Here is a 72,089-nt window from a genome sequence, read left to right as displayed (position 1 = left end):
CATTACTGATATTAAAAACTATTATGACAAGTTGGGATTTTTATGTGAATGATAGCACTCATTATTCTGTGTTATTGTTGATCGTTACTGTATACAGACATATGTCTAATTCTGGGGCATGCAGTTTAACTTTCCTTTTATAATTTCTCTAAAATAATATATTATTTGTTAGGATGCTATCACTTAGAGGTATTAAGACATAAGAAGACCCACAAATTGGATCCTAAACAATGACTCAAATTATCTTTGATGAATGTGTAAAGTACACGATTTCTTCCTCAATGTGAAAATGAACATTAGTACCAGAAATATTGTTATCATATATTAAAAACAGTAATCAACGATCTGTAAGAGGCCCAAAAGAACTTCAGCAGATCGGTGCATATTTTCCAAGAAGTGTTAAGAGGATTTTGCTTTCTTTTCTAGGGATTCCTATAATCTTCAGCTAAAAGACAAAGCATCGTTTTGCTCTTGAGTCATATCAGGAATGAAGTATGAATTTAGATAGTCACTATGCCTCACTAAGAGTATTCTGAGCAGCTGAGGGCAACAGATGTGATGGACATAAACTTAGAAATGAACCATGGTCTGATTGCTGACATGGCCAGCAGGTGCATGTTGTGGTTACTGAGGCTCAGTAGCTGTTGTGGAGATGCTGCTGGCTGAGCCTTGCTGCAGCAGAGGATACACCCTCCCCCAGGGTGTGGGCTGAGAACAGCTTCCCTGGCTGGCTGGCATTCTTTTGAGTTTCCTGATTTGTTTTTCTGTTTTTGATCTCATTCACTCCTTTATCTTACATAAGAAGTTCACTTACTATTTGCCTCATGACTTAAGAAAGAAAATAGCATAAAATTTAACCAATTTAAGAACTCCAAATGTCCCAAAGAAAACTTAAGATTTAGAAAATTATTATTTAGTACTCTTTATGCCTGACATACGCACAAACAGTAGAGCCAAAATCTTGCCCCTCAAGAGCCTTTCTCATTGTCAAGCTCTCAGAAAGCTAGCAGATCCTACTATGAATTTGGCTCTATCCTGCACAGCCCTGAATTTGGAGTGAAGTAGGGAAAACAGAAAGGAGTCAGAATGCTGGTAAGTAAACCCAACTTCTTTCATAAAGGGCCAATTGTAAGGAAAATCAAGCACGTTGGAACATCTGCAATAAACGACCTTAATCTCAATAACAGCCCAAGGTGCTACACCAGTAGCAAAATTTAATAATTGGCTTTATAACATGATAAATGGAATATAGACCAATCTCTTCTCCCCTAGTACTTATGTATACTTTATGTTTTTAAAGCTATGATAAAATCGTGATCCTATTTTTTTTCCTGAGCATTGGATCTTGTCTCTAATAGTGAAATAGAAATAGTTAGAACCCTAGCTGCTCTACAGTCACTAATGAGTTTATCTTCCAGTGTTGTTTATCTATAGGAAATGCTGAAATGTATTTGTGATGTAATAAAATATATGTGCTGTTTGCTATTTGTTAATGAATGTTCTCCAGAGAATATTGGTCACAAAACTCTTTTTTAATTATTATCTATTTCTATTGCAAAGTCAGATATACAGAGAGGAGGAGAGACAGAAAGATCTTCCCTCCGATGGTTCACTCCCCAAGAGATCACAACAGCTGGATCTAAGCCAATCTGAAGCCAGGAGGCAGGAACTTCTTCCGGGTCTCTCATGCGGATACAGGGTCCCAAGGCTTTGGGCCATCCTCCACTGCCTTCCCAGGCCACAAGCAGGGAGCTGGATGGGAAGAGGGACTGCTGGGACACAAACTGGAGCCCATATGGGATCCTGCGGTGTTCAAGGCGAGGACTTTAGCAGATAGGCCACTGCGCCCAACCTGGCTACAAAACTCTTAAGAGAGACACTGTTAGATCTCATTTTAGGGTTTGAGAAGAAGACAAGGCAGCAGCCAGTTAAAGCAGAAAACAGTTTATTTACACAGGTGAGTACAGAAGTAAGGGGGTATGTACACAGAGAAGGTTCACCTGGCATAGGTCAAAGGCAGGTGGTTTGAAGACAGGCTTCATTCTGCCTGGGCAGCAGGCAGAGTCCCTTCTTAAACAAGGGGCCAGAACAGGTGGGTGGGGACATGAAGGAAGATTCCTTGGTAAAGCTTACAATGCATTCATCACCTTAGTAGTTGGGAATGTCATAGGCAAGGGACTTTCAGGAACTATAAAGGTTTCACTAGCCTGTAGATGATCTAGCTGTACATAGTTTCACTGCGTTTAAGGTGTAACCTTGGTGGCGCAGCAGGTCCCAACAGTCACCTGCCACACTAAGCCTTGTTGCTAACTTGTACTAGTTGACATGGTTTCCTTCCATAAAATAAGCACGTAGAGACTGGCATACACATTATCTTTGCTTTTTGTGGCTTCAGGTGGCACTAAGCTCTCAGGACCTAGAAAGAATGAGGTAAGATACTTGCATGCTATAATGTTAATATTTATGTTAATATTTATGATCTAGAAAGAGCTCTAGAGACTTAAAAACACCAAAACACAAGTTCCAGTTAGGAAATAGACGAATGCATGATCAGACATTTTTCAAAGAATGAAACGTAAATGGCAGAGACACATGAATAAGGGATCAAGATCACTAGCCACCAAGAAAAACTCAAACAGAAACCACAATAATCCATCTTGCACTATGTAAAATGGCTGTCATCCAATAATTTTTTTAAACATGCTGATGAAAATAAGGAGAAAAAGGTGCCTACTCCACTGTGAGTGGGAAGGTAATCTTACAACCATTATGGAAGACAACATGAGAATTTATCCCAAATCTGGAAATAGATACACCATGTCACCCAGATATCTCATTCCTGGTAATTTACTCAAAGGTAATAAAATAAACATATTATAGTTATTTGAAAATGACTACAACTGGAAATCATTAGCCTCAGTGAAAGAAGCCAATCCCTGCAAGATAGATATGTTATTACTCTTATGTGGCAGTTAATATGGAATGCAAAAGAATACAAGAAAGAAACTGACGTCTCATGATTTGGTTAATGCAGTTAGTCTTGTCTGTCTTCCTGTGGAGCAGTGGTCTTTCTACCTTTTCACCTATTGAACATTGTGGCTAATTGTGCATTAAATCTGTGATTATACAGCACATTGAAATTATATCATTGCCAAAATCATAGCAAGAAAACAGGAACTATGAAGTACATGAATTCTGTCCTCTTTATATTAGTAAAAAAAAATTGAAGAAGAAAAGCTCTGGGTTTCTTAGTTTTCTAGAAGTTTTTTTTTGGTAATTAATGACTATCAATTAGCTGTCACAAATAGACAAAACATGTGATGCTTGTCCTGTTTTTACTCCCCAAATCACTGCAATAGTTGAGGATGGGACAGATGGAAGCCAGAGAAGGCCAGAGCTTCATGGGGTCTCCCTTGAAGAGCGAGGGGCCCCAGGAGTTGGCATATATCTTGCTGTTTTCATCAGGGCGCAAACCTGGAAGGGGAGCAGCCAGCTTTGGCTTGGGCAGCCATGGCTACTGTGATCATCTGGAGACTAACTGGTGGATAATTCACAGTGGATGCCAACATTGCAGGTGGCAGCTTCACCCTTCAAGCCATATCGTCGGACCTGTCATTTGTCATTTCTGTTGGACATATTTGACCTCGAATTTCAATCAACACTATGTCTCTGATGAAATCTGTGTGGGAGACATCTGAGATCAAAGGATGTGATTTCCTTGGACCAAGTCACCCCAAGGGGCCTCTGCGAATGACCACAGTCCTACCTAGCCTTTATAGTCCCTTGCTCTCAGAAAAAGGCAGTGCTTGTATAGTTCTTGAGAATATCTGAGCATCTGTATTTTGCAATGTATCATTTTTCCTTCAGTATTTCTTACAGTTAACGTGAGGCTATGTTCTTTACTAGCAAATTTATAAACGATAAAATCCATGAATATATATAATTTTTAAAATACATCGCTTAAAGATATCTTAAAATGAGTAATTCATAATATTTTCCCAAAAGAAAATTGGATCAATGCACCAAAAACACTACCCAATTCCTTCCCCCATCTGCTCTTTGATGTTATGTGTGTATATACACATACATATTAATTGGGAGATTGTAAAACACTTTTTATGAGATGGTAAAAACTATACAGGAGAATATCTATCAATAAAACATCAAATGGAGGAAGGGTGCAGCGTATAGGTAACTTCTCTTTGGTGGTGAAAAGAGAATGATTTCAACACAAAGAAGGGAGATTAACCCAGAGCAAGGTACAGGATTCCTCACCAGCTGTTTAAATAGAAGGAACGGTATGTGGGGAATTTTTGAAAATCGTAAGATTATCTATAATAGCTGGATTTGGGGATGACATATCCATCATTAGTGTAGATAACAGATTTCTGCTAAGGAAAGTATTTCTAAAATTAGAAATGTAAATGTATGTTTATAAAGTAAATGAGTAATATTAAAATTCAATTATTGAGCATTGTTTTCAAATTTATGCTATTATAATAGATGCAAACGATCATGATTTCCATGTTTGTCACATTGCATTGTCTAAATTAAACAATACATGGGACAAAAGGAAACACAAAAGTAGTGCTGAGATGCTGAAAAAAATACATTCCATAGAAACTGTCAGGGGTAGGGATAGTAGACATAATAGAGACATGCACTAATTTAATTATAAATCTTCTATTATTTGTAAGAATATAAGGAGGCCATGTCTAAAGATTTAAAAGAAAGTGTGAATGTATTGTATCACTCAAAAATTAATATCAAAGGAGAGATGAAATTATAAAATGTAATCAAATGAACATTACTAACTTGGAAAGTTTAACAGCTACAATTAATGGGGATCAGAAATCAGCACATCTGATATTTTGAACATATGGACATCTGCATTCTAAAACATTAGTATTGTTTTCATGTAAAATCTTTGACTTTCTTGAATGTTAGGATGATTCTTATTTTGTAGAATAGGTGTTAACATTCTTCCCCTTTTCCTTTTTGGGAATAATTTTCAGGTAATTAATATTACTTCCTCCCAAATGTTTTCTGAAATATAGAGGTGAAGACTTCTGAATGTGTAACTTTCTTTGTGGATTGTGACTGGATTATTAATACAATTCTTTCATTTGTTAATACATCTTCCTTCTTTACTTTTGCTTTCCTTGTATCCTCCTAGGAATTAGTATTTCAGAAATAAAAATGGCATACTATGATCAAGGGGAAGCATAAAAAGAGTTGAGGGATAAATGATTATAAACAATCTATTGCATAATAGATTATACAATCAGATTAGAAACAAAAAATAAGTGTTTCTAAAAAAATTTGTAAGAAGATTTTTGAAATCTTCCTAATGTATTATCCAAGATCTCACAGGAAACAAAACTGAATAGAATGATGCTAGATTATTTACATGTATGTATATATGCATGCACACATAAGTATAAATGAACATACATATGTGTGTGCATGCATACATATATACATATGCATAAATGTACTTATGCATGAGGTAATTATTAGGGAAATTAGTTCATATGATTGTGGAGGCTGAGGGTACCACAGCAAGTCACTGGAGGGCCAGCAAAGGTGTGACAAAACTCGGTGCCAGTCTGAATACCCATGAGCTAGGAAAACCTAATTCAAGGTCCAACTCCTTGGAAGCTTGGAGGAAGGACATGGCAAATCCCAAGTCCAAAGTCCAAAAAAAACTGGAGTTACAGTGTTTAAAGACAGGAAAATTGCATGACCCAGGTCCAGAAAAGAGCAAATCCATCTTTCTTGTGTCTTTTTGTTCTATCCAGGCTCTCAGAACATTGAAAGATGCTCATTCTCATTGAGTGAGCTCTGACTCTCTTCATACTCTGATTCAAACACATACACTTCTGGAAACACCCTCTTCAACACACTTCTCAAGAAATAGTTACCAGCTATCTGCATATCCCTGTAATGTAGCCTTGTTGACAAATCTGTCATCATATTCATTTTATAGAACATTAAGCTATTTACTCTATACTACTTTAAAGTATGCAAATATTGAAAGCATTCATATTATGAAAATAACAGATAAGTACCAAGGACACTTGTACTTGAATATCATTCAGATGCTTTCATTTACACATATAAAGACTGTTTATGATTTTTGTTTTGCATATGAGTCACATAAATTTGAAACAGGCCTACTACTGTTATAAGTGCTGCACCCATAAATTCTGATGAATATTACCGTCTGTATGAAACCAATTAAACTCAGAGAAGACTCAAATAAGAACCAAAAGCAAATGCACTCAGAAGCATGCTTGCCTTTCAAATTTGCATTACAGCTGAGATACCAAACATAAAAAAGTATTAAGGAGTTGCATATGAGAAAGCTCTGATGCTAACTGCAGGTCTGTCACTCAAAACCGACAATCTTGAGCAGGTTACTAGGTCTCTCATAATGTCTATTATCGCACTTATTAAATGCAATAATAATCGTTTTAAAATAGTAACAGCATCTTATTGGCAGACATGGTTGGAAGAGTAAATGTAATATGGCATGTGCTTCACAAAATCATAAGGAGATAATGAGCACTCAGCATTGTTTGCCTGCATCATTGTAAAAACGACAGTGAGATGTATTCTTTGAGGTTTGACAATCAGCTGTCCCTGCTGTCGTGAATAATTTGTTGGAAGATGAACTTATATTTGTCCTAATGTAAGAGTGTAAACATAACTCTATTTTGCTCAGTTTTCAGAAGCTGAAGACTATTACTTTAAAAATTTGTAGTAAAAACAATTGTAAAAATTTGAGAAGAAATGGAATCTGCATGAATCAGTTACATAGTCATTTACAGAAAGGAAGCTGGTTCTCCTTTCTGAATCAGTCCCTTTGGGTTGCAGTGCAGTTTGAATTGTTCTACACATTTATTTATCTCACAACTTTCCTTGTTTGTTTGATAACATCCAGTTTCAAGGAGTTGCAGGGGTGACCTCTTTTCTAGTCCAATACTAACAACCCCAGATTGAGAAGAAAAGATTGATGTTGCTGATTAATTAATATTTTTCTCACCAAAATAATTTTCATGAAGTTTGGAGGGTCTGGAGTTTCTTAATGTCTGGAACATCATGAAACATGTTATTGAAACTTTTATCTTACTAGTTTATTGATGTGACTAAAGAAGACATTACACTTACTCCAGATTAACTGTGGCCCAACTTATCTTATGAGGATGAAAGGAAGTTAAATTTAAGCAAAATATTAACACAGATGAATCTTGAATTCAATAATTTCTTATGTTCCATGTCCTGCAATTTCTAATTCCATACTTAGAAAGGTCAATTCCTATCCTAACTTGCAAGTATCACTCTTACTCAGAGTTAGAACTTTAGGGCGTACTTAAATTATTTAATTCTATTTATATGTGGTGTGTGAGGAAGCTTCTTATTGATATCTTTCATAAAGTTCTTTTAATCTATGAAGTTCCTTCATTGTCACCATGAAACACTCATCATTTTATTCAGCCATTACAGTAGTTCTCTAACTTGTATCTTGCACTGGCCTTTCTATTGTGGCCAATTCCTGTCACTGGGATCCCCTGACCATGCCTCCTTTTCTCTTCCATGTCATACATTAGCAGGTGTAATTTCCAAATTCTTCTGACTTCACTTATCTTTGGCAAATCTACTGATCTCACAATACCTTATTGATCATGTGAGCTCCAGTCTATGAAGTTGGCTGACACTGAGTGGTACTCTTCCCCTGAGGTCTACTACCACCCATTACAGAGATAACCAAGCCACCTTACAAAAAGTGAACCACTGCTCAGAAACTCATCTTGATAGTGTGACTGACTCAGCTCTGTTGGACTCTTGGTCTCAATCACTGTTTTCAAGAACTTTTTTTCATCAGTCATCATTTGAACATCTTTATCTGACTCCAGATAGTGTTAAATACTGTTCGTTAGGTCTGATGGCCAAAATTGTAAGGGTTTAACCCTTGTAGATGCAAATGAAATGCCTAATTTCCATTTTACCCATTTATACTTTCTAAATGAATATTTGAATACATGAACACAAGAGAAAATGTTAACATACAGCATACTTAAATACAAATAAAGTAGTTAGTATATGTGAAGCTTTTGTAAAGGAACTAATTCTTGACAGCAGAATTCTGGACTTTTTACCATTGTCAATATCTACAAAGTCATGATAAACTTAAATATCAGAATGATGAACTTGTGACTCTTGTTGAAGGATTATACTATTGTAATAATATAGGAGAAATCAGTGGAGGGGACCTGAGGATAGAAGGGGAAATCCCTGAGCTTATGGAACTGTGTCATGAAAAAAAAAATAACTGAGTAAAAATAAGTGGTACACTAACAAAATGAAAAAATAAAAAAGCAAGCACACCCACACACAATAATAAAGTTCCTTATAGAATTTTACATTACCAGAGTATCATTGAAAGTGGTGTTATTGTTATGTTTACGTACAAGTTTTTAAAATACTGTTTCTATTTTGCATAAGAATAAAGAACCAAAATATAACCCAATGGTGGTACTTTAGTAAGTTTGTGGAAATATGGCTTAAAATATATCTTCTTTTATGTGCAAAAGAATTTGAAGTCTGTGCACAGTTTGTTTATAATAGGCATTTTTTATGATCTTCTTTAAGTACTCAAATGAGCCTAAATGCAGAAATGATCACAAATATATACCTGCATTTAGGCTAAATTTGGAGATTATTTGGGCTCCAAAGAAATGCTACATAATGTCTTAATCTGATTGGCTATTATCAAATGACACAGCCTCTAGTCCTCTTACCCCTGAAAAGCTGGCACTGGCTCCGTCACGCCACTTCAGTCAGCACCTTCTAGAACACTCTCTAGACTGCTCTGAAGATAAGTCTGAATGAGTGAAGAATTTCTGGGACTTTGTTCTCTTTCCCCAGGATTGAAGAACACTCATTACTTCCTGTGGGTCTGTATCAGGTGTTTTATTTGTTTCTCTCTCATCTGCAATCCTTTCTCATGAATCCTATTCTCATGAATACTTTAAAAATGCATGCCATCTTCAATTAGGAACTTACACAATCGAAAAGAAAGAAGAGAGGCTTGGGGAAGCCCAATAAGGAAGGATGAATCCAGAGTTCATTCAGTAGTTATTAAATTATCTGGATAATTTAGGAGGTTTTATCATATGTTCTCTTCCACTGAACTTTTCACTGATTAAAGTTTCAATGTTAAAGTTTCTGTAAATATTGCCAAAATGAAAGTTCTAAGAATAAATGTTTTTATTTGATTTTGAAACTTCCCAACATTTTAATGATTTTTGCCATAAGTAGATTTAATTTTTAACTTTATTTTTAATATCAATAGAGAAAGTGTTAACTCACTGCCAACCCATTTTCAGGCTGCCATGTACTGGAATATTATGAGATGAAAAACTTTCCAGAAGACCTATTAAAATATTTTAAATTAGTATTTCTGGAAAATAAACAGCAGACTTACTCAATTTTTCAATTTTCCAGAGCCAATATTTTTATTATTTTTTTCCTCCATATTACTGTTTGGTGTTCCAAGGACTAGATAATCCCTATTGGGTTTCAATTCAAACTTTCCCTACTAACATCCAAATGGAGTTTTCAAGGGAAAATGACTTTTTCAACGTACTACCAAATTCAGAATTAAGTGGTATAATAAGAATATTTCTCTGGCACTGATTTAGTCTTGAAATTCAAGAAGTCAAATTTGTAAGCTAGAATTAGCTGGGTTAAGTGAAGAGCAGAGAGACAAGTCAGGAGAGATAGAGTAGGGATTCAACGGAAACAGATTTTCTCGTCACTCTCTTCACAATGACTGCTCCCCACAGCTCTGCGTGGGGTATAAACTGATCGTTTAGTCTAAATTGTATGTTCCCATTGTGCCAAACTGTATGCTTAACCTATGCTAGTTGGATTTGTTTTCAAATATTTTTAGATTAGTTTGTATCAGTTTAGACACACACATAGCATAAACATGCATTTATGTGCACACATACAGAATATTCACACAGATATATGCATGCAAACATATAAGCTCTAATAAAATATTATATAAATTACAGTACTATTAGCACATCCAACAGCGTAGGGGTAGATGTTGTAGCGCAGCAAGTTAAGCTGCCACTTGAAATGTTTGGATAGTGTATCAGAGTGTTTGTATCCCGACTCATCCACTCTTGATCTCTATTCCTGCCTACGTAGTTGGGAAAACAAGGGAATATGACACAAATAGTTAATTCCCTATCATTCATGATGGAGTCTTTGGCTTCTGGCTTGAAATAGTCACAGCTGTTGCAGGCATTTGGGGAGTGAATAGCAAGCAGAGGGAAGCTTTCTCTCTTAATCACTCTACCCTTCAAATAAGTGAATGAAAATATTTTTAATAATTCTAAATTATTTTCTTGAAAAGTTTCCTTGAACTTATAAAGGATGAATATGTTGAAATAAAATTTATGTGATAAACATTTCTATCATATAGATAGAGAAAATGTTAAGGTCAGAGGAATTTAAAACACTTAGAGGAGTTGTGAACTTAGAGTGCTTAACAGATGCTTGTAAATTTTCACTTACTTTGAAGACACCAAAACTAAGTCATAGGTAATGTGTAACAAGTGTGGTTTATGGAGAAATAAGATCTGGAACACTATTTAAAACACTTAAATGCCACATCGCAGTTCCTGTTTGGGTTCTACAGCACTTGCAGATCTTAAGGAAGTCAAGCAGCAGATAGGAAAGTTTCTCTTGCTCTATCTCTAGAAAAAAAAACACCCTAAGCCACAACAACCTCTTGTGTTGAAGTCAACCCAGAGGAGCTTGGGTTTGCAAGTGCATCTCCATAACTGCATCATTAGCCCTTGTTTTCAGCATGACACTTTCACAAACCTATTGGTGAACCTGACCTATACTGAGAAACATCAGACTTCAAACTGCTCAGCAGAAGCCATAACTGAACAATGGTAATTTCAGGCAGCGAAGAGTTAAATTCATTTTGTTGTTCTCTCTTTAAAATTGAAAATCATCTTTTTCTAAATTCAAAGGAATAGACTGTTTTTATCATTCTATACTTAATTCCATTAAATTAGAAATTCCTACTGACTAGTTTTCTTATTTTGGCCACAGTGAAACCTAAGGGAGAATTTCCTAAGAACTTGCAAAAAAATTCTGATTATGAACAGAGAGGTAATTTCTGGCAGCTCTCATAATGTAAGTGATGCAATCGGTGTATTAATGAACACTAAATTAAAGTATCACATTAATAATCAAAATGTAGCCTTAAGTGGCTATAAACATTAATTTCACTAACTGTAAGTGTACTATTAATTTAATACATTTAACTAGGCAACCAAGAAAAAAAGAGAGCCATTTCATAGTAAACATTTATAAACTGATGCTTCCAGAAGCATGGGTGTGGTATATTAGTGACTGTTTCTGTAAGAAACTCACATGAAAAGCAGAAAGTTTTTGGACTGTATTTTTCTATCCAGTAAATTATCCTATTTTTTTAAGATTCATTTTTTTATATTGCAAGGTCAGATATACAGAGAGGAGGAGAGACAGAGAGGAGGATCTTCCATCTGATGATTCACTCCCCAAGTGACCGCAATGGCTGGAACTGAGCCAATCCAAAGACAGGAACCAGGAGCTCTTCCAGGTCTCCCACGTGGGTGCAGGGTCCCCAGGCTTTGGGCCATCCCTCATTGCCTTCCCAGGCGGCAAACAGGGAGCTGGATGGGAAGCAGGGCTGCTGGGATTAGAACTGGGCGCCTATATGAGGATCCAGCACATTCAAGACAAGGACTTTAGCCGCTAGGCTACCGCACCGGGCCCAAATCATCCTAATTCTAAAGTCAAACATATCATTAAACATATGTCAGAATGAGTAAAATGAGATTAAATTTTCTACAAAGTAACATAATATAAACTTTTTACTTTAGTATGAGTTATTTCAAGGACAAGAGAGAGAAAGAGAGGTGGTGAGAGAGAAAGAGCTAGAGAGCAGGCGAGCATAGTTTCATTGTCTGATTCACCCTCCTAAAGGCAGCCATAGCCGGTACCGAGCCAAACTTAATCCAGCAGTTAGGAACCTAATATGGGACTTCTGCTAGGACACCACCTGATGCCTGCACGAGTGTACAAAGGGAGCCTAGAATCAGAAATCAACGTGGAATGTAAATGCTGGACCTCCAGGATGGGAAACAGGTGTGTCAAAGCAGCACCTTAACCACTGACATAAACACCCACCCACCCAATGCTTGCAGCTTAATATGAGCTCCCAATTTGCTCAAAGAAATAACTAGTGGAGGAATTTAAGACCAAGGCATTTTTATTCTAATATAATGAATCCATATTTTCAATACTCTGCTACTCACTTTTCTGTTTAGGTTATTGTGTACATGTTTAGGTACACAAAACACATACATTATCACAAATGACATGCATATTTATTATTTTTTCCAAATGTCAAAAGGAATTACACTTGGGGCTGGCACCATGGCATAACAGCTTAAGCCTCCATCTGTGGCAGCAGCATCTCATATGTGCACTGACTTACGTCTTAACTGCCGCACTTCCAATGGGAAAGGCCTCTCGGCTTCAGACTGGCCCAGCTCCATCCACTGGGGCCATATGTGGAGTGAATCAGAGGGTGGCAGATTTCCGTCTCTGTCCTCTCTGTGTTGTAATGCTGCCTTTCAAATAAAATTTGAAAAGGGAGAACAAACGATTCATTACTCTGAATACGCATCAGTAGATGGAAATCAACCAAACTGAAAAAGCGATTGGGGGTGAGGGGGATCAAGAATGACTAACACTCGGACAACCCATCATCTGGTGGACTTAGGAGATATAATCGACATTCCCTATTATTCCAGCAGAGCAATTTCAGAATCTGAAAAATGTATATTATGCCTATAAAATAGTTGAAAGATCTCTAAGCTTATGGAATTTCTTGGTGGTAAATAATGACTAAGTCACCTGACCTTAAACTAGTCTGCCTAGTGACCTATCATGATTTGCTTGCTTTCCCTGCAATGCTAACCAGGGAAGACCTCATCCAAGCACCATGCTGTGATGCTGTGCAAGCGTTTCTGTTGCGCAGCCATGTGCACATCTCCAGATGTCAAGCTCTAAGCTCTGACAGCTGCTTTCAGACCCTTAGCTTTCCAATGGTATGATTACTCCTTTGGCTTTATTTTTGAGGACTATTCTGTTTTCAGTGTTACCCATTTTATTTCTGCCACTGAATATAGCATCTTTCTTGTAGATGTGCCTCCACAATCCCACAGACCAGATTTCTGATGTATCAGCCAAAAGTAACAGTATATCCAATCTTGAGACACAGTTTTCTGAAGCAAAGCCTTGAACGGCTCACCTGCTTGTGCTTTGTTAAAAGTTGCCTGTTTGACTGAAGAAGGCCTTTTGAAGAAATATTGTATGGAAGTTGTGCTCCATTGACGATGGTGTGACTTGAGGAACCAATCATTTAATATTCTCACATACTAACATCTAAGAACTCGTGAAAAGATACCGTATTTCAACACAAATCTTCACAGAATTACAATAGAGAAGATGCAGTACAGTATTTTAGGGGTAGCATGGTCCACACGATTTATTTTGCTGATCTCTTTCTGTATGTAGTTAAAGCTTATTTTTAAATTGCAAGTGAACATTTCGATTGCCTTTATCTGAGCCTTATGTTCTAGCACTACATCATCTCTGCATTTCCCATCTCAATCAAAGATTTTAGGATTCTTTTAAGCATGTATTTTCACATGGTAGAAACTTTGAATATAACATGAAGATGGATTCTGAATTCTGATGATCAAGAAACAGTGTATGACATAACCCTGCTTATCTTACAGGTTTTGTCAAATAAGCACAGGTGGGTTACAAATTGAGACTTTGTACAGGTCCTTCAAAAAGTCACTAGAATTTTTTGGCTGGAAAACTGACATGGGACTTGAAACTGTCATAGTATTTTCCAGCTGCTAAACACACAGAAAATCTTTGTACTTCCCTAGTTGCACTTCCTTTTCTGTAAATAAAGCATGCCTGGCCTGAGCCCCTGCTGGAAGGAGCTGGAAGGAGCAAGGCTCTGCAGCCCTTCATGGTGCTCTGCAGGGCGCGGAGAAGGGCTCCTTACGTCTGGATTAGAAATGCTGCAAGCACTCGCAGGGACATGCTGTTACACAGGAACTGGGTCTGCATTTTAATTTTATACTTTTCCTGTTAGAAAGAAAAAAAAATCACTTGTATTTTTAATATCACAAGATTCCACCTCTATTCCAGTTCCTGATAGTTTTTTTTAAATGTCACCTTTCCATCTTAATTGTTTAGTGCAGTGTTTCTCCAACTGTGAACTCTTCAGATTAAAAGTATCAGAAGCACATAAACCCAGAATCTATTCTACTATTTCAGAAATGTACACATTTTATGTATACTTAGGGTAATGCTTAAGCCAAAAGTTAGGGAATCCTTACTCCTTGTTAAGGGAAACAAACAAACAACAACAGCGAAAACCACACAAAACTGTGTTTGGGATTTATAAAAGGGTGGCCGTTGTTATCAAAGCTATGTAATTAACATATAAAGAACATAAATATTCACCAGAAACTAGAGTCACCCCCAGTTTTATAAATATTTCATTTTCAATGTTAAGATTTCTTTTAGAACCAAATGGAACTTTAGATACCATGCAATCCAACTGTTACATTATCTGGCTGAGGAAACTGACAACAATAGCTATCCTTCCTCCATTTATTGAGCACTTAAATATGCTGGACATTTCAATAAGCAGTTTATTGATTTAAACTACGCTGCTAAAAGACCTGAAGAGGAGTTATGGATATTCAGTATTTAACTGACAAAGATGGGAATTCTAGATCTTCACACATAGACATAGTCTCTGATTTTACCCTACAGCTTTTCATTTTCCTAGAAGGTGAACACCAAACTGTTATTGCAAGCCCTTACAATGGATCGCAAGTACTCATAGCACTTTCACAAAACGTTTGCCATCCTCTCACATTTTCGTGGCCTTTAGAATGAAGGCTAGACTGTCACAATGTCACCTTAATTACTTAAAACACAGAGCATGATGTCATTAAAATCAAATGCATACAAAGCAGAAGAATACAAAGTTTTCTGTAAAAACTGCCAAAATTTGTTTTTAAAATCTGTGCTTACTTTTGTAAGGAAGAATGATTCCTTGTGGTGTTTGAGAAGTAATTTAATTGCGCATTAATTGTACATTCAGTGTTGTGTCAGATCCTGAATGTTTCTTCTAGTCATTGATAAGCATCCTTATATTTTCTGTTGCCCAGGAAATCGTGCATTTATTTAAATTCCCAAGAATGTATAAGTTCAAAAGCCGCATCCTTTCCGTGACATATTTCAGACATAGATTCCTGTGTCTTAGCCTTCCATGTCTTACAGAAAAAAAACAAAACACAAGTTTTTGTGGCTGAAATTCCATTCTACGCTATAGTGCTGACCCGATTTTTTCATCTGTAAGTCAGACTGATTTTTCTGTCTTTGGTTCCTACATTTCCCCAGAAATCAGATTTATATCTAATAGAGAAATTGTTGGGTAAAGAAGATGTACATTCCATGTATATAATCGCACAACTTTCTCATAAAAGGGGAACTAATAGTTCCACAGAGTTTCATGGTTTCTATAGACTTCTCTTATACTTTATTTATTTTTAATTACAACAATAAGTTACAGTCTTTGCATTTGGCAGCTGAAAAGATGGAGACCTCACCGTTCTAAATGAGTTATTTAGCCATTAAAAAATTAACCTAATATTTTATGCTCAGTTTCAAAGGGAACTATGAAAGGACTGCTGAGGGAACTTTAAGGAACATGGATAATTTATTCCTATACAGTAGACCTCAAGCTGACAGATGATTTGTGTTATCTTAAAGTCTATTTAGCATATTTTCCCAGCTAAATGGAAGCTTGCAAGCATTATTTTAAAAAATGTATGCCCATATCAAATACTGTGAATTATAACAATGAGATTAATATTCCTAAATACCACTACAAAATATATAAAAATCGTTGGAAAAGGCAAATTTGTAAGCATGTTATTAAATGATAAGTATCTTTTTCATGAAAGCAAATGATATAAATTTATACATGCATACCTAATATTTACTCAAATACATATAAGTGATTTATTTGCAATTTCAAAATTTTGCCAGAAATATAAATAAAACTGGTTTATGTGTTGGATGGCAGTTAATGAATCACCAGTTATTTCAAAACAATTGTATTGTTATATTTGGATATTGTCCTTTGGTTATTTCAACAAGAAAATAAGAAAAAGGGCATGTTTCCTTCTATATATTTATCCTATTCATTGTTTAAGACAATGACTAAATTATTCAGAGTTTTGCAGTCTAAATCTGCTACTATTTCTCCAGTCTCTTCTTTTGTCCTATAAATATTGTTCGGATTTAAGAAGCCGGACTGCATTCAACAATATCCATAAACCACACCGAAGATTTCTTTTCTTGCAGTCATTGATACACTGTCAAAACCAAAGTGAATATAAGAACCAGTGTTTCTTGTTGATCTATAGCTGGTTCTCTTCTAAACAAGAGAAGGTCATTATTCGGATGCTTGTTTGGTATCTTACCTGCAGTTGAGCTAGGGCTCTCTGCTGCCCATTTTTCTTCTGGGATTATACTTTGATATATCTGAATTATGGTGTCCTCCAAATCTCTTGAAAGCTGTGGGGCTGCTATACCGAAATACAATAATCCAACATTGTATTATCTCCCTCACAGTCCTGGTATTGGAATCAAAATAACAGAATGAAAATTGTTCATACATGTTGAGAATGGATTCAGGTTTTTGTTGTTGTTTGGTTTGGTTTTGAATTTTATGTTGAGGTGCATTTCACCCAGATCAATGATCTTGGTTTTTAAACTGTTCTATGTGTCCAGCACAATTAAACAGAAAGCCAAAAGAGTTTCCATATACTTCCCACCTACCCCTACCCTCTGCCAAACACACCCTGCAGTCTGCCACTATGAACGTTATGTAACAATAGAGCACGTTCATTAAAACTGATGAGCCTAAATTCACCAGCAGTGCTGTTCAGAATCTGTACTGCTCTACACATTCTTTAAACCTATTTATCTCTCCTTTGCACTGACTCTCTTGGAATCACAGATCTTCTACTTTCTCCAGTCTGACTCTTCAAGAACAGCCTCTCTTTGAAATAACACAGTGGGTGTTTTCATGGCTTAGCAGCTCTTTCTATTTTTAAACCAATTAATAACAACCTGAAAATAATCTATTATCTGGATTACTGTAGTTTATTTGTCTCTTCATTTACTAAAGGTATCTTGATTGCTTCCAAGTTTTCACAATTGTAAATAAATTCTACAAATAGTCTATACTGGTTTTTGTGTGAAAACACGCTTTTAGTAATTACTGAGGAGGTAGACAACATGGTGAGAGCCTGCTTCGTTTTGAAAGAAATCACCAAATCATTTTCTAAAGTCACTATACCATTTTGCATTTCCTACAGCAATAAGTGAAAACTGATAATGCTCCTGTTCTTCTCAGCATTTGGTATCGTTAAAGGCAGTTTTTGGCCGCTTAAACAGATGCATAGTAGTATTGCACTGTTTTTTTGTTAAGATTTTTAAATTATTATTGGAAAGGCAGAACTACAGAGAGGAGATTAAGAGAGATCTCCCATGTACTGGATCACCCCCTAAATGGTCTCACAGCCAGAGCTGAGCGAATTCAAAGCCAGGAGCCCAGAGCTTCCTCTGGGTCTTCCTGGTACCTACAAGGGAAGGATTAACCAATTGAGCATTGTGCTGGACTACATTGTTGTTTCAGTTTGTATTTCCCTAATGACATGTGATATAGGGCATCTGTTTTTACGCCTGATTTGTTTTTGTTGTAGTGGTGCTTCACATGGTTTAGTTGTTTTTTTTTCCTTACCTCTTCCCTATAAAATGACTCCAGCTAAGGTTTTTAGCTTCTTCTATCAGAGCTTTTATAGTCATATAAATACAATATTGTGGTATCATTTCAATAACTGTTAAAGTAATGAATGATTACTACAGAAATAAAGCATTTAGAGAAAATAAGATTCAACTGTAAGTTCACCATACATATCACTCATATTTTGGTCTAGTCTTCAGATTTTTGTCTCGCTGCATCTAGACAACTGACTATTATTTCCAGGATATGCCAGGATTCACCAGCCTATTGCTTCTAGTTATACCAAAATTTCAAGTTTTAAGACTCATATTCCACAATATCATTAGTTTGATATTATCTTCCCCTTTGGTATCACTGAGTCATTCAAGATGCTGCTAGGTTACAGAGAAGTCTTTCACTGAAAACTTTTCACCTGCACAATAAAGTAGTTGTTGATCCCCATCCCTCCACATACAAACAAAAAGCACAAACAAGTTATTTAAATATATATAACATTTAATATATAAATAAATATTTAAATATATTTAAATATATGCATTTAAAGGAGCATCACTGAATATTAGGAAATAAAGAAGGACGATATGAAGAATGAAAATTTAGTAACTTGAACAATTTTGAACTACTCTACTCCCCTTTGTGCCCGTTCCTTGCCTGGATCCTTAGCTGTGTCCCTTTTGTCTTTGCTCTGTTCTGCAAATCAGAACCACTTACCATTTTCCCACAACTCAGAATGTCATCTCAGTCATTCTGAAATGAATTAGGCTTTAATTTATCTTAATGTGGGGAGGAAAGACAGACTGTCTGTTTTTTGTTTGGTTGGTTTTTGTCCCCTAAAAGAAAGACCAAAATGATGTTAAATTAACTCTATTTTTCTTCTGGCAAATCTATAGGCATCTTTCCAATTGCTTTATCTGAGATATATACCAATAGTTTCTCAGCAAACACTTCTAAAAAATAATATTGGCACGACAATGAAATAATTTATCTCAAGTTTTCCTCCAAAGACAGAAGCCATCCTTATCACTCTATTATTAATAAGACATCATGGAATTAAAATTAAATGAACCAGGATTCTTATATTCATCAGATGAAATTTGAGGGTTGTTGTAGTGCATTGGGAATTATAGCAACACTTTATAATTATGAAAAAATGACTCACTGAAGGATATATGCAGAAAGAGGGGAATCATTTTTTTAGATAACAGTCATTTCTAACAGTTCGCTAATAGTATCACTTGAACTATGTAAATTACCGGGTGGACACTGAGGGAACCAACAGTTTTCTTGTGTTACTAAAGGATCACTGTATGTTCTGTCTGTTCAGAAGGAAATAAGAGTATGGGATCAAACACATTGGTCACAAAAGTTAATGATATATTCAAGCAATTTTTAGAAAGACAGTTTGGAAAAGATTCCAAAGAGCGTCCTTTGAAACTGAATGAATGGCAGCTCATCTCTGGACTAAAACATCAAGATGAAAAGCAGCAGCCTTTTTTATCTAGGTAGCAAATGATTCAACTTCACTGTCTTTTCCTCTGTGTGACGTTTTTAATAAATTGGTGTATATATATGCAACAAATCCAAACAACTGCTGATTTGACACACAAAAGCTCCCTGGATGAGAAAAGACCAGAGAGACAATCTGTCACAGAAGTGAGGTTACAGTCTTCAGCAAAGGCAGGCCTCTCTTCCCTCCCATCAGATGCACAGAGATGTAATGAAATTGCCGGCAGCACACTATCTATGTGAGGGTTCTTTATCCAATTACGTCTGGAAAGCCTCTGTGTCAGTAGAAGGCTAATCATTTCATGAGCCTGGAGACTCACTAAGCAAAAGTAAATTCAGCCAATTCATGCTGTGTTACGGGAGAGGAAACCAATTTTCTAAAATAATCCAGGGGCAAAGAGAGCAAGGAGAAAAGACAAGAGTGAAGATTAAGCAAATCAACACTGCCATTTGCCTTTTCAAATGTTTTCAGCTGGGACAGGGGAGTCATGATGGAGAAAACAAAATCATGATGATCACTCTCTACTTATGTACTAATAATTCAGACTCAGTAGATGTTGATTGTGTGTAGGTTAAATATGTGATATGACTTCATTGGATAAGGTATTTTAAATTTAAAAACCTCCTGGCTCCTGAGTAATATTGAGGTTATTGTACTATTCCATTTTATTGAAGGAACTATTTCTTAATCATTCCATCACAGTTCTTGAATATTTTCATAAGTAAAAGAGCACAAACATATTCAGTTTGGATTTTTAGAAACAGAAGGAATCTATCTGTGCATCTATTATCTATGTATCTATCTAGATTTGATTTCCACAGACACCTATGAGGAATGACTCCCCGCCAAAGAGCCTATAGACCTCTGCAAATGCGGGAAGGGACCTGGCAATGCTGGTGCTCTAGCTGACGGAAACGACTCTGCTGTACAGCTGCTCATCGTCTCCTGCTCACCTTTTCATGAGTGGAAGACATTTTGTTTTACGATTTCTCAGGACTCCAAGACTCAACGTGTGCACGAGTTTCCTTCAAAAAATGATTTTTTAAAATTTCATATTTAAGAGTGTATCTGATTTTTCTTTTTCTAAACTAACATATTAGGAAGTGATCAGGGGTAAATGAACTAAGAATCAGAAAAATATGAATGATCTAATCAATAGCCAGCGCAAGTATCGGATTTATGGTGTGAATAATCTGCTTTGATTTGATTTTAATAGCCATCTGCTTTCCCTTGTTACACAGTACTGATCATATAGCTGCTCCTGCTATTTTCTGTTCCACATATATGATAATTACAGCTTCTTTTCCTACTATTTGAAGGATTATATTAAAAACGCTCAATTTAAGTTAAATGGATGATTAAAAATAATTTTTGCTTTTTAAAAAATGCATCTAAAACTGTTCAGATCAGAGCTCTTTTTTTCAAAAGACCTAGGAACAATTCATTGTCTATACGTTTCCTTTCTGTTTCGTCTCATATAAATTTGTTAGTGGTAGGATCTAGTATTTTTTAACATCTTTCCACATGTATTTCAAAATGTAACACACTGTATATATGATGTTTAAAAACAAGTACATTAATATCAGTAAATGCAAGTGGGAATATAAGTATACTTTGTCATGGACAAGATACAATTTAGTGAAACTTATTTATGTCCACATATTAAATGACATGGCATCTTTATGATTTTATTCTCTTTCCCTCCCTCTCTCTCTCTCCCTCTCTTTCTCAAGCTCATGTCCAAGACTAAGAAAAAAACATGTGGCATTTGTTTTTCTACATCTGACTTATTTCACTTATCCTACTGATATCCTCTTCCAAATATTTTTGGGATTTTGAAGTGAAAATTCATCTGTATGTTCAATTCTCCAAGTTTTACATTAAATGATCTAGCAATTTTAATAGTTTATCATATTCATTTATATGTATATCTAATATACCTCCTCATACATGCCATGTTTATTGCAGATAATGATATTAATATTTCAAAATGTGAGGTTTACGACAATGATCATAAAGTAGAGAAAGAATGCTTTAGTGTTATGTACATGATGTAATTCAGTCAAGCATTATCTGTAATAATATTACAAATAGCGTGACATCCACACAATTTCAGTATTTTGTATAGGTATATTAACTTTCAGAATATGTGTGGTTATTATTATTTTTGGTTTTGCTCTAGCTCATTTAAATTAGGACAATCATCTCCAGTTAATTCCATCTTGGTGCAAATGTCAGAATTTTATTGATATTATGAATGGGTAACATGCCATAGTGTATATATACCACAGCTTCCTTATCTAATCATTAGTTGATGGACATCTGAATAGTTTCCAAGTTTTGCTATTATGAATTGGACATCTATATCATAGAAGTTTGAGTGTCTCTTTCATGTATGCTTGGTAAAAAGGAAATAGTGAGTTTAGCACGTTGAATCGATACCTATTGAATGAAAAATTCAGCAGTTGAAATACTCAGACTGTGTTGATTTACACATTATCAGGGTCTCCAACGGATTCTTCTTTTTTTTTTTTTTTTTTTTTTTTTTGGATGATGCTTACATAGTTGATTAGGGAGGGAAGGGTGCAGAATTAGGGTTGGAAGGGTCAAAGATTAGGGGAAAGTGGGTGAGACCTTTACTCCCACATTTTCTTTTTCTTCCTCCTGTATTTGGGGGAAGGGGAAGATAAGGCGAGCAGCCACAGCCAGCCTCCCAAGCATCTCAGAACCCGGGGATAGGAATGGCCACCTGATGTAATCCCAGAGTCTCTGATTGGAGCGTGCTCCTAGGGCTCTGCTCCAGTGTCTCGATAGCTCTGAAATGCTGTCAATCTCTCAAATCCAAGGTTGGGGAAGTCATTCCAGGGTCCCTTGGTTGACACAGTCCACCTCAGAGTCTCCATTCACCCCTGTATTTGCTGTCAAGCTTTGCTGGGCTAGATGACCAGTTTGTTCTGCCCTCTGTCCTCTGCTATGGCACCAAATGTCCTCTGTAGGTTCCAATGATCTGCAAAATCCTTCCTCCAATGGATCCTTAACTTCAAGGCAATTTGGGGGATCAATGGTTTAAACTAATTTAAAATAAGTAGCTAAAATAAATATTTTTATTTATAAGTATCAAATCATTAAACATGCTTTAAGATAACACTGCACATAGTAAGATAATATTTACATAACAAAAAGCAAGAATGTAACCTCAATTAGAAGAGTGGCTTTTTATGGCTTATTAAAGATATAAAATGTCCCTAAGACAGGAATTAGTACAATAAAGGAACAAAATTTTTTTTCTATCATGAAATAACAAAATGGAATTGTCATGCTTAAAAGAGATATCAGGGGCCCGGCGGCGTGGCCTAGCGGCTAAAGTCCTCGCATTGAACACGCAGTGATCCCATACAGACACCGGTTCTAATCCTGGCAGCTCCAATTTCCATCCAGCTCCCTGCTTGTGGCCTGGGAAAGCAGTCGAGGACGGCCTAAAGCTTTGGGACACTGCACCCACGTGGGAGACCTAGAGGAAGTTACTGGCTCCTGGCTTCGGATCAGCGCAGCACCAGCCGTTGTGCTCTCTTGGGGAGTGAATCATCAGAAGGAAGATCTTCCTCTCTGTCTCTCCTCTGTATATCTGACTTTGTAATAAAAATAAATAAATCTTTAAGAAAATTATGAAAAAAAGAGATACCAAGAGTTTCACTGTCATCTTAATATATTTTAAGTATTATCCTGAGTAGGGGAGAGAGAATCTCATTAGTAACTTACTGATGTATTTAGAGAAAATAATGAATAAGTGGATGACTGACAATGGAGTAGGACGACTAAAATGAGGGAAAAAGAACATAATTAAATGGGAAATAAATATCACCTATATAAAAATTAATACTCATCTGCCTAGAGTAATTCTCAGAAGTTCAGGCACCAGCTAATTCATGTCATTCTACTGAATAACTAAAGGACAGTTTATTTTCAACTGGTAGCATTGGTTTTCATTAGTTTTATTGGTTTCCATCAGTAGTATGATTTTATTAGATATATGTATTTTATAGCTAATTTTAGTACAGAAGCTGCTTTCAAACTAATGTTCTTTTACTGTTCAAAAAATGATGACAATATTTTTTAATGGATGGGACCATTTCAAAAATGCAAATTGTTTTGGGAACAAAAGGTCAAATATATTATTAAGTATGTATTTCCAACTGTTTTGGCATTAGTAAGCCAATATAACACATTTTGCTCATATTTATGCTTGCATCTGTTTATTCCCATCTATTAAATGTGATGGACATATTCCTTAACTCTAACACAAGTCCCAAACTGGATGCATGGCAACCAATGAATGTGCTACCCAGGCAGATCACCAGTTGACCCATTACACAAGTTATTATGTGAAACAGGGATTTAAATCTGTGTCCATCTTGTTTTTGTCATGTACTTTTCAGTAATGTCATTGTTGTTCCTGGCCATTTGATTCCTTAAAAATTTTAGAATTCATTTTCAAAATTTCACAATATCTATTGGAATTTTCACTGAAAAATATGCTATCTATAGATGATTATGAAAATAACTGATAACTAAGATAATTATGACTTTTGCCTTTGAACATGATGTAGGTATATTCTTACACAGGCCTTTATTGGGTGATAATTTTATCCATAAATACCTTACTAGCATTATTGAATGGTTTATTCCTCTCCTTTTAGTTGTTGTAGTAAGTTATGTTTTATAAGTGTGTATTATTGACATTGTAAGTTATAACTTTGATAAATTATAGCTGTGCTTTCATTTTTGACTAACATAAAATTAGTAAAATGATACATTATCTTTTTACATTTACATTTAAATAAATATAATACAAAATTATCTGTAAAATTAGTAAAAATACCAAATGTAATATTTATTTTTCCTTTATGAAGTTGTAGCTTCACAAAACATAGTAGGAATTATGGAAACATTATGGAGATTTCTCAATGAATTAACCACAAAGAAGCTGCCACCACAGTATGGTGAGTTAACCTTTTACCTGCAAGATTGACATTACATATGGGCATTGAGTTGTATCCTCAGTGCTCCACTTCTAATCCTGCTCCCTGCTAACGGCCTAGCAAAGCAGTGGAGGCATCCCACGGCCTTGGTTCCCTGGACATGAGAGACCACGAGAAAGCTCCTGGATCCCAGCTTTGGATCAACTCAATACCAGTCACTGAAGCCATTTGTGGAATGAACCAAAGGATGGAAGGTCCCATTGCACTCTGACTTTTCATTACTGAGTTACTCACAATGGCCAAGCGTTGGAAGGAATTCAATCTTACATTGACAGACAAATGGATAAATAAGGCATAATATATACTTACAGCATAATGTGCAATAGAATGTGATATAGCCACCGGATCTCAGTCTGACATGAATGAATCATGAAGACATTATGATAATTTAAATAAGTGAATCACAAAAGACAAATGATGTGTGATTTCAGTCACTTGGAGTACCTGAAGTAGTTGAAAAGACAAAAACTGCAGAAACAGAAAAATAGAAGCATTATTTCCATTGTCCAGGGTGGGAAGAAAGAGGAAATTAGTGTTTACCAGCTACAGAGTTTCAATTTTGCAAGATGAGAAGGCTGAGAGATCTATTGTACAATAATGTGAATATACTTAGCATTACTGAATTTTTCATTTAAAATGGTGAAAGTGATACATTTCATGTTTTTAAAATAATAGTATAATAAGATTCTATTTGAAGCCACATACTGTTCTAACCAATATGTTAACAAGTATAAAAGAAAAACCATAATCTCCTTCTTTTCATTTACATATATCTTATTTTATCAAGGCTAAGAATTATAAAATATAGACAAATCTCATGCTTGCTTTTGAGTTCAGACTCGAATGGATGAATGTAGCTCTTGACTGTTATCAAAAGAGGGTGGCACAAAAGAATAGATTTTGATAGTGTCAATGGATAAAGTGTCTTAGTAATGCTGGGAAGATGAGAATAATAATGCCATTTGGAGACTGTGGCACACAACTAGGTCTGCTGTTCTCCCAAAACAAACTCAAAATGTCAAGCTATCTCTCTGCCCATCCTGCATATCACCAAAAAAACTTCTGTTTTTATAATATTGGGAAGTCAGAAAATGCTGATACAATCAAAGGAGACCTATAAAGCCACTGGTCAAGAAAGATAGGACGAAATTGTCTCCTTTCATGAGTACCCTGAATGTAGTATTCAAAACAAGAGAAGTTGCCAATGACTCAAAATGCAAGATAGTTACATTTTCCAATTAGAGAAAATAAGAAATGTTTTATCCATCACAAAGAGCACCAGTTTCCTGCTTTTAATCTTTTTCCTTTCCTTTACTACTGTTAGACTGTATAAGAGTTTAACTGTACACAGAAATAGGTCAAATACTAAAGAAATCATAAAGAAAAGATTTCTGAACAAAATACAGTAGCAATCTTCTATTGCTGGGCATTGATTAAAATACTCCTATCAGAAAACTAACAAATTAAGCATGTTATTTAATGGGAGGTTGTAGGGTATTATTCTTAGAGTTTCTCAAGAAGATGCAGTCAAGCATCTCTCAACACTTGACTGAAGTTAAAAGTTAGATTCCAATACTCATTGGTGTGGCAGGAAACTTTAGATTATCTTCTTCCTCTTCTATTTTTACCAAGTAGGAAAAAAAAAAGACGACACTTTTAGATTGTGTCTAGCAATCTCTTTAGCTAGGCCATCCAATTATTTCATTGCTAAAAATTTCTGTAGCTTCATTACAGTTTACCTTTCTAAACAGATTTCCTTTCCTCTTGCTTCCAGCCTCATTAAAGACAGTAAGGCTTTGCAATTAGGAGCACCTTAAAGGACAACATTTGAAGAGATGTGTGAAGGAATTAGGGGAAGGAGTCAGAGGTGTATTGGGGAGAAGAACATTTCATTTAGGCAACAAAGAATCACCAATGCATCAAAATAGGCAAAATCGTGACATTTGTGAAATATAAATATATGGTTATAGCAGACTGTAGCAAAAATGGCAAGGACAGGTAAGACAGGCTATTTAGTGAGTTGCAGACTATTGGATAAGTTTGGATTCTTTCAGATACAGGTATGAAACTACCACAGGTATTGTACTTCAATTAAACAAGATGTAAGTATATATGACTTATGTAGAGAATTGCTCAATGTGAGAGGAGTGGTGACAGTGACAATGGCAGTTGAACAGAAGTTGATCAACAGCCCAGTTTATAAGCACACGATGGTCGATCTGAGAGATGGTGGAGGCTGAAGTTTGGTTAACAACAGCAGAATTCTGGAGAAACTTGTAAAAGTTTAATATACTCTAAAGGATGAGCCATGAGTTTATTCCAGATCATTGGTGCTGTATTCAAATTTTTTAAATAGGCTTTTCAAACTTACAGATGGAGTTACTATTATCACTTTTGGAACAAATGCTAAGCAATATGACATTACAAAAAGAGAACAGATATTGCAGACATTATAGATGAATTAGTTGACCAGAAATATTGCCAGCTTGAATTATAGACAAGAAGAGACCAATATCCTTCAGGATTTAAGATGAGAAGACAGTAAAAGCAACTGACAGGGAAAGTTTCTTAATATGTGAAACTATTTTACATTTTCCAACTGTAGCCCATGAATATGTGACATTTACTTGTCAATTAAAATGCATAAAAATGAAACTTCAATTCTGATAAGCCAGTGTGCTCTCAAAGGACCAATTTTGGTTTATATTTTTTATATCAGAACATTAATTTCATGGTTCCAGGGGCCATTCTACCAGTTTTATAGAAACCATTTCTTAATTTCACTTGCAAACAACTACGAAAGTTCAAACTCTCATGTTGGTGCTAGAAACACAAAGAGAACAAAAGAAGCAAACCCTTGCCTTCTGGAAGCTTTTCTTATTGTGGATCCAAACCACAAACTACTGGTGGTTTCACAAAGATCCATGTATCTGTAACTCTCAGGATTGGAAACCACTAATATTTGATTTAAAATAAAGATACACTTTTGTAGTTTATGACATTGTGATCATGACAAACTTCACTGGCCCACTCTGCTGTATAGTTTGAGATTGGAGTATGTCAACGAAAGACAACTGTATTTTACAGACAATTCCACTTTAAAAAGTTTTGAAAACTGAAATTTGCATTGTTCATTTTATTTGCTCATTTTGTACTAGGAATTGGTTTACACTGAGCACAAAATATGTGGATTCAAAAGGCAAGCTTTACAGCAAAGAAATAAAGCAATATGATATCTGCTGAATGAGAGAACACATGACAAGTATCTGGTTTTCAAATAAGCATGTTTTAGTGCTCTTACTCAATGGAGGAAAAGACAACTTCAGAAGATGAAATAACTGTATTGCATCATCACAGACATAGTGTTTAAACTCAGGCTAGACCCTCTCAGTCCAGGACCCTAGCTCTCACACAGACTCAGCTGTTTTCTGGGAGGAGAATTCATATCCTTTCGTCATACGCACCTGTGACCATATCACCAGAAATGACCTGTTGATTTCATAATGTTCTAAAATATTATTCCAAGAACTCTGAGTCTGAGAAAGTTGGCGCTCAGTTACATTTTACAATGAATAACTCAATGATTTCAGTATTCTTACAAAGCTAGGCCTCATTTTTAGATGGTGCGTGTTGCTTCAGTTTCTGAGGGGTTTGAGTAAGAGCCAAGATTGGAGTTTGTTTTTCTCCAAATTGAGCTAGATTAGATTATATTTTGTCTGTATTTTCAATGCGATGGTCTGAAATTATAAATAGCACCTAATATAATTGTCCTTGTTCATTCTGCTATACATATGTATACTAAAACCAACTTAAATTAATTAAATAATTTTTAATTTGATTTTTAACCTTTTAAACAGGCTAAAATAAGAGAGGAGATCTAATTAGGAAAACAGAGTTTCTCAGAATGCCAAATCAAATTTAATCCACATAACAAGTCAGATATTAACTTGCCATTTCTATGAACAAATTTATACCTTAAACAGAGATCACAATTGTTAATACTACACCGTAGAAACTTTGAATGAGAAAACCTTTGTTGACAGATGAAGGAACCTGGATTTAGGCTTAGTGGATAATTCAACTCCAAAAGCAGCATTTATTTTCCATGATGTATCCCTGCCTTTCTTTTTTTTTATCTATATATTTTTTCTCCATAGTCCATGTGGTAGGAAAATTTCATTACAGCCATTTTTTTATAAATACAAATTAACATAATGTTTTAAATTAAATAAATAGGAAAAACTATTATGTGATCTATTAATGAAAACACAATTAATAGCAACATATAAAAATGCCATTAATTATGATGGGTTTACCAAGTACAATACCCTTATTTTGTCTGCTTTAAACATTATAATTCACATGTAAATATAATTAATTATATTTTAATAAAGAATAAAGTAAGAAAATTAACCTCAATAAGGGCTCCCTGCTGTTCAGTCTGAAGTGAGGACTTGGGACTGATATGTTGGCTCAATTTGCTAATCCTCCATATGGACACTGGTTCATGTCCCGTCTGCTCCTCATCCCATCCACCTTCATGCCTGTGGCCTGGAAAAGCAGCTGAGGATGCCACAAGTCCTTGGGACCCTGTACCCACGTGGGAGACCCAGAAGAAGCTCCTGATTCCTTGCTTTGGATTGGCTCATTTGCTGTAGCCATTTGGGGAGGGAACAAGTGGATGGAGGATCTTTCACTCTGATTCTCCTTCTCTCTTTAAATCTGCCTTTCCAATAGAAACAAATACATCTCAACAACAACAACAAAAAGTGAAGATTTAAACTCAAGTTATCTGATTCTAGAACCACAAGAAAACCTTGAGTGTTTAATTTTTTGGAAACTCAATATTGACAGATTGATTAATGCCTTTCTATTTAAATAAGAAAAGAATTGTTTAAACATTTCCTTGAACCAAATTAGCAGAAAAACAATGATCTTCCTTTCTTACATGCTTGTTATACTGGAGTGATTCCTGTTTTCAACACATTCCTTTTGAGGACTAGAAACCTACAAGTGAAGATGACAGGTAATGGCACAGGTATAACCAAGCAGCTTAGAATTTAGTAGTTATTAGAAGAGCCAGGTTCATTCTAAGGAAAAACAGAATAGCATTATGAGAGTTTCAGGAGACATTAAAACTATGATCTTAGTGATGGTGTGAAAAGTCTGCCTGGAGACCTTAAATAGAAAAGAGTTAGCATCCCTTATACCAGTGATCTCATTTAATCACTCAACAGGAATGAATATAGGTTCCACTATGTACTCATTTTTCCTCTTAGTACTGATATAACTTAATATTGAGAGAGATACATATGAATCAATACTAAAACCAGTACAACCATTATAGAAAATATGAAAATTCCTTAGAATCTGAAAATAGACCTATACACCACTACATTTAGCTAAGAAAGTTAATTCCCCAATGACAAACATAATACATTTTCTCTGAATTTTGGTAGTTAAGAGTACAACAATGTACTATTGATTTTTTATTTTATTTATTTATTATTTTTTATTCATTAATTACATTGTATTATGTGACACAGTTTCATAGGTACTTGGATTCTCCCCACCCCTCCCCAAACCCTCCCACCATGGTGGATTCCTCCACCTTGTTGCATGTACTATTGATTTTTGTGTGCTAATTCTATAGTCTGCACATTTGTCAAGCTCTTTTATGAGTTCCAAAAGTCTATTTGGGACTTTATATACCCCATATATAAGATCATGTCATCAGGAAACAATCATAATTTGACTTTTTCCTTGCCAATTTGTATCCCTTTCACGTCTTTTTCTTGCCTAATGATTCTGGCTAAAACTTCCACAACTATATTAAATAACAAAGATGAAAGTTAACATTCTTATCTGGTTTTGTATTTTAGTATAAATACTTTCTTTTTAAAAAAGATTTATTTTTTATTGCAAAGTCAGATATATAGAGAGAGGAGGAGTGACAGAAAGGAAGATCTTCCATTTGATGATTCATTCTCAGCCAGAGCTGAGACAATCCGAAGCCAGGAGCCAAGAGCCTCTTCCAGGTCTCCCACATGGGTGCAGGGTCCCAAGGCTTTGGGTTATCCTAAACTGTTTTCCCAGGCTACAAGCAGGGAGCTGGATGGGAAGCATGGCTGCCAGGATTAGAACAGGCACTCACATGGGCTCCCGCTGTATTAGACGTTAGCTGCTAGGCCACTGTGCCAAGCCCTAGTGTAAATACTTCCAACATGTTCCCATTCAATACTATACTGGTTATGGCTATGTCACAGCTTGCCTTGACTGTGTTGAGACAAGTCCTTGTATAGCCATTTGCTGAAGCTTTTTATCTTGATTTTTCTTTGTTTTGTTTTATCAAATGCCTTCTGTAAATCTATTAAGATAATCCTGTAGTTTATACTTGCTGGTTTGTTAATATGATGTGTAACATTTCTTGATTGTGTATGCTGAACTATTCCTATATTCCTGGATAAATCCCACTTGATGTGAGTGGATATCTCTTTGATATGCTGTTGAATTTGGTCAGCTATTATTTTGTTGAAGTTGTTTGCATCAAATTTCATCAGGAATATTGGTCTATAGTTTTGTTTATTCCTGTTATCTTTTTCTGGATTTGAAATAAAGTTGATATTGGCTTCATAGAAGAGGTTTGGGAGGACTTCCTCCCTTCCTACCAGATTTGACTCTACATTGGCTGGTGACATAAGAGTTAAGTCTAAGGTCACCTCAGATGAGGTTTCTTGAGTCTCTTTCGACCCAGTTGTATGGCTAGACTCAAAGGACAGCCACAGGGAAAATCACAGAATGTGTGGGCCAACCTTTAAGTACATAAATCGGGACTCATTATAAGATCAAAAACAGAACAGTTTAGACAATTCTCTTGGCCAAGTTTTGTGGCATGATCCTGGGTCAGCTGATAAATTATGATAAACTTTGACAATCAATAGACCCTGGAATATGTTTTTGAACCTTGGAGCAAGGAAACCAACAACTTCTCAGAACTATCTAAACCACTCAAGTGCTACCCTCAGACCACTCTTCCCCTCTCTAGGCGATCTAAGGCATTATCCGATGACCATCCCCTATCCCTGGGTGCTATTATAGTTTGACAGCAAAGAGTGACCCTCTCCCCCTCCTCCCTTGTGGACGCAGGGAAAAATAATCTGAAACATTTGTCCCTCCCACCTTCCTCCATACCTGAACCTCCCCACCCTAATCAGAGGCCCACTGTGTGCACATCCCTCTCAACTATGTAAACTGTATTAAAAAAATAAGATAAAAATAAATTTTAAAAAATAGAAGATACAAAGAATTGGAAAGTCTTCCATTGTTGTGGAATCAAAGTGTTAAAATAATCAAAATGCCCATACAACTCAAAGCAATTTATAGATTTAATGCAATTGCAACCAGAATACCAGATTGTTACCGATTCTAAGAAAAAAAAGCCAAAATTATGAAAACTCAAAAGTCTCCATATAACTAAAGCAATCTCAAATAACAAAATCAAATATGAAGGTATAACCATGATAGACAATAATAGTTTTAAGGCCATAATATAGAGATGTTATTGACAAAACAGCCTGGTATGGAATAAAAACAGACAAGTGGAACAGTACAGAAAACCCAGAAATTAACCTTGCAAAGATAAACAAGTAATTACTGGCAAATGAAAGTAAAATAATCCATGGAGAAAGGATAGTTTCTTTAAATACTAATGATCTGAAAACTGACTTCACATGCGGATATGTGAAATGAAATCATTGTCTTATACTTCATACAAAATTCAACTCACAATGGTCACCTGATATTGTGAAATTATAAAAGAAACACATAAGGAAAACTGGTGAGACATTAACATAAATAAGGATTTTTTTAAAAAGAGCCTAAAATCACAGGCAATAAAAGTAAAAATAAACAAATGGGATTACAACAAACTCAGACACTTCTGAACTGCCATGGAAACAATTCACAGAATGAAGAGGATCCCAAGAGAATGGCAGAAAATGTTTACAAAATATGCAACTGACAAGTGATTAATGCCCTGCTTCTATAAAGAGCTCAAGAATCTCAAAAACAATAAAACAAACAACCCAGTTAAGAAATGTGCAAAGAACAGACATTTTTCAAAGGATGCAAATGGCCAACAAACACAAGAAAAATAAATGCCCAGCATCATTAATGATGAGAGAAATGATAATAAAAACCACAATGAAATTTCACACTCCCAAGTTGGAATGCCTATCACTCAGGAAAAAGAAAATTTATCCAAGCAAAAAGAAATTAACATATGAAATAGTTATTTATATCCCCCTATCCATACTAGCTCAATTCATAATGGTCAGATTATGGATTAAACACAGGTACCTGACTGGATAACAAAATTATGATGTGATGAAATAATTCCCAGCCACAAAAAGTAATAAAATCCCATCTTTTATAGCAAAATAAAGCGATTAGAAAACATTATTCCTACTGGAACAAACCGGTTCCAAAAAGGCAATTGTCATCTATTTTCTCTGATATGTGAAAGTTAGCACAGAGCAAAAATAATTGTGTGAGAATAAAATGGACATCTTATTATTTGCAGATTACTTTTAGTTCTGCTGTGTACTCCACAGAACAGTAATCTTTCTATTCTTGTTAAATATTACAGTTGGTTGGTGCATTGTTCCTGTCATTATAAAGTAAATTAAAATTATATGTTTACAAAAATTAAAGAAAAACACAAAGACGAGATTAAGGGGGTGAGGGAGCAAGGGAGAGAGTAACATATGGAAACATGGATATTTTCCTATAATCGTATCTATAAAACACATAAAATCTGTTTTTTCTGTTAATTTTTAAAAGAAACATTTAAAAAGAAAACAAAACCATATGACCACAAAAAATTAAAAGAATAATAAGAAAAGGAAGAGGAGGATGAATCAGAATGAGAGGGTAGTAGTGCAGGTTGGGAAGTATTATGTTCTTAAAACTCTGTGAATGAAACACATAAAATCTGCTGCCTTTAAATAAGTAAGTTAAAATAATAAAATACATTTTAAGCAATAAAGATGATAAACCACAAACTAGAGCAAGGAAGAGAGCAGTTCTGGATGAGAAATGGTGTGTCCATAGGAAGAAATTGGGGGAAATTAATGAAAATAAAAATATTTGAGTAAACCCAAATATTGATATGAAAATGCTCATTTCCTCAGAGAGAAAAAAAAAAGGAACAAAATCTCAGGCTGTAAGGCAGAATGATGATTCATGTTCTTGAATCCCCTAGAGAAATATGGGAGATCTGGATTGACTTCTAGTTCCTGCCTTCAAGCTAGAGCAACCCTGTCTGTTGTAGGCTACTGGGCCGTGAACCAGCAATGGGCAGTATTGGCTATCACTCTCTTGCTTTCACTCTTCTCTTTATATTCCTCCAAATAAACACTATAAAATACATTTTTCCATTTTTAAGTACAGATAAAAGATTACTTCTAAAATGAATGAGCAAAGGAATATCTATGAGAATATGTAAGATGATCATGAATAAGGAAAAAATGAAATTGCTTGTTAAACCATAGCAACACTTTTTGCAACAGAGAAAGACAGTGCTGGTTCACTTACAGACCAAACACAGAGCCTAAATCCAGATACTCATATCCCTGAACAGCTGGATAGGGATGGTTCTGTATGTGAAATATATTAATGGGCTATTTGATCAATAATGTTGGGATAAAAATTTGCATCTATAATTAAAAGTATTTAATTTCATTTTTTAAAAGTATGTTTTTAAAGATTTACTTATTTTTAATTGGAAAGACAGATTTAGAGAGAGAAGAAGATACAGAGAGAAAAATCTTTCATCTGCTGGTTTACTCCCCAAGTGGCTGCAACGGCCAGAGTTGCGCCAAAACCAGGAACCTGAAGCTTCTTCTGGGTATCCCACACCATTGTAGCTTCCGAAGGCTTTGGGCTGTCATTGATTGCTTTCCCAGGACATAAGCAAGAAGCTGGATGGGAAGTGGAGCAGCTGGGACACAAACTGGCACCCATATGGGATCCTGGAGGTTGCAAGGTGAGAATTCAGCGATGAGGCCACCTTGCATGGTCCTTAATTCCCTTTTTTACACTATGTAAATAGATCAATTCCAAAGAAATTGAAGGAGGTTATATGAAATTCAGGAGTGGAAAAAGTATTAAAAGGCAATATGAGAAATGATGTTTATAATCTCAGAGAAGTATACATTCCCGGAGACATTATATAATAAAAACCTTTCAATAAATACTAACCTAGGAAACAGAAAAAAACATCCAAGCAGGAAAATAAAAACCATTCAGAAAAAGAACCTTCACAAAGAGCATAAAATCTATTATGTAAACGAACATGTGAATCATTACTAATTGAGTACATAAAAATTTTAAACATAACAAGAAAAATTATGTCTACTAGCTTGGTGAAAATTAAATATTTGACTCTCTCAAGTATTGATTAGAATGCTGAAAGCTTTGGGAGTACTTAAACACTATTAATGAGGTCACATCCTTACACTCTACTTGACAAATCACATTAGAAGATAATTTAGAATTGTCTTATAAAACTGGAGTTAAAAAGCCCTAATTTAATCTTAGAATGTTACTCTTCTGTTTGTATCCAGGAGGAACTCTTACAAGGTACACTATACAAAATGCATAGGATGTTAATCAGTGTGGTTCTGAACAGAGAAAATTTAGTCTACTCACATGTTCTTTAATAAGATGTATAAATGCGTTGTGCTATATCCATGTATAATAACACTGTATAGCAGTTAAATTGAGTGAAACTTATCATCCTGGGTAAGTTAAAAGTATATGGTAAAACAAAGGAATACACGCAGATTTTGCCATCACACAGAAGTAAATATTATGTTTCCTTGAGAAATTCATAAATCTGTAAAGAAAAGCAAAGATGTGATATACATCCTGAAAAATATGAATAATGCTTCTTTTTTATTATCTTTTATTATTTTTTTTGAATAATGCTTCTTTTTGTAATCTGGCTGCTGGTTTAAAGCAATGGTTTTGGTTTATTCTCTTTACTGCATAATGATAATATAGATACATAATATGTACTAACACATTTATTATCTATCATTTTAAATGTTTATGTTGATAAATTTGTTTTAAAATGAAAAAGTAAAAAATGATTAATTGCATTGTTCTTTACTAGAAAACTATCAAATAGCAATATTATTTACCATATACTCAATCCAGGATAAAGAAATGTCCTTGTTTCATTGCTTTGTCACTTACCCCCAGTGTGACCCAGTGTGACCTAGACAAACTATGTCACTTTTAAGCAATTTTGCTTTACAAAATGCAGTGCTACATTAGAGGAATGCCATGCCATTCTTTTAATGATTCTAAAGCATGTTCAATGATTACATATAGGATGCTCTGTACCATGGTATAGTCTTGATCTCCTCATAGTCCTTCAGCAGGTTTTGTCAAGAAAAAAAATAATAAACTCTTGTGAAAGAGCAGGGTATTTACTATCATTTTACAAGGAAAAACTAGGGTCTCAGAACTAGTTCAAGTATAGTTAACCATACAATAACACTGTAATTCAGTTCCTAAATGATTTGAAAATAAATTTAAAGTTGTCTGTTTTAGTTTATATTTTTGAAGCAAATGCTTCTTACTTATTTACATTGTCATTTATATAGTTGTTTCTAAACTCTTCTAATGACAGAAATAGTATCCCCCATGTTGTGCAATGACATTGAAGATATAAAAGGATCCTGACATTCACTTCAGTCACATAAAAATAGTGACCATAAAATGCACCACTTTTTAAAATTTTTGTATTTTAAAAGTTTTCTGTAATTAAGTTGTTGCGCATGTTATCAAGAAATCACGCAAAATCAAATTCTCCTTAATTCGCAGTTAAACTAGATCAACCTTGCTACATGTTTCTGACAGTTCAGTCCTAAACAAAACTATCTCACAAGCTTTTTTTCCCCTAGATTTGTGCATGGTTTTAAGTTCCATCCACTTTCCAGTCTTATTAATCAACAAAAGACCATCTTTTCATCACTGGAAAAAGTCATCTCATTGTTTCAAATCTGCCTACCATCTGCTTGTCTGTATCTGCCTTAGAAGATCTTTTTATATTTTGACATGCTTTTTTGATGTTCTTCAGAGAAAGTAAAAAGCAGGTTGTGCGTCTGGTGTCTGTGTGTAAAACTGCATACAAGTCCATCATTTAGGAAACTATTCAGTATACGGCTCAATGTTCTTATAGGTTTGGCAAGCCCACAGTTGAAGCGATGGGCCAGCAAGAGAGCTGCAAACTGCTCGCCACATTGCTTCTTGCTCAGAAGTCAATCTTTGTTCAATAAAGATTTAAGCGAGATTGGTTGAAGTCCACTCCCATTAAAGAAAATCATAGGCTTTAGATAATAGCCTGTATTAAATCTGCACGGAAACATTCTGAATAGTAATTGGTCAAGTATCTGAGTACCATGATTTATCCAAGTGGACATATAAAAGTAATTATCACAATTCTGAATGCCCCAGACTCTCAATTTTCCCCTGAAGGTTCTCCATACTTCCAGAATAATTTGTTCTTAATGTATAATTTATAATCACAAGTGAACTTCATAAAATGCAAATTGGATGATGTCCTCTTTTGTCAAAATCACACCAACATAATTGTAAAATGCTTGGAGATAATAAAGAGGCTAGGCACTGCTTTTCTCACAATCTAAGCTTATGAAAAACTATAATATCGTCTAAATCATGTTATAGGGTGGAAACGTCTATGTGAAGCCCTCAGTTTAGGACTGGGCTGTGAAAGGTTATGTACTAGGAGTAGGACAGACTGCAAGAAATCATTTTCAGGAACTGTCCTGTAGTTTCTGTCAACCAAAACAGTCACATTTGATTTTGTCATGCTGGAGGTGTCATGCCCAACATGCCTTCCAAAACCAATTAAATACTCACTCAGTGCAAGATTCCACTATGTTATGACTCAATTAAATTTTTAAATATTACCCATTCAATTATAAGTACACTATCATGAATAACATAACAAAAGGGGGCAGCAATATTTGGAAAACAAGTACTAAAAATTATAAATCAGAAAACAGAACCAACAAGGGTCTGAGATTACTTGGCTTAGAGTACAATACTGTTATATTTACTGTATTCCAGAAGATAAGATGCAAGCAAAATAAATTTGTCAAATCATCAAGCAATGTAAAAACTTCAGTACTAATTCTAGAACCTACAAATGCTATATTAAGTTTGGCAATTGGTTGATGGATTTACTTTATTTTTTATTTTAATATTTTTAAAGAAATCTCAAAATTTAACACAATGGAGAAAAAATAACAAATAAAAGTTAATAAACATGGGTAATTGGGTAATACAAAGATAAACATGAAGCTTAGATTCAATCAGTTTACCAGAGAATGGATGTAATAGACAATTAATTTGATCAACGATTGTAACTATGTATTGGTAAACATATATTTGAATATATTCAGTATTTATGAGTATATATATATGCATGCATTTACATATATGTAGATTCATCCAATCCTAGTAGTCTAAGCAGAATAAATATAAATAATGCTACAACTCGATCCATCTTGATGAAAGTGCATAAAAGCCAATGTAAAGGAAGTCCCTAAAAATGATCAAAGTTGACATGTTATAAAAATACAAACACATGTCCACCATGAGCATCCGGGCATGAACAACCAGTTCACTGAGGCCTGCAGAGGTTATCTAGGAACATGAAGGACAGAACAAATTTGATAGTTCCCCCATCAGGCTTTGACAGTGAGTTTCTGGGAAAATTGAGACTTTAAGGTGGACTATTTCAACCAATGGACCTTGGACGGATTTCCTCAACCTTGCAGCCACAAAATCATCTTAGATCAGTGTAACTTCATAGCATCTTCACTAATTTTCACATATGACCCTAAGGATTTCTTCAACAATGAAAAAGGCTATCTTTAAGAACGCAATTATGTCATTGAATATAATTAGCTAGCTTTTTATAACAGTTATTGCACAATTTTCATGAATAAAATCTTCACCACGTTGAATAAAAGTGGTGGTTATGAACATGCCTGCTTTATTCTTGAAATTTGGCTTAAAAAAATTCAGTATTTCACCATTCAGAATGAAGGTAATGAGATAGGACTTGAAATTTCTCATTCACATACTTTATCTAGATGGGAAAACTTCCTGTTCCTAATTTTTTGAACATTTGATAAAGACAGGTTTGGATTTTGCCAAATGCTTGTTTTTAATACGTGAAAGTTGTCATATTTTTTCTCTGTTATAAACAGGGTATGTTACATTAATTGTGCTTTGGATGCAGTACCCGTTTTGCAGTCCTGGCATTAACCATAGTTTATCAACTTAATCTTTTGGCAATATTTGCTTGCTGATGTCTTTTTCTAGGAATCTGTGTTTTTATACCAACTGAAACATCCATCTTCAGTGTCTTTTTCTTCTGATAATTTCTATTTTGTTTTAGTGTCAGGCTCACTCAGACCTCACAGAAATAGTGGGAGATCACTTTCTGTCTTGTTGATTCAAAATAAGAGTTAATAAATAACTGCTTATTTATTTTACAGGAACTATTCTGTGACCTGACTGTGTCCTCCAAAATTTCCATGATAAAATTGAACCACAAATGTGCTGTTACAGACACAATCAGGAATTTCACATGATTTTCACATAGTCAGATTTCATCCCCTTTCACCAAAGCAGAAACGATCTTTGATACAAGATCAGAATGGTTCCTTTGGCCATAGTTCATTGGCTTCTATTCCTATCATCCCACAGACTTGTAAAAAATAATGAAGTTGTTTTGCCCTTAATGTTTGGAATCGTTTGTTACTCAGCAACAGATAATCCAAATAGTATTTTTCAGATTCTCTCTCAGGAAACGAATGAGATAATCAGAACTTCAGGTATTAGAATCAGTTAAATGTAGAGAAATAAGTTATATAATAATCACATTCTGTTGAACTGTATATTTGGTTGTGATTAACCCAGTTAGCCTGTAAAATTGATCAATCTTATATTTAAAGTCTGTCAAGTGTGAGTGGGTATTCCACTGGTTTAGACCCAACTAGAATATCCACATCCCATAAATGAGTGTATGAGCTCAGGTTCTGACTTTGCCTGACACACAGCTGGCTGGTAATTTGCACTCTGGGAAGAGGCAGCTTGTGGCAGAAGTGCTTAGGTTTTTCTTCTCATGTGGGAAATTTGGATTGAATTGTTAGCCTGTGGCTTAGCCGTGTACAGCTCTAGCTGAACATATTTGCAGATATTTACAGAAGGAATCTCTCTTTCTCTCTCTCTCTCTCTCTCTCTCTCTCTCTCTCTTCTCTCTCACTCTGATTTTTCTAAATAAATACTTTAAATGAAACAAAATAGAAATTATTTTTAATGAATAGCCAATCAGTAAATTATCATGTACGTGAGTCACAGATCTATAAAGAAACTCAGATTAGAACATGGTTAAATAAGGACTGATGCGATTAAAGTAAATAAAAATTGCTTCCAAAAAATCAAGAGAAAATCAGCTTATTTGTAATGTTTAACTTAAAAAGACAATACTAAAAGGAGATGATTTAATGATTATCCTTGAATATGTAAAGGCTGAGAATTATTGTTTTCTACCAAGTGGATAAAAAAAAAAACAAAGAATTTAAACTTGAAATTAACACTCCAACAGAGCACCCAAAACGGCCATATTTAAAACTGAACAGTTGGTTGTCTTATAGACTTGCAAGATTGGTTTGGTACATTAAAGCATTTTAATAAGGTTTTATTTAATGACTAAAACTGTAATAAGATGACTTTTTCCTATTTTAGTCCTAAGAAGTGTGATTAGAAATCACAGCTTTTAATATGCAATTTGCAATTTCAAACAGCCACAGCTGGAAACTGATAGCTTCTGTTGTCTCTGAACTGTAGCAGAGCAGTGCACTGGAAGACTTTAATTGTAGCATGGTCAAACTCAACATTCCCCGTTCCCGCCCCCGCCTCCTGGGGTCTAAGTACTGATTCTTACTGAGAAGCCAAAATCAAACAAAATAAGTGAAAAAGAAACTTGATTAATAAATGTATAAGCATTCTAATAATGAATCGTCTACTCTTACCTCTGAAGAGTACCACATCAGATGTGTTATGAAAGCAAGGCTTTTCACACCAAAATTGATTATTTTTGTGGGTAATAAAATATATGTTGATGTGATTGAAAACTTCAAACATGCATTCCACAGTTATCATAACAATCTGCTTTCAACGAAGTCCTCAAAGAAACACATATTTTATACTTGTAAGCACTTGTGTAGGCATGTGCACACACACACACCTACTCACACACAAACCCAAACACTGAGGAACAAAGAAGAACCGCAAGGGTATGGCTGAGAGATACTGCCTCCTTACAATGATATTAACAGACATTATATTATGTTAACAGACATTCTGCTTACATTAGGTAACATTCATACTTATTTTTCTGGGAGATTCACTGGAGTGATGTCAAGAGTTTAGAAGATGACCTCAGCAAGATGATGGAAGGCCGGGTCTTCTTTTAGGCTTTTCTACAATCTGAATGTTTCCCTGTTCTTCTGGATGGGCTTCTCTGTGGCCCTCTCCTTGAGGTCTGGCCTCATAATTTCCTTTTTACATAATTTCTCCTGTGATCCCAGAAGCTCAGAAATTGAAATGACTAAGTTTTCTTAACTGGTTCTAAAAATGGCACAAAAATTCTCTCCATGTTTTGGATTTCATACACACAAACACATACATTGTCTATGTTTGATTATATAAATGCATCTCTATTTATAAATGTCTACTATGTTTATATATATATGTTAGTGGATTTTGCACATCTTCATTAATATGTTTAGTTGTAGTTTGTAATTTTTAAGTACAATTATTTTTGCCTATAGTTACCACTTAATATTTTTGGAGAAGTGTAATAGGATGCAAAGGTTATGTTATTTAGGTCAGTAGCAGTCTTTTTTGTGTTATGTTCACAAGAAACAGGAGAAATTAAAAAAATTGATGAAGGTCTCACAATCCATAAAACCAGGAGATGAGATTCATAACCAGGCAGAAATACTACGTCTACATTATTAGCTATTGGCTCTGTTCTGTGTTTCTTACTTTCTTTATAATTTTGCATGAATCTTATTTTGTCAGAAGTCTCATTTTGTTTAGAGATATATATCACTTATGTTATAATGTTTTTATTATTTAACTATGGAATACATTTGAGTAAGATTAGTTGCCTGATTAATGTGATCTAGTACAATAGTCTCCTATAACATTCCATGTTTATCTGATCAATATTATTCTTTTGTTTGAGTCTTACACATCTTTATGCTAGTTTGTCTGAATGCTGTATGAATATTTGAAAATTAAATAGTAACTTTCCCACTGTGGATGTTAATTTTTCTCTTCGATTACGTTAATTTGTGTTTCAAATATCATAAATATACCTTATTGTAGACATGAAAGTACAGATTTTTGAAAATCTTATAGTGAATATTTTTTATCACCATGTGATAAATGCATTTTATTCTACTATTTTCTTTTTTTTTAAATTTCGCTTTCTAGATCATTGTGATATCCGTATTCTTTAGAAAGGTTTGTCTAGCATGTGTCTTCCCCATCTTAGCTTCTGTTTTATTCATTTCAGTGTATGGTATTCATCTAGTTCTGGAATTTACTAGATTCTGTGATAATTAACTTTAGATTTTAACTTGACACAGCATCAGTTTTTTCTAGAACACGATTCATACTATTGCCCTGAAGATATTTTAGATACAATCGACATTTGTTTGCTTATACTTTTTCCGCTTCCATAAATATATAAATAAAATAGATGCAGTTGTAGGTATACATAAATTATCTATATCCATCTATGCATTGGTGAAAATATTCACATAGAGGCACATAGAGTGGCCATATACACACATATATAACACGTGTGCATGGATTTACACACAGGGGAAAGAGAGGGAGAGACAATATATTTGTTTCTACGCATGCACGTTTTATTAGTTCTGTTATTCTAAAGAACTCTAAAGCACATTCTCTTTTCAAACTTGCTTTTGCTTTATTTTTTCTTGTAAAACTCTAATTTTAATTTTTTTTTAAATATTCATTTATTCATTAATTACATTGCATTACATGACACAATTTCATAGGTACTGGGATTCCCCCCCCCCTTCACCCCAAACCCTTCCCCCATCATGAATTCCTTCACCTTGATGCATAACCACAGCTCAAGTTCCGTTTAGATTCCCTAATTAAAAGTTTACACCATACAGAGTCCAGCATCCCACTTGTCCAGTTCAAGTTCAACGGCCTCTTAGGGAGGCCCTCTCAGGTTTGTAGGCAGAGCCAGCAGAGCGTCACCTCGATCAATTAGAAGCACCAACATATCATCAGCAACAGTCCAGGTATGATGAGGCTGGTGCAGAGTCCACTGATTGACATAGTCCGTCTTTTTTGATTCACTTTTCCACCTTATATTTATTCACTGACTTAAACACATTTGTTTTACAGCCAGTATTAAGTTATGTCATTATTTTGATCTATGGTCATCTAGTTCTATCATTCGTGAGTTATTTGGTTGTCTAGTTCCTCTCACTTTATTATGCTCTTCAAGCAGATTTTCATAGTTTTGACTGACACATGTGGGAAACATGTGTCAGCTGGATTGAGCAAATTTCATTGCAAAAGGCCTTCACAGGATCTACAATAACTACCATTATGAGAATATTTTAAATTGTCTTCTTGGCTTTATCTTGTACTCATGTACCTCACAGGCAACAGGAGAGTGAAACAGCAAATAAAAACTCTCTCTCCTCCCTCTCTCTCTATCTCCCTTTTTGTCCCTCAGTCTCTCTTTGCTTCTCTACCTCCTAAATAAAAAAAATAATAAATTTAAAAGTGCTTTTAAAATAAGCACATCTTTAAAACATTTCCACATACTAGGTTACCATTAATATCTTCTTTTCCAACAAATAGCCTGTCTCCTTGCTCTTATCACTGCAAATTCGAACATATTCATAAGTAAATGCTTTGTAGATGTTGCATTCATTATGTCCAGTATTTATTTTCATGAATTTACATGTAACACCCAAGAAAGGAACTAAAAAATATATACAAAGAATGTTAATTCTTTTTACTGAAATAACTAAGGTCTCATTGTATATCTGATATTGGGGCTAACCACTGCTTATCTTCAAAAGTATCATAAAGACAACATGAGATGATGTTCATGACGGCTAGTTTAATAGTTAACAATTGATACAATCTAATTTTTTTCATTTAATTTTTTTTCACTTATTTATTGGAAACCATAAAAACAGTTGCTATGTGCAATGCTCCTTAAATGACTGTAACTCAAAATAATTTAGTATCCAGGGGTTAAATTGTGTTTGTAGTAAACGAGTCCTCTGCCTGTGGAGCCAGCATTCCATAGGGGTGTCAGTTTGTGTTCTGGTTGTTCTACTTCTGATCCAGCTCCCTGCTTATGGTCCAAGAATGCAGAGAAGGATGACTAACAACCTTTTGATCCAGCACTCACCTGGGAAACTTGGAAGAAGTTCCTGACTCCTGACTCCTGGATTTGGATTGGCTCAATTCCAGTCATTGTGACCACTTGGGGAGTGAACTAGCCGGTGGGAGATCTCTCTGTCTCTTTTTCTGCCTCTCTGTGTAACTGTGCTTTTCAAACAAAAAGATTAAAGTAAATCTAGAAAAATGACTTAGTATCCAGTGTTCAAAATGCTTCAAGAAGCACACTGTCAATATGTCAGGTTTTAATGAAACAGTAAATATTAAGAATTTTTACTCTTGGAGGTGCATTTGGATATTTTTGCAGGTTGATAAAGTACCATACTCACTCCTACCTTTCTACAGCTGCAAATGCAAATAACTGCTGTGTTTCATGATAAACCCCACGTAAGTATCATTAATTCACATCAAAATAATATCCTGTAAATCTGTGTGAAGCACATTGGCATGGCATATATTATTTCAGGTGACTTAATAAACCTTCCCGAAGCTTCATCTTCCACTTTCAGAAATTTTTGTGATGGTCCTTGTCATTTTCCAAACCCCTTAGGAAAATCAGGCACAAAAGTGTTCTGTTTGCATTTAAATTAGACAATTGACATGAATGCAGCCTAAAGCATATTACGTTTCCAATGGCTTCTTTAAAGCACATGCATTTTCACTGAAATTTTTAAAAACCTGCAAGTAAAGATCAGTGGTCCAAAAATACAGACTGGTGTGACTTTTAAAGTTTGGAATGTACTGGGAACCCTAGACACCATGCAAATTTGGGGTACCCCAAAATCTTTGGACTCTCAAAATATCAACCTTCTCATTTCTTCTCCCTTGTGTTTGCTCCACCAGTTTTAACACCTATTGATTTTCCCTCACTCTCCTACATTAGACTCTTTACAGAAACCAGCAGAATAAAATGCTACATTCCCAATTTGTTTCCAATCCTGTTCTTTTCATTAGAAAAAAAAATTGCTTCTATTTCCACCATTTAATTTTGTACAGTTATGAAGGTATCTTGTAAGCAGAAGATACGTTAGTCCAATCATCTATTAGGTATCCTATCCTGGTCCTTTTTGTATGACTTCTAATGCGGCCAGCCCAGCAAACTCTGTTAGGATTCCCCATAATCAAAAGTGGATTTACTCACCTTCCAATCAATTCAGTTCCAACAAGCAATGGTCCTCATATTCTTAAAACTGAGCAAAATATGTTTAATTTTTGTCTTCATGTCAATGAATATTAATAAATTAGACTGCTTGATATTTATTCATTTCACGAGTGCAATTCCATGCCATTTTTCTATATAAATTTTATAAAATACATGAAACACAAAATTCTGCCTCTAGTAGCTATACAGAAGAAACATTTTAATTATTGCTGAATACTAAAGAGGGAATCTCAATTTTAGGTAACTTTGTCATTGAAAAACAATTTTATTATTTTCTTTAGAAAATAAAAAAATGTTTTTGGATATAAACAACTTTCTCTTAAAGTTCTGATTCTTGTTTTTTCCCCTCTGTCTCTTTTAAAGCTGGATGAATTCCTTTTCTTGTCACCCTATTCTTGGTATGGACAAACCATTGCATCCCATTCATTCTCCTGAAAGCAGAGGACCAACTCAGAACAGTCCTTGAAACAGATTGCATTGTGTTCATTTGACTCATTTCATTGAGGAAGTGACATGAATGATGGTGAATATTTAAATATTTTGCTTAAATTAATTATATGTCATCCTCCAGATGTTTGATGAGAATCTGAGTGGTTAAAATCACACGCAAAGAGCTTTTGAAGATGGAAACCTGAGCCTAACTCAATTTCCACTTTATTCACCAGCATGATCAGTATGATTCAATTCAGAATAAATAGTGGAGAAAGGTCATTCAATGATTATGTTGGTGAGCATATTGTTACCACATTCATCCACATCTGTAATGAAGTAGCTAGTTATTTTTCAGCAAGGCAACATGAATATGGTGGAATATGCATATAGGGAGAATTAAATGTACAGATTGCTACTGATGCATCAAATATTCATTTACTAAGAAAAGTTGAAGAAGATACAGAAAGATCCAAGGATTTTTTTGTTCCTATTTGCGCTTCATTTTGTCCTTAGCGTAAAAGCAACAAAAATGCTTTATGTTAATTTCAGATGCTTTTCCCCCAAAGATACTTTAATTTGTCTTATAAGATTGTTTTAAACAGTGTTTGGATAAAAATTCTTCCTTCATGCATCCCACAGATTATTAAAACCCAAGTCATATTTATATGCAGAGTACACACGTATCATAAACTGACTTCAACAATATTATAATGCAAATTCTATAGTGTATGTATGCCTATATGATGCAAAGTCTGAGACAGAGTTGAACAAATCCAAAACAGAGCATCACAACACAGGCATTTATAAGTGCACATGGACCAAGGGCAGAGAACATGGGAGCAAGGGTATTCTGGTGACAAACACAGCGACTCTTACCACCGAAGTTTCCTTAAGGGATCAAGAGCAACAAGCACATTTCTTAATCACCTATCCACTTTCTAGAACAGTCTGCCTCATGTAGGACACATGAAAACAGAAACACGTAAAAGTGAGGTTGTGTTTATTAGTTCTTCATTAAGAGATTCTAAAGGTCAAATAATAAAAGAGAGGGTTTGACATTTTGTAAATGATTATATGGGAGATACTCAAAACTATCCACACATCTTTGGTTAACAGAGGTGACCACACACTATGGTTGTTTTCTGAATGGTATCTGCTTGAAATTGTTCTCCTTCTCTTGCTGTCTCCCTGTCTTCTCATTCCTTCTTTTCAGCTCTCTTTTCTGCTGTTATGTCCCATCCAGGTGGGTTCTGTGACATTTACTTTAGTATAAATATACTTTTTTGAGCTACAAAATATAAATACTTAAGTATAAATTCTAGGCTCTGAATCAAACTGTGGATATGGGTTCCTACTCCATAATGGAATATATATTTTTAAAAGTTCCTTGCAGGAAAGTAGGGGGACCCCTAAGCTGTATCAAGGAAAATAATAATAATTTTAAAAATCAAGTGAACAAAGAAGATAGCAAAAAAGTGCCCACCAAGACCACCATGGTTATGAAGACCAACTAGCTGATATAAAATGTGCTAGCTTTCTTTTAACCAAGTGCCCAGCATGGAACTCCTGGTACTGGATGTTTTAATTGGCTACATTTCTCTTCTGCAGAACAGAATAAAATGTTAATCTTATTTTCCAGACATTGGTAGCACTGTTTGGCATTTTGCTAATAAAGCCACAAAGCTCATAGCCTTTGATCACAGCTTTCCAGTAGGTTCTCCAAACCATTCTACCGTAATTACTATAACTTGGAAACATCACTTCCCACTCCATACAAGTTTTCCTGAGCAGTCAGTGATTTGTTGGGAAGAATAATGCCAGTGTTGCACTCCTTGAACTTTCATGTGGTGAGATTGCACTTAAATCAGTTGAGCTTGATGTCAAGTCTTTAAAGGATGGTCTGCTATTTCCAATTCTAGAGAGCATTTTAAGTAGAAATGACTCATGTGTAGCAATAATTATCCTGTCTAGTCACCTGTTGATCACATCTGGATGGAGCTTTGAGTTAGAAGGAATGAAACAGAATGAGATACCAGCTCCCCAAAGTCAGCCTTTAAATATGACCATATCCTTATTGTTAATATCCTTATTGATGTATAAATGCTCATCAGAATGGAAAAAAATTGAAGTATCTGATCACTGACAGAATGCCTTCACATTAACTGTCTGTCATTTCCCCCAGCACAAGAGTAGCATTAGGCTGTTTTTCCTGACATTCCTCCTTGAATACTAAGTGACTATTTAGGTTCAGTGAATCACAAAGAAAATTTTCATTTTTTTTCTTTTTTCCTATTTTGAGGAGAGCCTCATTACTAGTACCATTTTGAATAAACAGGAATAGAAATGGGGAATACATTGAATTTTTAGTCTGAGAGGTATATTGATGCATCAGAAGAGAAAAGGAAACGCATACCCAAAGGAAAAGAGAAGAAGAGCTTTTCTCACAAGGAAGGGAGACACAGGGGACATTTGGCAAAACTATGGCAAAAAAAAAAAAGCCAGTAATTAACAGTGGGGAAAGCACCATCATATGCAATCAATAAGTTCCCTGAAGAACATGTATTTAAGAGAAGGGAAGGAATTTTAATTAGGGATCATTCAGTGTCTTAGAAAAGTTTCACATACAGCATCTTATTTTTTCCCAGAAAAATGCTGACAATTATATTACCCCTAATTTCATACTGGATTTTAAAGGGAATAAGATGTGTAATCCAAATCATACAGCAAGGGAGGGAGGAATAGATTTGCTCTGTCTACTACAGCACACTAGCTCAAAGTAAGAAGTTGGATCTAGAGACCAAATGATATTTGAATATTGCTATGTGAGATAGTTAATGAGATAATTAGTAGTCTAATCATTCATTTAATACATATTTAACAGGAGTACTTTGAACCAGCAGATATGAAGTTTAAAAAAATTTTAGATAACAGTGATGAATATTATAAGAAAACATTCCCGGGAGTTACAAAAGTGAACAATGGCCTGTTAAATTTAACTTCTAGGTTTCAGTAACATAGGAGCAGGAAGGTAAGATGAATAGCTATAAGTATGTGAATAGCTAAAGAGATAGTGATACGTTCTATCAGTAAAGGATCTGCATTAAAAAATGAAACAAAACCCAATTTGAACTACTCAGACATGTTGTAGACATGAATAGGCGAGGGCCAAACTGTAGCACAAGGATTTATCACTGAGTCTCATTTCTTCTGTGTTGGTTTCATTCTGACCCCAGGCAATTCGAGACTCATTCTGCAATCTCATGCATTGAAAAGGAAGAGATTGGGCCTGGAGCGATAGCCTAAAGGCTAAAATCCTCACCTTGCAAGAGCCAGGATCCCATATGAGTGATGGTTCCTGGTGTGGCTGCTCCAGTTCCCATCCAGCTTCCTGCCTGTGGACTGGGAAAGCAGTAGAAGATGGCCCAAAGCCTTGGGACCCTATACCCATGTGGGAGACATGGAAGAAGCTCCTGGCTTCAGAATGGCTCAAGTGTATAAAAGATCTTTCTGTCTCTCCTTCTCTCTGTAAATCTTACTTCCAATAAAAATAAATAAGCAAATAAATATTTTTTTAAAAACGAAGTGATCAAGGAAGTTCTCAAAATTTATATTGCTAGAATAGAAGCTTATCAATTCAGACCTGAAAAAAAGTCAAACAGCTGATTCTCTGTTGACCTAACTATACTGTCCTGGATCATTAGACCATACAGTAAGGACCACAGAGTTTGAAGACAAAAATTACTGATTGGGTCATTCAATTAATTAAAATTTAAAATTTTATTGGTTAGGAGACCAAGCATCATTTATCCACCATATGTGGGCTAACAGATATTGAATGGTGAAAACAAACTAAAATATCAAAAAATCAGAATTAACAAATATTTAGGTCAATATTTCAAGCTAATTTTAATTAAATAATATTTACATAAGGACATACAAATAAAGCATTATGTTCAATCATGCAAAGGAGTTAAAGATATGTATTCCTATCAGCGACAATCTTTAATTCTAATAAAGCAGGTGAAATAATAAGTACACAGATAAGAACCTACATAAAGCAGAATAATTCAGTTATTAACATGATCATATAAATTAGAATTTTTTTAAATTTTCCTTCTGCAAATTGTCTCAAAGCAAAAACAGAATAGAAAATATAAAAAGAAAATTGCAAATTCTCAGCTGTTTTTTAGGTGCACATAATCTTCTGACTTCAAATTTTTTTAAATAATTGTCAAGAGTAATGATCATTTAGAAGCTACACAGAAGAAAATAGACAATGAATGGTATACAGGGTGAATAATGAAATTTCAGAAAGTGCTAGAAAATACTTTCTGAATGAACACATTTAGTCTTTATTAAAGGTCTATTTAGTTTTTATTTGAAAGGCAGATTTTACAGAGAGGAAAGACAGATAGAGGCCTTCATTTGCTGGTTCACTCACCAAGGGCCATATCTGAGCTGATCTGAAGCCAGGAACCAAGAGCCTCCTCTAGGCCTCCCACTTGGATGTAGGGTCCCAAGAACTTGGGCCACCTTCTTCTGTTGTCCCAGGCCATAATCTGGGAGCTGCATCGGAAGTGGAATAGCGAGAATACAAATGGGCTCCCATATGGGATGCTGCCCAAAAGGCAGAGCCTGTCCCTTCTTAGATTTCTGTATATCACATTGCCACAAAGTTATTAGGTTCAAGCAAAACACATACTTCCATTATCTCAGAGAGTTTAGGCTCCTGTGCTGAGGCTTCTACTCAGGGCACCAAAAATTTGTAATCATATTTTCAGCAAGGTTTATTTTCATTTGCAAGTTTTGGGACAAGGATCTGCTTTTGAGCTCATTCATGTTGCTGTTAAGATTCCATCTCTTGCAGGGTATGACTGAAGGCTGAGGGGTTTTGTTTTCTTAGTTGTTAGAAGGAGCTACCCTTAGATCCTAGGGTACCTCTGTGTTCATAGGGTACCTTCACAGTTGATAGAGGCTACCTGAAGTTCATGTCACAAATACTTTCTCAATAAAATGTCCTGTTGCATCAATTCAGCAAGAGGAAATTTTCATTCCAGTATGCTGAGAACAAGTCCTTTATAACATGATCTCCATAGTAAAGCATTTTTATCAGCTGTTTTCAAAAGACAGCTAAATGATCTGTAAGCGAGTCTCAGGTCTCAACCACACACAAATGAATGAGATTACATTAAAATAGAAAAACAGCAATAAGCAAATAATTGACTGTCACTCAACTACCATCCTCGAAGTCATAGTATAACCCTTGTTGGTGAGTATAACCGGGAGACCTGTTATAAGTAGAACTAAACTCTAGAAAAGAAATCAAATATGAATTTAATAAAACCTTCCAGGCTGAAGTTTAAGAATCCATTTGGTTCATTTTGAGTTTAAGAACCCATTTGGTTATTAGAGTATCATAAAGAGAAGCTTATGAGTTAAAAATATTTTAAAATATGCAAGATTACCTTTACAACCTTTCCAAATCTCAAAGAAGGAACATTGTGCAAACAATTCTTTCAGTGAAATTTAAAGGAAATTGAGTGTTAAAAGCATTAGTGATTGAATATTCACAGGTTCAGTTCCATACTCTTTCTTTAGTTAAGTTGTCACCCTGTGACTTATTCTGCTCACCAATCTGAGTGGAACTTGTATACTCACATGCCATTCCAGGCTAAGCAGTTTAAAGTCAACACGCTTTTTGAAGATCATTAAAATAATGTTAAGAAAAGGAAAGTTTTATTTTCAGTCACTGCAAATATAAGCAAGGAAGCAAGAAGGATAATGGAAAGAATAACTATTTCAATTGTGAATTCATGGACTGTGGAGAACAGTTAATTAAGATGTTTCCCATTAAGACTAGAAAAAGCCTAAAAATGAAAAAAAATGCAGCAAAAAAATAGATGAAAACATTTTACAAAGATTCTCTGTAGTAAAACAATAGATTTTGAACAAGAAAATGGGTTTAATCTAATCAAAATTAAAGGTTTTTCATAGTTTTTGGATTAAAAAGTCAAGACTATTTATCTGGTTCAGCTCCTAAAATGCCACTGAGGTCCTTTCTGAGAGTTTGGGTCCTCTTTAATATATTTTGAGATAATTGCGTTAAAAGATTTACTTACTTTCATTAGAAAGACAGATTTATAGAATGAGAAGACAGAAAGATCTTCCATCCACTGGTTCACTCCCCAGATGGCCGCAATGGTAACAGCTGAGTCAACCTGAATCCAGGAATCAGGAACTTCTTCTGTGTCTCCCACGTGGGCACAGGGTCCCAAAGCTTTGGGCCATCCTCTAATGCCTCCCCAGGCCACAAGTAGGGAGCTAAATGGGAAGTGGAGCAGCTGGGACATGAAACAGTGCTCACATAGGATGCTGGTAAATGGAGGTGGAGATTTAGCCAGTTGAGCTATCCTGCTGGCCCCATAACTCACCATTTGTTAAATAATTATAAAGCTGCAGGTATTGTGACAATATGGCTATGTCTCATGAACAAACAGGAAGACCTAACAAACCTAATGTAAATACTAGCATTAGATCCAAAGTAATTTAAGGACCAAGGATATAAGCAGTTTATATAATAAATGAAGAAAAGATAAGTAATTATTTAAATGACATTGTGAAAGTTGAATAATTACCATGATGTAGTCATGTTTGGATATTCCATTTTTCATCAAGATTATTTTCTGATGGGCTAAGGAATTAAGTAAATATGAAAAAGACAATAAAGCATTAAATTTGTAGTGTTGAATCAAAAACCGTGTCTAAAACTAAACATTCAGGAGCCAATAAATTGGATATCTCTCACTAATATGAAAAAATGCATGCTTTAAAATAAGCAAAGAGTAAAATCAAAACAAAACCAAAATGACATCATTAAAAAATGCAAGTATATTTTCAATCTGTATTTCCCCAAATAGAAAAGTGTAGATAGAGTCATAATTAAAATAAGAATGCGAGTTAGAGAGCTCAGAAAAAAAGAATGTAAAAACTTATCTTAAAAAAAAAATGATTCAAGTAATGCCAATTCCAGTTGCTAAGGCCATAAAATTTGAAATCGCAATTGGCCTCTGTTTTCCTGGTATACCTCATGTTCAATCCTTCAGGAAGTCCTGTCTGTGTATCTTACTAGTACCATGCTGACCAGAGCTGCCATCATCTGTTACTAAAGTGACCTACTCTTAATAGCAACTAGAGAAACATCTTAAAAACATGCCTCACATATCCCTCTTTATTTAGTCCGAGTATCCAGTGGTTTCCTATTTCATCCAGAATGAGAGTTGAAGTTGCTCAAAAGCTTTCTGCAAAGCTCTCGTATTCTGAGTTCTCATGAACTCTGACATATATTACTCTTCCCCTTTCAACATCTGCTGCAGCCATATTAAATTCAAAATATCATGTTTTTTCATCTCAAGAATGCTTTTATTCCCTGGAGTTCACCTTCTCCAGATATCTATGCAACCAATTTCATTATATTTGTTTTCATCATTGTGTCACCTTAACAACAAGTTATTATTTCCCTTCACCTTCCTCTGTTTTGTGTTTCTTCGTCACAATTATCATCAGCTAACTATAATTTACTGTGTGTATGTAAATCATACGATTTTATCTGTCCTTTTCAGTTTCATATTCCCACCAACAAGAATAATGGATTTGCCAAAAATATTTTTATGAGTAAACTTAGTTCTACTGCTAATTTCATAGATCCCAATGAGATATTGCTTTCCACAAAACAATTTGGCAAAAAGCAAAAGTTGGTAACACATTCTGGCAAAACATTTTCATAGCATATGGAAGATCTCTGTTTATCTCAGTCTTTTATCTTTCAAATAAATACAACTTTTAAAGATGATGTCTTTGAATCATTATATAAACAGAAAATTTTACAAAGTTATGTATAAAATTATTCTCAAGAGAAGTGAAGCTAAAAAGGACTGACTTCTAAACTCATTTTGAATGCTAGTGTAAGCAAATGGATGTTCTCTGGAATTCCAACTTTGTTAAACCTTTGAGAATAATTTGTATAAAATCAATATGAAAGTGGGTGAAGGTAACCATATGGGGAAACACCCACCTAAGTCATTATTTCTTAGAAACGGGTGGTCTTAATCAAGACAGAGGGTATAATTTCTGTCAAACTGTTACTACATTAGCATGTTGAAATTATAAGACAAGCCTATTTGTAAATTAAAGGAAAAGATGGCTGCTGAAGGTGGACGATTTATCAGAGATAAAAAAGCTAGAGTCAGATGGAAAAGCCAGCACAGCTCTCACGGTGGGTGGTCAATGAGTAATGATCATTAACTTGATGGTCTGTTCAGCATATATACCCACTGTGGAGATGAATGAGACAGACTGTGTCAGCTTGATGTCCACTGAAATTATCTAACATCATCTTCCTATTTTTTATTATAAATAATCATGTAATTATAATCAGTTGCAGCTTTCATAATGAATCAAAGGAATAGACCTATTTAACCATTCCATGCTATTCAATGATTATATTTTTCACAATAATTTGTGCATATACATTTTGTTCTGTTACTATTACATTTAATGTGAGTATATATGACTTTGGTGATGTTAGAAACCCTAACATCACCAAATGGAAAATGGTAGAATCTCATGAAAATGAACACTGAATTCAGAATCGATTTCCTGTTATCAATATATTGTCTGGATGACCAATCAGTAACGTTCTTGATATCACATTATCATACCGCTCATAACGAAAAGCAAAGAACTTGACTAAAGTATATAGGTGGGAAGAAAGAGGTGACTGAATTATCTCCAAGGGTATGTTAGCTTTTTAAATGTTATTGTGATAAAAATGCAAAAAAAAATTTCATTATTTCCTGGGATAATTAGTCAATGAGATATGTTAATTAAAAAAAGAATAATTGCATATTTCTTAAATGCAATATTACCACAGAACACGTTGGTAATGAACTACCAATAAGCAAGCTACCGAAGAAAAATAGTTCTCTTCGTCATGAAGAAATAGTTGAAATCGCTCCTTCTCAATTGCTGTGCATATGAAAATAGTGTGTATTTTCACACTTGCCTCCATGTCTCTTGCTGTTACTGACCACTATCTCATTGGAATAAAACAACAATTCCCTCACTGTATCGCATGTTTCAAAGTATGGCTGTGATGACTAATAGGCTTCTTTTAAGTATGCAATTATGGGGGTGGAAAACTTAAAAGAGCATAGTTCTGCAAATTCCAAATTCCAATTATCCAGATGATTTTTCTTTAGTGGTTTTCTTTTTAGTTCTGTTAAAACATTTTAAACTATTGCTCATGAGGAGTGTTTTTCTTTTTGCCTCATATGAAAAACTTACAAGAGATTTAAGTGTTTCTTCACTGCTCTAGCAATGAGAGAAACGCAGGAGTTTCTACTCTGTCCCCTAAAGTATGTCCTTGAGCGCCAATTGCTCTCCCTCATCCGAAGTATCACTACTGAGTATTCCACCTCCTTTATTTCTGTGACTCTGATGTTATATACCCATCCTTGCACAATCATGGGTAGAATTAAATGAGTTAACTTTTAAAAAATATGATAGAGTGAATACTTTAAAAAATTTTCTATTCCAGGCACTATGCAAAGCTCTTCACAAGTCTTGCCTTACACAATTACTCAAAGTCACCCCACTGCATTCTTTGAGTTTATTTGGGGATCTGAGACCTCTGTTTCAAAAGAGTTAAAGTTGAACACCTGCTGGTTCTCCACATTCAACCTCTTTCCAGGCCTTCTGGGGTTCTGTCAGGTTTCTAAGAAGCACTCCTTGTCCATGGATTGCCTGTCTGTCATATTTTAGCATTTATCTGATCACCATTGGAAGGGAACCCCATCCTGATGCCTTTATTTGAGTTGCCTAAGAAATGCATTGAATCAGAAGTGAGTGTTCATAGGTTTATTGAATGTTCCTCAATGACTATACCTACAGGGATAGAGTTGAAGAAAGAAACATTTGGCACAGAGGGATTGTGTTACCAACTGTATTACCAATTCAGCAAAAATCCCCTACTACACTGTGCTAGTACTGTGTGCAATGAGTCCTGGCTGCTTCACTTCCTGATCCAACTCCTTGCTAATGGCCTGGGAAGGCAGTGGAGGAGCACCCAATTCCTTGAACTTTGCACCCATATGGGAGACCTGGAAGAAGCTCCAGGCTCCAGGCTTTGAATTGGCCCAGCTCCAGCTACCATTGCCATTAGGGGAGCAAACCCGTGAATCTCTATCTAGCCCTGGTCTCTGTAACTCTGCCTTTCAAATAAAAACAAAATAAAATTTTTTAAAAAATCCATACCATAGTGGGCTCATTCTTCCTATCCTAACATCAGCAATTAGCAGGTATATACTATTTAGGCAGAACCATAAACTTAGCATTTCCTCTTAACCCTGAGACATTGGCTGCAGGAGAAGGAAGCTGCGAATCTTCACCATTGCTAAGAAGGAAATCCAGATTGTGGGGAGGAAGGACAAAGCCAGTGGGGAGAGAAAGGTAACTGCTGGCAGGGATTAGCTACACGTGACTGCACCCTTCTAAGAATAAAACAAAGGGTTAAAGGAAAAATGCAGACAGAGAAATGTGATCGGGTAAGAACAGGACAGTGCAAATGGGTTAGGTGGGAGACTGGGTGGGGATTCTCCCTTAAAATCCCCCTTTACCTCAGATACATGAAGGAAACAATGCGGAAATAATAGTCTTACCCACTTTCCTGTAGCCCTTTAACCTTTTTACTCTAACTATGTAAAGATTGTCAAAAATACAATAACAAACGGAAAAAGTTAAAAAAAAAAATAGGACAACACGCAAGCTGTATGTACAACAGCAAAATAAAAATAGAAACTGTATTGCCACAGCAAAATAAAATATATAGTAGTAAACTCAAAGTTTGAGATTTAAAAATGCAAGAAAAATAGTTGTGGGAATAAGAAGAGACAGTTTTTATATTCAAAACAGCAATGCTCTATTCATTTTTATTTTCTTTTCATTGGAAAGACAGAGACAGAGAAAAAGATCTTCCATTTGCTGGTTCATTTCACAAGCGCTGTTAATGGCCAGAGCTGAGCTGATTCAAAGTCAGGAACTAGGAGCTTCTTCCGGGTCTCCCAGGCCAATGCAGGGTCCCTAGGCTTTGGTCCGTCCTGGACTGCTTTCCCAGGCCACAAGCAGGGAGCTGGATGGGAAGTGAAGCAGCCAGGACACAAACCAGTACCCGCAAGGGGCCCCCGCACATGCAAGACAAGGATTTAGCCACTGAACCATCACACTGGGCCCAGAAATGTTTTATTCAAACACAAATGTAAATAAAAGCATGTTGATAAGATCAAATCTGACTCTCCAAATCTCAATGCATTTAAAGATATTCAAATCCTTTGTTGCTGGAAAAGCACCAAAAGTCCTTAGATCATTAGAAAACCAATTTCTCACTTTCAGTCTGAAATGTTGCCATGCCTTCGCCTACAAACCCTTGCTTGAGGGATTTGCAGGCTTCTAAAGGTGTTAGGAACATTTTTTAATGACTGGTTTCTAGAAACAGATACCAGATACTGTGTCTGCTATTGATCACGAGTCCCTCAACCTTCTCTCACATTTTCAGAATTTTTTAATTGGCAATGAGAAGCTAGCATGTAATTTAAAATGTGGAGGAAGGCCTACAGGACTTTGGAATGTGCAGAATAGATGGACTGCCTTTGCACACTCCTACCACATTCTTGTCATTGAATCTGTGAGTAAAAGTTAACTGTTCCCAACACCAGTGTGTCACATTTAAATATCTGATCTATCTATCTATTGTTTCAGAATAGCAAACTCATTGTGAATCTGCATTCCTTCATTTTCTTCCCAAAATTGTAAGCCAATTGGTTCATTAGCTTTAAAGTATAAATCAATTTTCCCACGTAGAATCCAATTTTACTAAGCACTAAAGAATTCTATGTATTTAGGTGTATTATGAGAATTGTTCATTTATTTTATCAGCTGTTAAAATTCATTCTAAAAGCTGAATTGAGCAGTCCTCCCTCCAACACATCTCCAGACCCACTTGTCTGACCAATCCACAGCCCTCCAATGCCCACGAGGGTGTAGAGCCCCAAGATTGTTTCCCAAGGTATTTAAGTAAGCCTGGGGCACTGTCCACCTACCCAGGGTCCACTCACACTCATGCCTGGGTCTCTACATCCATGCCAGTGTCTACCCTTCACATAGTCTCAGAAAAAGGAACAAAAAATGGATAGGAACCCATGCTGGCACACTGGTACAGTTAACCAGGCCCAGGATGCCCACCAGCTATTAGCTGCATTTCTCCCAGCAGTATAATACTTGCCTAGGTACAGTGCAACTGAGGCAGTTGTCTGTATACAGTTGGGAGGTTTGGTGACTTTTCTAAGAAGTCTTTACCGATGCTTACACCTTGCAGAATACTTGTTATGCTTTTCTTTCACAGTTTGATGTGTTCTGGGTGAGGTCTTTGATCCATTTAAAGCTGATGTTTGTATAAAAGTGGCAGGTGGGGACGGGGGGGGGGGGGGCGTGTTTTTTTTTTACTCCTGCAGGCTTCTATCCAATTGTCCTGACAGTGTTTGTTGAAGAGACCAACTTTTCAATTTACTTTATACTTACAGGCTAAATGTTCATCTAAAGAAAGAGCATTACAAGTAAAAAGTAGACAGTCCATCTTCCATAAGAGTACAGATATCAGTTACAGACAAAAGTCATTTCACAAATGTTAGTTTAACTTGAACTACATTTTTTGTACTTTCTATATTAGTTACAACCAACCATAAGATATGGGGTTAGGGATGTCTGTCTCATTTCAGTAAGCATAATAGCTCCAGTTACATCAATTTTGTTGCAAAAGATGACATTTCATTCTTTTTATGGCTAAGTGATACCCTATGCTCTCTTTATCTGATTCTCAGTTGACAGATATATGGCTTAACATTTATTTCTTTCAAGTGTGTTTGAGGGATAATGTTAAGCAATTATTGAATGAAGAAATGCTATGGGAAGACCATCTTAAATCATAAATACTTTCTTTTGGAGTTTAGTATATATTAGCACTGCTATTTGAAATTATATTCTCAAAATCTTCAATAGCTTTTTTATTTTTATATGTATATATTTTTAATTGGAAAATCAGATATACAGAGAGGAGGCAAGAAAGAGAGGAAGATCTTCCATTCGATGATTACTCCCCAAGTCGCCACATTGGCAGGAGCTGAGCTGATCTGAAGCCAGAAGCCAGGAGCCTCTTCCAGGTCTCCTACGTGGGTGCAGGGTCCCAAGGATTTGGGCCATCCTGGACTGCTTTCCCAGGCCACAAGCAGGGAGTTGGATGGGAAGCTGAGAAGTGTGGTGGCCGGGATTAGAACCAATGCCCATATGGGATCCTGGTGTGTGTTAGTGGAGGATTTTAGCTGCTAGCCTATCGTGCAGGGTCCTTCAATAGTGTTGAAAGACATTTCAAAACTACATATAAGGGAGAAGGGAATAACAAGTGACATAGGAAACCTCAATGTTTTTTGTGATCATTCAGACTAGGAAATCAGGATGTGTTCGGAACTTCTTTTGAATAAATGTCATTTCCATCTTAAGAAGAAAAGCAATGCTTTTTCTACATTAAAAAGAAACATGTGATTTTTAATTCTGTGGGTTTTTTGGCTAATGAATGACAACCATTGAGCTACTAAGACATTAAAAAAAAACATTTAATTTAATTACTGTAATTCTCTGGAAAGCTGGTGAAAATAGGATCTGAAATGTTTCCTTGCTTAATTTTCTTTCCAAAAATATTATTAAATTCATCTTCCCAGACCTTCTGCCACTGGTTATACATACTAACATTCATTTCAGAGACTGGGCAAACAAAATGAAAAACACTGGTCAAACTAAAAAAGAAGTTTGTGAGGCCCAGCCCAACTGTGTAACAGCTAAATCCTTGCCTTGCAAGCACTGGGATGGGGGGCCGGATCATGTCCCAGCTGCTCCACTTCTCATCCAGCTCCCGGTTAATGGCCTGGGATGGCAGAAGAGGATGGCACAAATCCTTGGGATCTTGCATCCATGTGGGAGACCTGCAAGAAGCTCTGCGCTCCTAGCTTCAGACTGGCTCAGCTCCATCCATTGTGGCCACATGCAAGTGAAGCAGGGGAGCGGGAATCTTTCTGTTTCCCCGTCTCTCTTCTCTGTCAATCTAATCTCCCCTTCCAATAAAAATAAATAAATCTTTAAAAAGGTAAAGAGAAGTTTCTATGGCTCTAACTCTAATTAAATAATCTTGCCTGTGGCATTTTATTTATGCAAAAAGATCTGTTTTCATCTAAGTGCTTATTCGAGGATATTGTTTTTTAATCTTTTATTTATTATTATTATCATCATCATTTTATGATACAGTTCCATAGATCCCTGCTTTTTAAACATAATTATCAAGTGACATTAGGTGGAGACTCTTGATAGCATTAGGTGGCAAGAAATAAAACAAAAAAAATTTTTTTTAATTGGTTAGTTCAGAGAGTAGAACACTGAGAGTAAAACATGAATACAAGAAGATTTTCAATAAGAAGATGGAGTCTTACAAGCATTTAGCAAACGAGGAAGCTGGCAGCGTGGTAAATGATGGCTCCAATAAATGAGTTCTGCTATATGTGGGTGGGGGGAGCAATATCTGCGACTTCATATTAAAGTACGGCAGTTCCAATACAATTTGGCTTATGTGCTTGGCAAGATATCCAACTCTAAAACTGCTAAGAGAAACTGAAAGTCATCCAAAACTTCAATTCATTAAAAAAAAAAAAAAACTACTTGATCTGCAAAGAATAAATGGTATATTCAGAAGTTCATTTTTGTTAAATTTGGCATCTGTTCCTCTCTCAAGAAATAACTCTACATAATTTTGTGATAAATGGAATGTGCCAGTGCAAAGCGGAAATAGCACATTCCAATGAATCTTAAAAACCAGAGAAAATATTCACCTTAGATATAAACAGAAAGATCGACCCTCTTCTAACATCTACATGTCTCCATTTGGTTTTTTCCATTGCAAAGGCTTCAGGACCGTGTTGGTTTCCCCGTGCAGCTCTGCACTGATTATCACTTGGGGTAGGTAATTGCATCTTGTCAGAATCCTTTCAGCAACTAACTGAAAGCTATCTGTTCTGCCAGTGATGTGTAAGTGATAACTAACTCTGATAGTTCACCCCAACTCATTCAACTTAGAAGAGGCTTTTTGATTATAAATCTTTGCATATGTCACTTTTTTTTTGCCTATCTTCCTGATCCTATCAACTTTTCTTAAATTTCCTGTTTTTTCTGAAAACAAATTCCTAGAACAACACACATTTGTCTGGAATTTCCACAGTTTAAATCATAGTGCATAGAATACGCGTGGTGCATCAGTGAGGTTTTGGACTGACACCTCACCTGCTAAGGAGTCCTCATGCGGCAGGACTTTGATGAATCAATACTGTGACACCATTTTTTTTTTCCTGAGAAAGTCTTTCATGCCATACATGATATAGCTTTCTCCTGAATTACAAAAATTGTATCTCTGAAGGTGATTTTTAAAATTTTGCGTTTCTTGTTACTGGGAAGAAGCATAAATGAGGTTGGAAGAATATATTTTCTACTCATATTATGAAAATCCATCATTCCTCTATAGGTATAGCCTTTAGGCAAACTATTTTTCCCCAAACGAAAATTCAAAATACAATGTTTTTTTTTTAATCCATCAGAGGATCTTTTTAGCTAATGAACAGAAAAGTTTCAGCAAAAATGCATAAGTTATTTCTGATTCTTCAGCTACTTCAAAACTCACTTTGTAGTGGGAGAAAACAGAATTAAGGTCTTAAATGCTGTGGTAAAACTGGATTTTAAATTATATAGATATTAGTCTTTAATGACAGCCTTTTGGTGTTGATCTTTTAAAGTATGAAACATTTTCAAACACCTAGGAAATTTGAATATTTTGTCAGCAAATTCTTTGGCTTTTCAAGGGAATAATTTTCCTGTGACTAACTGGAAGCATAAAATGTCATTGTTAGTATGAATCAATGCTTAATGATTAAAAAAATGTTCTAGGCTAAGTCATTACAAGAAAAGCGGAGAGAGTAAAGAAGTGAGGATGAAAGCGGTCAGGAGGAAAGAAAGGAGATAAGGAGAAAAGTTTCTGTAGGACAAATCTCTTTATAACCTTTTTATATCCCAAAAAACATGTGGGACATATTTATGTTCTTCATATACACTGAACTTTTCTAGAAAAAAATAAATGAATTGTTTTGCCTGAGTCGATTTTAGACATGCTCACGTTATCTGTTTTTTTCTTTATTTTTACAGATTGTAGTCATTTTTATTTATTTTAAAGGTAGAAAGAGAGATATCTTCCTTCTGATAATTCATTCCTAAAAGTCCACAATGGTCAGGATTGGACTAAGCCAATGCCAAGGACCAGGAAGCAGTTTGGTTCTCCCGTGTGGGAATGGTCCAGATATTTCAGCCATTACCTACTATTTCCTGGAGTGCACAGCAGCTGGGAACTGAAATCATAGCAGAGCCAGGACTTGAACTTAGAGACTGTGGTTGGAATACATGCATCCCACATGGTGTTGGCTATGGCATTAGCATCCCAACCAGATACTCTTCATAGTTTCACAGGTTGTTAGCTGGTTCGTTATCCACCTCCATGTGTCTCATACTGAGAAATACCGCAATTTCTACACTTAGATTAGTTCTACAGATAGTCCTTTCAAATAAGTTTTACCATGGTAACCAAACCAGACATCTCACCCAACTTTTAAAAGACTTCACTTAGTTCAGGAAAAGTAGAGGACTAAATGGAATTGTGGAGTTCTGTAAATATGGTGAACTGTTCAAGATTATTAAACTCACAATTAACTGCAATAAAAGGGAAGAATCAGAGGATTCTTTCATTTTAAATCACAAATTGAGACTTGAAGATTTACAGGGAGAGATTATGCTTGGATGTCTATATATTTTTTTCTGTTGCATATTTTAAAGTTTTTTTTTTTTTTTAGTACAATGCTTCTATCTAGCTTCCTTCTAGGTATTTGAGTAAAAAAAAAAAAAATCTTTGAATGATCCACATCTCCTTTCCATTTGTTGCCACTTACCTCCAATTCATAAACTAATTTCTTGGGCATCAGTTTAAAAACAAACCTAGAATCTTGACATCAGATTGCTCTGCTATACACCCACACCTGAGCAATGACCCTTTCTTGCCAGGTTATTGCCAATAGCCTACCATCTTGTCCCATTACTGTGATGCTTGCTGCACTGCTGCGCATTCTCATTCAGAAACTGCACTGTTTGCAAGAGAGGTGCGAGGGCTGCCATTCCCAAGGCTCCCCTGATCACTCTGAGGAAAAGCCAAATCCTTCCATTCGGTGTATGAGTCCCCTCTGCTCTGGTGTTTGACTATGCTGAACTTTCCTCTGTTCGATCCTTCACTGACTCACATGATGGTCCTCACACACTTCAGGATGCTCCTGCCTCTTAGGTTTTGTTCTCCTTGTTTTTTCCTGCTTGTCTTACTTCATCATTTCCTTTCAGTCACGGCTATAAGCCAACTTCAGCACTACAAATGGCCAGCTCCCTCCTGAATCCTTCATAACCCTTGTTCCCTTCAAATGTCTACTCTACTTTTCTGCATTCTCTATGATTCTCTAATATTGTACATCATGTTTTCTTTTTATATTTACTGGGTCTTGTCTGATTCTCCCAAAAGGCTGTTAGCTGTCTTTGTCCATTTGGCTCACAATTGAGAATAGTACTTGTTATAAGTAAATGAATTGATGAATACTTGCTGAGTCAATGAAAGGCAAGAACTTATCTGTCTCTATCCCTAAAAGAGAAGATAACAAAACATGTGAGAGGCAAAGAATGTTGTACAAAGTTGAAAACAATCACTATCTTAATCATCTCTCTAGCTGCTTAACAAATGCCACAGACTGGACAGTGTCAACAGCATACACTTCCTACAGTTCTGGAGGCTTAAAGGCTTTAAATCAAAGCGCTGTCAGACTGGGTGTTTGCTGAAGGTCCTCTTCCAGATTTCAGATGACTGCATTTTTCCTTTACCTTCACCTGACAAGGAGAGGAGGAAGGACTGGTGTCATCTCCTCAGAGGAGCATGAGAACTCATAACAGACCCCATCCCCATGACCTTATCCACATCCAGTTACCTCCTGAAGTCCCTACTTCCAAACGCCATCATATTTAATATCAGAATTTTAGCATATGGATTGTTTGAGTGGAAGGCAACCAATATTATTGCAACCAATATGCTGTCATCTTAGCATTAAAAGACACTTTAAAATATATATGGGAATGTTAATCAGTGTGTTTATTGCATGTTCAATGTATGTTTTACACCTTTATCTAGATTCTGATTGAATAAACAAGATGTAATATGGTCCTTCTTGCCAATATGGTTGCAATTAGTTAAAGAATAAGTCCAATTAAGAGTAATTAATGGGAAAATTATAATGCTGGGGCTTTATGGAATTAATTACATGATAGATGCTAGGCTTACACAGAGGGCTTATTAAAATATGGGTTTCTGGGTTGTAACCTCAGATTTCCTCATTCTCGGTCAGAATTGGAGCAGAATAGCTTATTTCCTACAAATTTCTAGGTAATGTCAATATTACTACAGTACACTCCTCACTGCTCTATTATAATTATATAATTATAATTATTCTCAATCCCAGGTGAACAGTAAAATCATAATTGTTAATTAAGATTATGTCATGGTGCTGGCCATGTTGTCCAGTACTTAGATGCTGGTTGGGACAAGTACAGCCGTGTCAGCATATCTGGGGTCAGGTTCTGGCTCCACTTTTGATTCAGTTCTGACTCCATATGTAAGCATCTTCTGTAAGGTAACAGGTGATTGCTCAGGTCGTGTTGTACCTAGGCAAGTATTATACTGCTATGAGTAAAGCAGACAATAACTGGCAGGTACTCTGGACCTGGTAAATGCCAAATTTGTGTTAACTACAGAGGGTAGGAATGAGTTCTGGGGCCTTCCATGGACTGGGCCACTATGCTCACAGGTAATAAGGTGAATAAGCTGAGATGAAATTGTTTACAGGGGGAACTGCAGAGCATGACTGCTATAATCTTCTTAATCCACACCCTTTGTAGGTTTGTTATCAGTGATATGCACTGCTGTGTCACAATGAAGTTTCAGAGTATCACGAAACATTTCATGAAATAGATGAAAATAGGGCTTAATTCTATAATTATCATTGTACAATTTCTAAATATGTCACCTCTGAAAATACATTTAGTTTGAATAAAATTACATTTAATACATCATAATCAGGTAACACCATTTCTTTCCTTTTCTAAATTTTGATCAACAACTTTAGGACAGAGTGAAATCATCATGAAAAGGAGATCATCATTGCAAAGAAATAAATTAATCCACAATAAGCAACTTTTAAAATAAACATTTTTAAAAGCCTGAGGTTTGTTAATGTTTTATATTTTAAAATAAATTGTTGGGGTGGATATTTGTTTCAGTCGTTAACATCTAACTAGGGATACCAACGGACTGAATCATCTGCTTCCAAGTAAGGTTCCTGCTTGTGTACCTCCTGTATGTAGCGCGCCCCTGGCCAGCAGGGAATAAAACGCAGACACCGAAGTCCTTCTCTGATCACACTTTATTGGAGCGCCGCTTGATTGAGGGAAAGATGGCAGTGGGGGCGCAGGGAGAGCAAAGCGGATGGCTTATATACACCTCCATGAGAGGCGTGTCTGTGGCTCAGTGACAGGTCGTGATAGGACAGTGAGTGCTTACTTGTCAGATTGGGATAGGTCGCTGCTGTTGCCGGGCAAACTAGGGCAGGAAGCTACGTCAGGGCAGAGTTGTTTACTCTGTGCCTGTCGCCATCTTGTAATGGTGACTGACTGCGCTCTGCAATTCCCCCTTTTATTTTTTCTATGATACAGCAAAGGTATGGCTCAGTGACTGTGCCTGTCTTAGGTCATCCGACCTCTCGTCAGGTCCTTACCCGTCATGGGAAGCTTAGGCAGATGACAAGGCCTAACTCCTGTCTTAGGTTGGTACCTGACTGGGTCAGAGGTTGCCCGTCTTTGACTACCAGCCCTGGCTACCGCATAGGTGAGAACCAGAATCGAGGGACTTGAGACTACTGATCCCTATCGGGTGCAATGGCTCAAAAGCCTCCGAGTGCAAGGGCATCAGGTAGGGTCTCATCATTCTCCTCTGAGCAAACTGATCCAGACCTGGGGGGAAGCGCCTGCCTCCATAGCTGCCAAGGCTCAAACGATGGCGACCTTGTCCCGCCTGACACTTCGCCGAATCCTACAGACCAAGAACAGAGCCAAGACTATGCCTCCAAGGCAAAATACTGCAAACATTCCTACTCCAACCCACTCCTTAAAATAGGAGAAGGTGTCCCAGATCCATTCGGTAAAATCTTGAAGGGTCACAACTTCAGCTCGGGTGGCATAGATGGTTACAATCTTTCCCAAGCAGTCAGTGTATAAATTATCAAACAGAACATTCCAACTCCCATACAAATAAACCAAAAAGCTTCTCCATAAATTAGCTGCAAGTTGGAAACTGAGAGTTCCTCAGATAATATGTCCACCTGTTCTTAGATCAAGTCCACTTATATGTTCATAATTAGCAAGCCAGTCCAAACATGTTGGTTAAACTGCTCCTGTGTCTGAAGAACCATAGAGGGCTGCTTAGTCATAGTCACCAATACAGCAGTCATTAGGGCCACAATGGCCATGGCGTCAGTAGCGGCAGCTGTAGCTATTGCTGTCACAATGGCAGCGGTAACCCCGAAGTCGTGCTCTGGTCACAGGAGGACTGACAGGTCTTCTTTAACTGCCGCTGGTCTGGAAAAATAGGTGGGCACGCACATCACCACAGCCAGGGGGTGCTCGGTTGTATTCCAATTTTCTGAAAAAGAGCAATCTGTTCCACAAGTTAAGTGAATCCCTACCTAACCAGCATTGTTAACAAGAAGATAAAACTCTATGGTGCTTTTGTTACCATGATCAGAAACCAAGTGGGACATTCTGAAGGCTTTTAAACTGGAAATAAACTATGGCAACTGGGTAAGATCAGCAATTGAGCTATCCTATCCCTGGGGGAAGAGGCCATTGGTTATTGGCTCTCCTTAAGTCTTCTCCCAAGTGTTCTCATTGTGGCACATTAAGGAGGCCCTCTTCTAAGGTGGTGAGAGAGATTTTCACCGGGCCTTGCCATACAGGGGAGCTGTTTTCTTCACACCTTTGTGTCATCCACACCTACTGCACAGACCCCACCCCTTTTTATATTATTAAATAGAAGGATGCGCAGTTCTCTGCGAGTGGCTCAAATCATGGAGCTCAAACGTCGGAAGATGACTGTTTTTGTAGCAACATGAGTCTGCCATGGTTGTTCAGATGGTTTACAAGTATAGATAGAGGAGAATACAAAATGGATTATGATTAAGATCTTACCAAGATGACAAGGGAATATGTCAGTCATGTACATCTGCTTTTTCAAATAATATTTCTGTAACAAAAACTTCAAAAATCAAATAAAAGTATAGCATTTCCTAACCGGTAAACACAAACAATATAATAACAACTAAAAAACCAGCATAAAACTAAGATCTACTGTATATCTATATTTCATGTGGTATCAAGGAACACTGAAGCCAAACAGCAAACACACACACACACACATTTGTTAACATACTATAGAGGACTATAAGTAAAATTTCAAACAATGTTGACAAAAGACGTACAGAAAGACAGACATAGGTGGCCACCACACTCACTCAATTTTAAAAATCTAACGGGCCATAACGATGTCTTGTATGGACCCTGACTCAAGAAGTCATGTTATATCCAACCCTCTTGAGTCCCAGATGAGTACTCAAAACAAGCAAATTTGGATGATGAGATACCTGTTTATTGGTAGAGGTCAGTGTAGATCCTGTGAGCCAGAAAGCCAGGACTGGCAGTGGGGCCGTGTTAATCATCACGGTGGCCTCCCCAGACTACCGAGCCAGGCTCTAAAACACAGGATGACCACTATCCTCTGACTGAGGCCTCCAAAGAGTTGCAAAGTGCATGAGAGATCATGTCAGACAAATTTAGGATTTACTAAGGCGCCTTTATAAACCAAGCTTGGTGATAGCAGTACCCATTCAAAATTAATAAGTGAAGAATCAACAATGATAATTTAGTGTGAATAGAAACCCTGAGAGAAAAAAAATTGGTCATTATTGAAGACATTGATATTAGTTATCCCAACAATATAAATTAGCAAAAGAGACATGCAGTTAATAGCCTGGACATATTTACAAAACTGTAAACATCTATCCTTTCTTGGCTTTTTGGCCTGCATTCTATTATTAAGCACTACTTGTCCTGGAACATTGGAAAACACACAAATTTGAATTAGACATCTGTAAAAAAAAAAATTAGTAGTATTTTGATATGACAAAATTTTGCTCTACTTGGCATCTGACAGCATATGTAATACAATCCAAAAGCCTACTCAGTTATTATATCTATGAAATGAAATTTCTGAATTATTTAGCTGCCAGGGCTTATAATATCTAGTTAAAATAAGATCTCTTTATATAACACAATATAGGTTAGGTTTGATTATTGGCATCAAGTGATCACTTAAATACCTATAAAATAAATACACAACTTTTATCAATCTTAAGCAATATGAACATACTGTAAGGCAGAAAATGCAAGTATCACCTTGATATCTCGATATAGAATCTTATCATATTCTGAGACACTTCAGCAAAGTCAGGTCTGGAATTCGCCGGAGCTAACTAGAAAAAGTTAATCATTAGATAGATAAAAATGTTTAAGAGAAGATGTTATAATACCATGTGATTTTAAAACTTTGTTGCTATAATAGATGATCAGATTCCATGCATCAAGGATGAATAGCCATTCTCCTATAGGAGAATTTTACAAGTCATGCCCTTTTTCTTTTATCCAAGAACTTTCCTCTACAACCTTTTTCATCAAGAACGCATTTGTATACTTGAATTTATTCTTTATAATAGCAGATAAAAGTACATGGTGCATCCCATACCTGGAAAAATTTTAACAGTGAATTAGATGTTACTTTTATAACAGTCTATATTTGGTATAAATATTACACTTTTAAAGCAATGCCTTAAACACTAGCTTAAGAGTCTTATTCTTTTTTTTTTTTTTTTTTTTTTTTAATCATGATATTTTTATTATAGCACATCACAAAATAAAATTGATGTGAAATCCTTTTATAGACAGGATTTATTTATTTATTTTTTTTTTATTGTTAATTATTTTGCATTATGTGACAGTTTCATAGGCTCTGGGAATCCCCCCCTCCCTCCCCCTCCCCTCCCCCCGGTGGATTCCTCCACCTTGATGCAGTATTACAGTTCAAATTCAATCAAGATTCTTTCATTGCAAACATATACCAAGCATAGAGTCCAGCTACTTATTGTCCAGATTGGTTGAACAGTTTCTTGGGGAGACCTTTTCTGGTCTGAAGTTTGAGCTGGCAGAATATCATCACAGTCAATTAAGAGTCCCAATATAACATCAACAGCAATTTGCAATGTTATGGAATTGACATGGTTTTGAGTAACCAGTGTATTAAAAAGAAAAAAAAAAAAAATAAGGAAAACAAGTCCTAGCCACAACCTATGATTAGCTCATTGACATTTCAATTTAGTTCATATACAGGACCGGCTGCTCTATACCTTAAAATGGCCATAAGGCACCATTCAGCTGTTTCGTGTCCATTTCATCTTAGTATTTAGCCAGTTGTTGTGTTAAGAGTCTTATTCTTAAGATGCAAAAATTCAAGATAAAAATTCAATAGAGTTATGAGATGTTAATTTTGTACAAACATTATTTATAAAGGACAAGACGCTAGATATTTTTCTGTGGGCCCAGTTTATCTCCTATCCTGTCGCTTTGTGCTAAAAAACGGTTGGGTGTTTGAGGCTTGACAAAGGGAAAAAAAAGTAAAAGGTCCTGGAGAAACTGCACTTGTGGGATGAGTATCCTAACAAAGAGCATCAGGAGGGGGTCGGGAGCAAGTGTAACTGCTGGGGAGAAGAGAATTTAACCCTGAAGTTGCTGGGCAGGAGGAGGAACTTCTGTAGAGGATGCTTGCTGCTGCGAAATGACAGAGGGGTAGAAATGTAAAATGGACAAAATTATCTAGTTAGTCGATCTGGAATCCGAGTCAGCAAGTCCAAGCCCTGTGAGAAAAATGAAAGCATTCTCTCCTCCAAAAGTTAAGAGCAAATCAGGTCCTTTCCATTGGCCAGTAAGGATGTTTTCAAAATCTATGATTAGAGAAACTATTCCGTCAGATGACCATCTGTAAAGAGTAAAGAAGTTGGTTAAGGAAGCAAAAAAAGGTTAAAAACAAAGGGGTTAAGGAACAAATCTTTTAAAATATAACTTTATGACTTAACAAAATGTAAATATGACTTAAAAATAAGCTGTTTAGAGCTATAAAGAATAATTATTTTATTTACATCTTTGAAAAAAGGCTTCTTAGTCTTATGACATCTCTTTATAATTAAGATGGAGACCAAAGCACAATAAGGAGTAATAACCTTTTCCTACATGGAGAGGAGATGTAGCCACTCTAAACACCCTTGTTGTCACAAGCATCCAGTTGGGGTATGAACAATAGGTAATATAATTCACTGCCAAGGAAGATACCAACTTTTAATTATCAGTATCAGGTTTTAAGTCTGTTACTCTTCTATAGGCATAACTTGGATTGGATGTTGGTGCTTTGCAAACCTCTGATTGTTCAGGAACCAGGACTGGCCCCGCCAGGAGTTTCCTGACCACAGGCGCTGGCCATCACAATCCATTTTAGATTTACATTTACATACTTTTGCCCAATGTATGGCTCTGTGACATTTAGGACACATTTTAGGGCAGTGATCCTTAGCAGTATTATTGCCATATTTTCTAGCTAAAAGAGATGCTTGGCATTGCTTTTGAAGGTATTTGAGTTTATCAGAATTAAAACATTTAGCATTCATTCGCTTTTGGATAGCAAAGGTTTCAAGCCCTGCCAGGTGGGCAGGATGTTTCAAAGTCCTTATGTTGTGGCAGGCCTTTAGATAACCCATAACTTGTTTACCAGATTTTTGGGTATTTTCTTGCCTACAATCTTTCCACATATGTCCCGATTTACCGCAATTATAACATTTATGCCTATTTTGCTTTAACTCAGTGCTTAAAGTAGCAGCCATCAATTTAGTTTTGTACACTTTAGAGCCAATATTCATACATGTCTTCTTATTTTTGGGGACCTGGGACTGTGCCTGCCTCCCATTTCCCTGCTTCTGACCCTGTACAGGCTGATTACTCAATTTACGTTGACTTCGAGGCAATAGAACTGTCCCATTCTTGTGGAATTTAGACTGACAAGCCTTTTGCCAATGAAATCCCTTCTCACACCTCGGACAGACGGTGCGAGGAATATTTAAATTGGGTTTAGAAGTGTCCACACAAATTTTTTCCTGTCTGAAATTTTGAGACAAATTTTTAGTGGGACAGCTGTGGCTGAAATGCCCTACTTCACCACAGCAATAACAATTGTTTCTTTTTGACTTCCTTGATTACCTCTTATGTTCTTTAAAGTCTGAGTAGCAGTTTGACCTTGAAGAGCTGCAGCAATAGTTAACCCTTGCATGTAAGATGGAGTTACCTCAGCACAGGCTCGAACATAGTCTGACAAGACTCCTGTCCTTCTCACTGGCTGAATTAAGGTTTGACAAATTGGAGTAGCATTTTCAAAAGCTAGCTGTTTAACTATGAGATCTGTAGCTGTATTGTTAATTACTGTCCGGCTCACTGCTTCGGTGAGTCGAGCTACAAAATCTGCAAAAGGCTCCTCAGGCTTCTGCATTTACAAAACCCGAGGACTTCTGATCTGGAGATGGCAGGCGTTTCCATGTGCCCAATGCCAAGGAGGAGATAAGCTGTAATGTCTCCTCAGGCAGATTAAGTTGTTCTGAAACGCCAAGATGAGTACCCTGTCCTAGAAGCATGTCTGAAGTCCAGTGAGGATGCTGGTTTTGAACATTAATTCTGGCTTGGGCATGAGCTGCATCCGTGACTATAGATTTAAAATCTAAGTACTGTCCAACGGAGAGACAGGCTCGGGCTATCTCGAACCAATCGGCTGGGAGTATTTGCCTGTTGAGTAATTCTCCCCAGCAAAGTGAGAGTATAATTTGCATTCACCCCATATGTCCTGGATGCTTCTACCAGATCTTTCAACTGTTTATAGGTAATAGGTTCATGATATCTGTCCCCATT

This window comes from Ochotona princeps, chromosome 8, assembly GCF_030435755.1.
Source record: "Ochotona princeps isolate mOchPri1 chromosome 8, mOchPri1.hap1, whole genome shotgun sequence".
In the NCBI taxonomy this organism is placed as follows: domain Eukaryota; kingdom Metazoa; phylum Chordata; class Mammalia; order Lagomorpha; family Ochotonidae; genus Ochotona; species Ochotona princeps.
Note: the sequence above shows the minus strand (reverse complement) of the source record.